Source organism: Amborella trichopoda, chromosome 8 (assembly GCF_054954075.1).
Source record: "Amborella trichopoda isolate Santa Cruz 75 chromosome 8, AtrichopodaSantaCruz75HAP2 v2.0, whole genome shotgun sequence".
NCBI lineage: Eukaryota > Viridiplantae > Streptophyta > Magnoliopsida > Amborellales > Amborellaceae > Amborella > Amborella trichopoda.
In genome coordinates, this window is record NC_142343.1 from 8,498,741 (window position 1) to 8,570,829 (window position 72,089).

A 72,089-nucleotide genomic window follows, 5' to 3' on the forward strand; every position below is an offset into this window, starting at 1 on the left:
TTTTTTATTTTTTATTTTTTCTTCACCCCTTTCTTTTGGCAAAATATCACTTGTATGTAGTCTTTATTATAATAAGATAAATTTCAAAATAAAATTAACATAACAATGAAACCAAGATCTTAACAACTTGGTGTCATTATAACAACTATGCACTATGCTTGAGAATAAAAGATAAGATTGCAAGAAACAAAAGGAAGTGTCGAAGATTATCTCTTAGTTTGAGAGAGATGGATTCTCTTTTTGCTAAACTCTAAAACCCTTAGCCATAAATTCATATTTGAGAGATAGAAGTGAAGAACTCCATAACCTAAACCCTTAGGTTCTTTCACCCTGTGGGAGAGAGATCAAACATGAGAGTGATAAAATTTCTAAAGAGAGAGAGATAGAAAGATAAGGTTTACAGATTTTTTGGTAGAGACAATCCATTTTTGTAGGCTTTAAATAAGATTAAGGTTTCTTAAGGTTTTCTTTAGCTTGCCTCTTCTTGTGAGATTGAACATAGACCGTCGATCAAGAGTGACTTGTGGAGTGAGAGATCCGAATCATCCATTTCATAGATGGGTCATCAACATTATGGAAAGTGCATGAACCATTATCCTCATTTCCTAAACCATTTTCTCATCAATAGAAATTAAATAAATTAAATCAAATCAAAATATTGTACATACCATAAAATAGAACAAATCTACTTAATCTTTCTACAAAATCTTTCAAAGATATATCAAGGTAATATTTAGTCAATATCTTCTAATCATATGGCCACACGCCATATCACCAAAAAATAGAAAAGAGAATAAGGGTGGGGCGCCCACCCAAGGGGAGCCACTCATGGGCCCCACCTTTTAAAAATATGACGGGCCCATGTGCACAATGGGCCCCTATGATATTTTTATATATTTAAAATTAATAAAAGGATTTTAGAATATTATTTGAATATTTAAACAATTGTAAAATCAATATCTTTAATTTTATAAATCCAAAAATTATAAATAAAATATCCAGAGGTTCATAAAAATTCAAATAATAATCTTAAAATAGTTTTCATTATAAAACAAACACACTTAAATTAATTTGATGGGAAACGGATCCATATGGTTTAGGAATCAACAATTATGGGGCACTCCACCTTTAACTGTGGAATACAGACCACACTTGCTTTATCAGACAGACCTAGTATTTTTCATGACCCACAGTTCAAGCAATGGCTCATTAGCGGGTCACCAAAGTCCAGCCGATGAGCCAAGGGATCGCAATCTCAATTTGTGGATTTTAGGTCCACCCCTAGAGACGAGTCAATGTCACCTAGACCTAATGCCACCACAGCTCCTATGGTGCATAGGGGTATCTCTTACACATGCATGCGTTTCACCCTAAAAGGTGGATTTATGGCTTTCTCGAACGATCTATAGATATGCATGTCGTGTGATGGCACATGGATGAGGCTTTGGCCCCTGTCTCTATAGGTCACCATCACACACAAGGGTCACACAGTCCCTTGGCTCACTCATCCGGGCATATTCTCCGAGCTCATCAAGGGCTAACCCATTAGAACCCTTCTCGATTTGTTCTTTATGCCCAGGTAATATGGGTTTTTCTCAACCGACTGGCTTAGATCATCAAGCATACTCTGGTATCTGCAAATATCGTTTGCTTAATATGACCCACGAGGGACCACACTCCCACTGAGTTCATGTTTCACTCTATCATTTCATTTTACAAACACTCATAAGGCCTTTAAAGGCCACATGAACCCAACATCTTCCATTTTGCCTTTGAAGGCCTTGCATTCTCTCTTTCTCACTTTCTCTCATTCTCATTTCTCTCTCCCAATTACAATCTCTCTCAAGCATTTTTACTTATTCTCTCAATACATTAATCATGGCTTTCACCATCAATCCTTTTATAAAAGGATATACAGCGGAAATACATTTTTCTCTTTGATGCTTGGATCTCATCCCAAAAATGGTCGTAGCTCATCTTTCACATCGCATCGCGAATCATGGACCTATTATCGTAAAAGACCATCACGTACCCTCATTGCATGGGGTCATATGTTCATAGGCTCAAAAGAGTTCTTCAAATAAGCTGCTCCCTTTTGTAGCCATACAATCAGTATCAAACATTTGGGTTCCAAGAATGAACAACATTATAGTCTGTTGTTCCATTTGGCATGTCAAATACTAGCAGGTGCTCCCACTGGAATATTTAATTTATCTGTATCTTGATCTTTCTCAATCTCACATCATTCCTCAGGTGATAAAAATATGATTTTATATGCTTGGAGTTCTTACGAAATCGTAGCTCCTTTGACACGCATATCGTCGTCGTGCTGTCGCAGAAATTTCTTACTGCCTCACAACGCACGAGGTGAAAGTCGAGTCGATTAAGAAATTTCTTAATCCATACGGCTTCCTCAATCACCAAACAACACACTACATACTCTGCTTTCATGGTAGACAATTTCTTCACATCCTATTTCTTTGATTTCCAAGAAACTGCAACCCCTCCAAGCATTAACACATATCCAAATGTAGACTTCGCATCATCTGGATATGTGAGATAGCTTGCACCTGTATATCTGAATATCCATGCAGATAAAAAAACATGGGACTGTAGCAGCTCCCACTCAATTATTGCACATACAACATATACATTTTCAACATTCTTATGTATATATCATGAGGTAGTATATCAAGTCTCATGCAATATGTAATTCAATACCTGTTGGTTTTACAATATGCAAAAACCTTCATGAACCACAAAGGTTCAACCACACTAGACATCTTAGTAGTAAATTCATACAGACCAAGTTATCTAATCAACACAACATGTGTCAAGGACGCCTCGCATGATGACATTTCTACAATATTCCCTATAGTTCAAAGTCTTAGGTAATCGAGGATTCTAAATAACTAAAAACATGGGTTAAAGCATATATGTATTTATTTTATTTTTTTAAAAATGTGCATTTTAGTTTTTCCCCCACTTTTATAAATGCCTTCAAGATACAATGTTTTTCTTTTTAATAAAAAAAAAATTGACTTGGTGTGTGTGTATATATATATATATATATATATATATATTCTTGATTTTGGATAGTATCTTCTATAATTGGTTCTTCTTCCTGAAGCATCATTGATTCATGTTCAGGTATTTTTGCTTTGCCTTTATCAGAGGATTCAGGTGGTATATTGGCAATAGGTGAAGGGGGAATAGTTATTTTTGGAGCAGGAATTCCTTTAATATCTAATTGAGATAACTTTGATATTAATTGATCCATAAGGGATTTATTATTATCTCCAATATGAAATTTATTTTTATTTAATTCTGGAGGTGGCTTGAACAAAACTGATTTTGGTATAACTGTAGCAGAAGGTTGTTCTTTGGTAACCAATCTTTCTATCCTTTCTGCTTGTTTTCCTAACGATTGCATATAAAGATTAGTATAATTATTTTGTTCCACAATATGAGGTATTAACTCTTGTTTCTTACCAAGTTCTTTAGTTTGAGAACCTTGGATCATATTAAAACCATGTGTTTTTAAATTAATTGTTAATATATCTAAAATATTTGGGTTAGTCAAAGAAACAGAAAAATTTGGAAAACAGTTAAAATATATAGGACCACTACAAAGGCTGGATTCAACCATGCCAAGTAGCGAGTCTGTGAAAATATTGTGCCTTGTATCTCTTAGGCATACAAGCACAGAAGGTTCAACCCTAAGCGGGTCAAAGGTTTTACGGCTATTTGAATTAAACCAATATGTAAATATTTGTAATTATGTTCTTTATGTTTTTCAATAATTTTCTTTGACAGTAGATGAAAGTCTTCTTGATTCTGAGTAACTGACAAACTTTCTTCTACAGTCTTGATGGCATAACCCATCTTGAATTTGAATGATCCTTTATTGTAAACATCATGGATTGGTACCTTAGGTATGTTCCAATTTTGAATATTATGTTCAATGTCATTAATGACTATTTGTTCTTTATTTTTTACTCTAAGTGTTTGAGAAGAAGTTGCATTTTTACTAGTTAGATTCCTTATTAAATTTGCCATCCGTAGGTTGCGGATAATGATAATCTGGACATTCAGTGGCCCAGCGTTTTCCCTAAGCGGCTCTTCCTGGCCTTGGCGGTACTTTGCAATAGGCGTTCACTTGTCTCTTGCCTTAACTCTCGGACCAACTTTCTGGGATGTAAATTTAACTTAGTTTCGCTAGTCAAGATATAACTTTTATCTCATACTACTTATTGGTGTAAAAAGAACAGGTTCACTATTTTTATAGTTTAACTATTTACACAGTTTCACTGTTGAACAGTTCTACTGTTGTAACTGTGACAGTTTTACTGTATGGCTCTGATACCAAACTCAGCCAGGATCTACAGTACTGTCAAATTGCTTTATAGGTTGGACCTATCTGATTTCTTTATGAGAAACTATTTAATTGTATGGAGTGTTTATAATAAATAGGTAAACAATAAACTATTGTATTTAACTAATTCTTGTAAATTTACCCCATTGGTAGGGTTAAGATGGTTTATCAGATACAGAGGTGCAAGTTTAATGGGGTCTGTATGAATATGGTGTTCCTCTATGGTGATATCCATTAAATAGGCTCTTTCAATGTATGCAGATCTGGATGTATTAGGTATGGAAGTGGTTTTGGATTGAGCTGGTGAATATCTAGGAGTAGAAGCATGTGCTTCTGGGTATGTAATTTGGTGAATAGGTGACTGTGAGGGTGACCGTATTGCCAAAGGCGATGGTTCCCTCTCATATGGAACAATATTTTGCATGGGTTGTTTATCTCGGCAATAAACTTCTCTTTCCAGTGGTCTAGCTGACAGTATTCTCTTATTAATAATATTGAGAAAAATACATCTTTATACCACTTATAATGAGATAGGGTAGGACAGTGTAGATTAGATAGCAGATCTTCCGATCTTGCTGCTAGTAAAGCTGTGCTTCCTACCAAATGAAGTGTAATGGTATAGATTAAAGTGTTGACAGCATCACTTTCTATGTATATTATTTCTTGGTTTTGTTCATTTCTGGCGGTCCATTGTCTTGTATTATTGAGGATTCTCTGTTTCGTTTCATCATCTACATAGAAATCCCACCAGCCTCGTAACCAGCCAGTAAATCCATTAACTATTGCTTTTGCAACCTCTTGATCAGGGTTGCCTGCCATCTTATTTGCAGAAGCATACATTTTCATGTGTCTCATGACATCCAATATTTTTAATTCAGATAATCCATCTATTTGCCAATTCACTATTGATCTCCCTGAGTATGATACTGCCTGTTGTATGGCATCTTCTTCCATTTGTATATCAACAGGTGTAGGTCTCTTATGATATGGTAAAGCTGTTATTAGTTTCCAATATTTTCCATATGCTATTCTGTTTATTGTTTCAGTAATAGGGGTAGTATCCATAAATGCTTTTTCTTGATTTTGGATAGTATCGTTCCAATTTTGAATATTATGTTCAATGTCATTAATGACTATTTGTTCTTTATTTTTTACTCTAAGTGTTTGAGATGAAGTTGCATTTTTACTAGTTAGATTCCTTATTAAATTTGTTATCCGTAGGTTGCGGATAATGACAATCTGGACATTCAGTGGCCCAGCGTTTTCCCTAAGCGGCTCTTCCTGGCCTTGGCAGTATTTTGCAATAGGCGTTCACTTGTCTCTTGCCTTAACTCTCGGACCAACTTTCTAGGATGTAAATTTAACTTAGTTTCGCTAGTCAAGATGTAACTTTTATCTCAAACACTTAAAGTAAAAAATAAAGAACAAATAGTCATTAATGACATTGAACATAATATTCAAAATTGGAACATACCTAAGGTACCAATCCATGATGTTTACAATAAAGGATCATTCAAATTCAAGATGGGTTATGCCATCAAGACTGTAGAAGAAAGTTTGTCAGTTACTCAGAATCAAGAAGACTTTCATCTACTGTCAAAGAAAATTATTGAAAATCATAAAGAACATAATTACAAATATTTACATATTGGTTTAATTCAAATAGCTGTAAAACCTTTGACCCGCTTAGGGTTGAACACTTCTGTGCTTGTATGCCTAAGAGATACAAGACATAATATTTTCACAGACTCGCTACTTGGCATGGTTGAATCCAGCCTTTGTAGTGGTCCTATATATTTTAACTGTTTTCCAAATTTTTCTGTTTCTTTGACTGACCCAAATATTTTAGATATATTAACAATTAATTTAAAATCACATGGTTTTAATATGATCCAAGGTTCTCAAAACCTAGCAATAGTTCATAGAATATATTATAAAGTTATGAATACTTTATGCCCGAATATTATGCATATTGATCAAAAAGATCAAACCATTTTATTTCAAACAAATATTGAAAAATCAAATATGATTGTACCTAAAACAATAAAATGGTCAGATATTAGACTACCACAGTCATGGGCATTACAACATGCCAATCAACCTCAAGAGGTTCCTCAAAATCATATTCCTAATCAAATAATAGAACATCCTAATGGTAATATTGAAATAAAATTTCAATAATTACAAGTTCAAGATGATATTAATATAAATAGAAAAAGGAATATTAAAAATAAAATACCAAGTAGAAAATCTTACTCTAATGATCCGAATGTCATAATACTACCACCGCCTACTCAGACTTCTTCAATACCTAGGTCAGACCTACAATTTCAAGGCACAAGGAGGACAACTGATCATGTTGTTATTCCTACATATACTCCTGAATCTAATATTACAACAACTACTGAACCTAGTATAGAAGAATTACAAGACTTCCAAATATTAACTTTACAAATAGAAGAATATAACAACCCACATGATAAATATTCAGATGAATATATAGCTTCATATTTAGCCGCTAAACTAGAAAGAAAAAAGAAAAAAATTGATCATAAATACATTAAGCAAGATTTTATGTCAGAAGAAAATAAAAATATTAGACAATGGTATCTTACAAAAGTACCATTACAATTAAGAGAAATATTACAAGCTAAATATAATAAATTCCTTAAAAAGGAAAAGGAAACAGAAGGATATTTTCTGTGGTTAATAAGACATTATCAAAATAAACTTAATATCCCTTCTTCATTTGATGACATTCAAACAATAGAGGAGAAAACTTATATCAATACAGATGGTACTACTACTGCTAGTACACATCCACCTGAAAAAAGTATTATACTCAAAACAATGCTCCCAGTTAAGGATGAGCCTACTCAACCCCCATCATTATATGATATAATTGCTACTCCATATAAACTCTTACCTAAAGAACTTGGTAAGAAACAAGAGTTAATACCTCATATTGTGGAATAAAATAATTATACTAATTTTTATATGCAATCGTTAGGAAAACAAGCAGAAAGGATAGAGAGACTGGTTACCAAAGAACAACCTTCTGCTACAGTTATACCTAAATCAGTTTTGTTCAAGCCACCTCCAGAATTAAATAAAAATAAATTTCATGTTGGAGATAATAATAAATCCCTTATGGATCAATTAATATCAAAGTTATCTCAATTAGATATTAAAGGAATTCCTGCTCCAAAAATAACTATTCCCGCTTCACCTATTGCCAATATACCACCTGAATCCTCTGATAAAGGCAAAGCAAAAATACCTGAACATGAATCAATGATGCTTCAGGAAGAAGAACCAATTATAGAAGATACTATCCAAAATCAAGAAAAAGCATTTATGGATACTACCCCTATTACTGAAACAATAAACAGAATAGCCTATGGAAAATATTGGAAACCAATAACAGCTTTACCATATCATAAGAGACCTACACCTGTTGATATACAAATGGAAGAAGATGCCATACAACAGGCAGTATCATACTCAGGGAGATCAATAGTGAATTGGCAAATAGATGGATTATCTGAATTAAAAATATTGGATGTCATGAGACACATGACAATGTATGCTTCTGCAAATAAGATGGCAGGCAACCCTGATCAAGAGGTTGCAAAAGCAATAGTTAATAGATTTACTGGCTGGTTACGAGGCTGGTGGGATTTCTATGTAGATGATGAAACGAAACAGAGAATCCTCAATAATACAAGACAATGGACCGCCAGAAATGAACAAAACCAAGAAATAATATACACAGAAAGTGATGCTGTCAACACTTTAATCTATACCATTACACTTCATTTTGTAGGAAGCACAGCTTTACTAGCAGCAAGATCGGAAGATCTGCTATCTAATCTACGCTGTCCTACCCTATCTCATTATAAGTGGTATAAAGATGTATTTTTCTCAAGATTATTAATAAGAGAAGACTGTCAGCTAGACCACTGGAAAGAGAAGTTTATAGCGGGTCTACCATATTTATTTGCTGAAAAAGTCAATGAAAGATTAAGGAAAAAACATAATGGAATTATTGTCTATTCATCTTATACACTCGGAGAAGGTCTAGCCTTATGCACAGATATGAAATTAAAAAGACAATTAGATAAACAAAAAATCACTAAGCGCAAAGAGCTTGGTGACTTCTGTGAGCAATTTGGATATTACCTTGATAAGAAAAATATGCCTGATAATCTATACAAGAAAAAGAAAAAATACAAAAAAGAAAAATATAAATCCAAAAATAAAGATAAAGATAGGAAATATTATAAAAAATCCAAAAGAAAACTAATCAATAAATTTTCTCCCAATACAAAGAAAAAGAGAAAATTACCAGTTTGTTATAAGTGTGGCAAAGTAGGACACTATAAACATCAGTGTAAATTAAAAAAGAAAATAGAATCATTAAATCTAGATGAATCAATAAAATCTAAATTATATAACATATTTAATTATGACTCTTCATCTTCCACTTCTTCTGATTCTCATATCGATCAAATTCATGATGATGATCTCATGTGGACAGACTCCTCTGACACCACCAATGAGTCAGATACAAATTCATCAAGCTCAAAAGGTGATGATTGTAGCTGTCCAATATCAACACATAATGTTCACACACTTACACAGGAAGATAATTTCATTCTAGACATTATTGATAAAATTGTCGATCCAAAGGAAAAAAGAGCTGTCATTACTCAATTTATTAATATTACCAAAAATAAAGCAAAATCAATTCCTCTTAATAAATCCCCTGATGAATATAACTTTGCTTCAATAATGAAAAGAGTAAGTGATCAACACACTTCTCAACAAAAAGAACCAACCATTTCAAATCTCAAACAAGAAATCAAAGAAATAAAGGCTGAAATAGTTCAATTAAAAAATAGACTTAAATCATTAGAAATACAACAAATGTCCCAACAAGATTCAGACACAGATGAAATAGACTTTGATGAATTAATGAAAATTAATCCATCATTAGATATCCCTGAATCATTAGAAGCCAAAATAATCCCTCTTCCTTCTGTGAATCTAATAGACAAAATAGTAGTGCAAAAATGGCTTGTCTACATTAAGATAATTGTTGCTCAAGATTATAGTTTTGAAACATCAGCTTTAATAGATTTTAGAGCTGACTTAAATTGTATCAATGAAGGACTCGTACCTTTAAAATATTTTGACAAAACTACTCAAATATTAAATACAGCAGATGGAAGTATATTATTTATTAAATATAAATTATCTAATGCTTCTGTTTGTAATAATCACCAATGTATAGATACACCATTCATAATGGTAAAAGGATTAAGCCAAGCAGTAATACTTGGAGTTTCATTCCTTACTTTATTATATCCTTTAACCATAGATGAAAAAGGAATATCATCAATTATTCAAGATATTCCAGTACACTTTAATTTCATACATAAACCAAAATTAAAAGAACTCAATAGTGTCAAAAGCCAATTGAATACCAAAGAAAGATTTCTTTGTACTCTTAAACAAGAAATTAAATACAAAACTATTGAAGAACAATTACAAAATTCCTCAATACAACAAAAGATTCAAGCTATACAACAACATATAGAAATTTCAATATGTAGTGAACATCCCAATGCTTTTTGGGAAAGGAAAAAGCATAGTATCAGTTTACCATATGAACAAGGCTTTGATGAAAAACAAATACCTACAAAAGCCAGACCAATACAAATGAATACTATCTTATTAGATATGTGTCAAAAAGAGATTAGTGATCTCCAACAAAAAAAACTTATAAGACCAAGCTCCTCACCTTGGAGCTGTGCAGCCTTTTATGTCAATAAAAATGCTGAAAAGGAACGAGGAGTTCCTAGACTTGTTATCAATTATAAACCTTTGAATAAAGTATTAAAATGGATAAGATATCTTATTCCCAATAAAAAAGATTTATTAGATCGAGTTGCTCAAGCATGTATCTTTTCCAAATTTGATATGAAATCCGGATATTGGAAGATACAAATCCAAGAACAAGATAAATATAAAACTGTATTCAATGTTCCATTTGGACAATACGAATGGAATGTTATGCCATTTGGTTTGAAAAATGCTCCATCAGAATTCCAGAAAATAATGAATGATGTTTTTAATGCTTATCATCATTTTATGATAGTCTATATTGATGATGTACTAATATTCTCGGAATCAATAGATCAACATATCAAACACATCAATACATTTATACATGCAGTTAAGAATGCTGGATTGGTTGTTTCAGGCAAAAAGATAAATCTATTTAAAACCAATATAAGATTTTTAGGACACATGATTAATCATGGAACTATCATTCCTATAGACAGATCCATACAATTCGCTGATAAATTCCCTGATCAAATACTTGATAAAAAGGAACTTCAAAGGTTTTTAGGTTGTTTAAATTATGTTAGTGATTTCTATCCTAATCTTGCTTTAGATTCTAAACCTTTATATGATAGACTCAAAAAGAATCCTCCTCCATGGACCAATATACATACCAAGGCAGTACAAGTAATTAAAAGTAAGGTAAAGACACTAGACTGTCTCTCCCTACCTCATCCAACTGCTTTTAAAATCATAGAATGTGATGCTTCTGATAAAGGCTTAGGTGGTATTCTCAAATAAAGAATTGATTCCCAAGAACAATTACTTCGCTATACTTCTAAAGCTTGGAATACGACTCAATTAAATTATTCCATGGTTAAAAAAGAACTTTTAGCAATTGTCCATTGTGTTTCAAAATTCCAAAGTGATATTTTAAATCAACAGTTTCTTATACGCACTGACTGCAAAGCAGCCAAGGATATTCTGCAAAAAGATGTTCAAAATTTAGTTTCTAAACAAATATTTGCTCGATGGCAAGCGATATTATCCGCTTTTGATTTTTCTATCGAACACCTTCCCGGGTCTTCAAATTCCTTACCTGATTTTTTAACCCGTGAATTTTTGCAGGGGGGCAACACTAACACAAACGACGAATCACCCTTATCCCTTACTCTACAATTGTTCACCGAAAATCAGAATAATACTACTATTACACCTCCACCTTATTATCCAATGGGTTTTCGAGGTACTTCTCGCCGAGATAAACAACCCATGCAAAATATTGTTCCATATGAGAGGGAACCATCGCCTTTGACAATACGGTCACCCTCACAGTCACCTATTCACCAAATTACATACCCAGAAGCACATGCTTCTACTCCTAGATATTCACCAGCTCAATCCAAAACCACTTCCATACCTAATACATCCAGATCTGCATACATTGAAAGAGCCTATTTAATGGATATCACCATAGAGGAACACCATATTCATACAGACCCCATTAAACTTGCACCTCTGTATCTGATAAACCATCTTAACCCTACCAATGGGGTAAAGACCAGAGAATATTTCGAAGCTATACTCATGGAAACAGGATCTATCTCTGTTGTCCATTACTATCAGCAAAATACCAGAATAATTGCCTATTCTAAGGTCCAAATAAAAAAGCTTCTTTCTTATGATGAGTGGGGTTGCAATCCCGCCCAGGGAAAGAAATTGCACAACCCAGATTTTTCATACAAATATTTCAAATATGTTGAGTATATAGAAGCCTGACACAAATTTTTTTACTATCAAAATCCAAACAACACACATAGCTGGTATCTTCAATTCCGGCTACCTATTTTTGAAAGATTCCCCACATGGTTTTTAAACTGGTTCTTAGTGTGGGGTTCAATTTCTTTGATACTACCTCCTGCTTTCAAAAACCTGCAGGAACAACTTGTGCAATATAATAATAGTGACAATATGGTTGACACTCACTTATACTTCATGGCCTTATATCAGCTCCCATGGATAATGAAATGGGATTACACCATCTCTGTCAAAAATACCAATGACTATACCTATATTCCTCGGTTGGGGAAAACCATTTCTGTTAAGTGGTGGGACATTTTCCAAATGGATCTCACTGCGACCACACCAAAAAGAATACCCCCACCAATACCTAAATACCAAGCAAATCCAAATACTACAAACACCTCTTTTGACTTTCCAACCTACCTTCGCAACATGTTGCAAACCAATCCCAATGCATCAAAAGAAGAATTAGAAAAACAAATGAAGGAAATCTTCGCCGAAGCTGGAAGAAAACCAGTCTCTTCCGAAGAAACAGTACAATCCTCCCCTCTTCACACCAATAGATACCTCCAATTGAGTGAAGATGACCCAGAAGAAGAAGATCCGGAAGAAGATGATCCAGACGAGTTCAGCCAGAGACCATAAAAGTCTCGATCATCATCTCAAGTCTCTATCATCATCACCATCACCAGCAATAATTCAAGAAGATAATATTCTCCATCAACAAAGCTTCATACAAGACAAGAAAGACTGTTCAAAGATTCCAGGCACTGTACCCACCGACATATAAGACAAAAGACATGGCCACATCACCGACAAAAAGAACTATTCCAGATGCTTCACTGTAGCCACCTGCACAAAAAACAGAAAAGACATTGTAGCAATAATCATAAAAGACAAAAGGGACACTGCTCCCAGATGCCACTTTTTTAATTTTTTGTTTTTATCGAGGCCACCTCAGCTCCTTTAAGTCATCTCGGTCCTTTCTTTTGCCTCTTTGGGTCCCCTCAGTCCTGTCCTTTACCTCTCTGAGTCACCTCAAGCACCGGTTCACTTTATTCTTTGCTTAGAAGGGAAGCAACCTCCCTTCTCCTTCCTCTATAAAAAGGCCAGAGGCCTCTCATTTGAAGCAGGGTCTCCCGCTTCCCCTCTCAGCCCATCTGATCTGCTCTACTCTGCTCTGCTCTGCTCTTCTCTGCTCTTCTCTGCTTTGCTTCTCTTCTTCAGAAGCCTCTTCACTTCTTCTTCTGCTTCTCCTTCTCAAGCTTTCTAAGCTTCAACCTGTTTCTCTGTCTCTCTGTTTTTGGGCTCGAAGTACTTTACCAACAAGAGCTATCCTGACCTTCATAGCTCTCGTGTTCAAACATATCACCAGGTTTTATCCTATACTCTCACCTATTTGAAATATTTATGTGTGACTTATTTGAAATATCAGTTATGTGAAATATCAATATGTGTGACTGCAATATCAATACTCTCCCTTCCTACTGTCACACATATTCATAAAACAATTAGCCAAAATATAACCAAAGCACATTAAACAAAGTTATTGAATCTTCTTTCCCCGTATGACCTTTCCCTATATGGCCTTACCATATACTGTGGGATATATTCATACCTTAAAACCATGTAGTGTGGTACCTGGGTTTTCTTAATTCATCGCTTTTACCTGTTTGACAAGCTTTTGTGATCTTGGAAGTACACGCAATTGAGGGAGAATATATTGGTCATCGGTTTCACAAGTCACGAAGTGTCCATCTGTTCGGCATTTGGATTCTCATGTCTTACACCATGAAGAAAATATATTATTCATCTCATTATTTCAAATATCATAATTTCGATTCTCCCACTGATCTTTAGCGTTTCTATGCTACTACCAAGTCTCTCTATATATCCCTTCATTTCGAAGAAACCCAGATGCTTTTATAGGTATTGTATTTCTTCTTCTTTCTACTATTTCCAAATCGAATAATCTTCACATAGAGTCTATTATCTTGCTAACTATGCATTACATCTCTTTGAAGTTGTACTATAATAAACCATAGTCATGGCACATTATAAAACCTTCTAAAATGAGCCTTAAAGGTCTCCATAATTAGGAATTCAAGGATGTACCGTAATATGCCACACCTTTTAATTTATTGCAGCATAGAACATAAGCATCCCATGATAAAAATATGAAATCTATCAACTCATAAAAAGTTTATCTCTGAATCCTTTTGATTATTGAAATAGACTCAAAAATATAAAATAATGCTCAGTTCTATCCCTAAATCGTACCATATAGTGAGTCTTCATTTCAAACACATTTAGGTCACAATGCAATTTTCTCAACAGAAAATCACGTTGAGTACCTCTCAATAAAAAATTGTTTCTCTCAATTCTCAAAGAATTTCTTCCTGACATCTCTGGTGTTGAAAACTAGACTCAAAATCAAATCACAACATCATAGTTTGAATCCCAAATAATATGTTTCTTCAGAAAAATAAATAAGTGACATTCACGTCACAAAATAAATCATACTGCAGAATTCCAAGATGAACACTATCTAGTAAAATTGTTTTTTCTATCTACTCTCATGGAGTTTCTATTTCAATCCAATATTGTTTGAAATTAGACACACAATGATAACACACACACACACATATATATATATCTACAAGCCTCATATGACTTTGTTAAGTAGGCTTGATAAATATAGTTATTCATACCTCAATAAAGAACATATCATATTACAGAAAATTCAGGATGGCCTCTCTTCAATCTAAAATTTTTATTCCTCTCTTCCCATAGATATTTCTCTTTCAAATAAATTTTATTATAAAATAGACTCAGAATGGAAGTCTAAAAGTTTCGTGTGGATCAGAAAACATTTTGTTAAGTATAGAAATAAAATCATGACTTCCAAGTCATGGAAATAGTTTTCTCTGCAGAAAATAGCACTTGCGTACCCTTCAATAAATTGATCATATCTTTCAAACCACAAGGAATTTCTTGATGAAACGTTTTTTTCTTGAAAGTCGACTCAATTTCATGAGTTGTAGTAAAATTTCAAAAAAAAATAACATGATATGATTGGTGGGAAAAATCACATAATTCAATAGACATTTCTTGGATTTTGCAAGGTCATAACTGACACCCTTCATTAATGATTTCATAACTCTCAATTCCCTTAGGGTCTCCCGCTGAAATTTTTCAAGTAGATCCTAATCTTAAAGACACAAAATATCACTGAAGTATGTAATAGAAAAATACATCATTATCTTATTCATATCACTACTCCAAAATAGCCTAGAATACTCATTATGCAGAGTGTCTTTTCAGTGTTTGACTATTTCAATAATTCTTAACCGTGTGTGTATTTCTTGACTACAAAGGTCATTAGCTTTCTTATATCTCATTCCCAAGCTACATCTAAACTCAATAAAGAGAAAAGACAACTAATGACATCAAATATCAATTGCTCTGATACCAAATAAATAAAGACCTATGTGATCTTTTACCGGGGAATACATTTTTTTTTTTTTTTTCTTCACTCATTTCTTTTGGCAAAAGATCACTTACATGTGGTCTTTATTATAATAAGATAAATTTCAAAATAAAATTAACATAACATTAAAACCAAGATCTTAATAACTTGATGCCATTGAAACAACTATGCACTATGCTTGAGAAAAAAAGATAAGATTGCAAGAAACAAATGAAGAGTGTTGGAGATTACCTCCACCGGGCTTATTACACCCCACATCGAGTCACCATCATCCGATGGCGCAGGATAAACGCTCTAGTTTCAATCTCGAATCGGGAATGAAAATTTTGGCCAAGCCACACCAATGGAACGTGAACCCCTTTAATCACAAGATCAAACTCTAGGTGAATTCTCTTAGCAACCTACTTTGAGAGAGATGGATTCTCTTTTTGCTACACCCTAAAACCCTTAGTCATAAATCCATATTTGAGAGATAGGAGAGAAGAACTTCATAACCAAACCCTTAGGTTCTTTCACAATGCGGGAGAAAGAGATCAAACATAAGAGAGACAAACATTTTTAACAGAGAGAGATATAAAGATAAGGTGCAGAGATTTTTTGGTAAAGGCAATCCATTTTTATAGGCTTTGAATAAGATTAGGGTTTCTTAGGGTTTTTTTTGGCTTGCCTCTTCTTGTGATATTGAACATAAACTGTCGATTAAGGGTGACTTGTGGGGTGAGAGATCTGAGTCATCCATTTCATAGATAGGACATCAATATTATGGAAGGTACATAAACCATTATCCCCCTTTCCTAAACCATTTTATCATCAATAGAAATTAAATAAATTAAATCTAATCAAAATATTGTGCATACCATAAAATAAAATAAATCTACTCAATCTTTCCACAAAGATATATCAAGTCAATATTTTATCAATATCTTCCAACCATATGACCATATGCCATATCACCAAAAAATATGAAAAAGACTAAGGGTGGGGCGTGCCACCCAAGGGAGGCACTCATGGGCCTCACCTTTTAAAAATATGGTGAGCCTATGTGCACAATAGGCCCCCATGATATTTTTATATATTTAAAATTAATAAAAAGGGTTTTAAAGTGGTATTTGAATATTTAAACAATTGTAAAGTCAATATTTTTTATTTTATAAATCCAAAAATTATAAATAAAATATTTAGAGGTTCATAAAAATTCAAATAATAATCTTAAAGTAATTTTCATCATAAAACAAATACAATTAAATTAATTTGATGGGGAAAAAGATCCATATGGTTTAGGAATCAACAATCATGGGGTACTCCACCTTCAACTGTGGAATACAGACCACGCTTGCTTTATCATACCGACTCAGTATTTCCCATGACCCACAGTCCAAGCAGGGGCTCATTAGTGGGTCACCAAAGTCCAGTCGACGAGCCAAGGGATCGCAATCCAAGTCTGTGGATTTCAGGTCCTCCCCTAGAGACCAGTCAAGGTCACCTAGACCTAATGCCACCACAGCTCCTATGGTGCATAGGGGTATCTCTCGCACATGCATACACTTCACCTTAAAAGGTGGATTTCTGGCTTTCCTGAACGATCTATCGATATTCATGCCGTGCGATGAGACATAGATGAGGCTTTGGCCCCATCTCTGTCAGCCACCATCACATACAAGGGTCACACATCCATCAGCTCACTCATCCGGGCATATTCTCCGACCTCATAAAGGGCTAACTCATTAGAACCCTTCTCAGTTTGTTCTTTATGCCCAAGTAACAAGGGTTTTTCCCAATCAACTGGCCTAGATCATCAAACACAATTCGATATCTGCAAACATCGTTTGCTTTGTATGGCCCATATGCGACCATACTCCCACAGAGTTCATGTTCCACTCTATCATTTCATTTTACAAGCACTCATAAAGCCTTTAAAGGCCACATGAACCCAACAAAGTCGACTTCAAATGAATCCTGCGCTTAAATTTTGCTCAGTTTTATTTATCTTGAGTTTTTAATTTGGTCCTTTTCATTTTTTTATAGTTGATATATCTTCATTTGCGTATTTTTTTTATTGATGAATTGTGATGAAGATTTATTAAGTAATAAGGCCGATGTATAGCCCTGTATTGTTTTTTATGAATAATAAAATGCATTTTTAATTTTAAAAAAGGTGAATTGATTTGGATTCCTGTATTTTAAATTCAATTTTCTAAAATTCCCATATTTCAAAATTCAATCTTCTAAAACAAAGAAAAAAGAGATAAACATAAAAATAATTAAAGAGATAAATATGAACAAAGAGGAAAATATAAAAAAAATTAGAAAGATGAAAGAGATAAATATAAATGAAAAAGAAATCTTCTAAAATAGAGAAAAAAGAGATAAACAAACGTAAGAGAGATGAAGATATAAATATAAATGAAAAGGAATCTTTTAAAATAGGGAGAGATAAACATAAAAAAAATTTAGTGATATAAACGAAAAAGGAATCTTCTAAAATAGAAAAAGAACAAATAAATATAATAAGAATTAAAGAGAGAAAGATACAAATATAAATGAAAAGAGAATCTTTTAAAATAAAGAAAGAAGAGATAAACATAAAAAAAAATTAGAGATATATAAACGAAAATATAATCTTCTAAAATAGAGAAAGAAAAGATAAACATAAAAAGAATTAGAGAGATGAAAGATATAAATATAAGAGTAATGATCCTATAGGACCCTCCTCCACCCATGTGTGTAGGACTCTAAACGATCTCTAGAATAGAAAAGTTATCACATGAACCTTATTTCGTATTTGAATTTTCATTTTTTTTTCTAAAAATTCAAATCACTTAAAATTTAGACCTAGATTTTATTCATCAAGGAGCACCTAATAAAAATATTAAAATATAAATTGACCAAATTGCCTTCAAAACGTTTCGATGGTATTTTGGTTCATTTATATTTTTCGAATTATTTTTTTACTATTTTTATTAGATTCTAATATTTTTTAATAATAAACCCATTTATATTTTTCGAATTATTTTTTACTATTTTTATTAGATTCTAATATTTTTTAATAATAACCTTCAAAACTTCAAATGATTTGGATTTGTATAAAAAAATGAAAATTCAAATACGAAATGAGATCGTTACCATTGGATTGGGCCAAGATGATGGAATTGAAAGAGTCCAATTATTTATCCAATTATTTATTATATGTATGTAGGTCATTCTTGCTTATCAAAAATGTCAAAAAATCGTAAACCACATATATTTCAATCACGGAGCAAATTAGTATCATAATTCACTGCTGATTTCAATCCGGCTCTTCATTCTCAACTGTATATAAACAAATAGTGAAAATCAAACATTTAAAAATGGCGTGTGGAAATGACATATGAATTATATTATATTTTCCGACATGGATGGTGGAAAAGCGAAGAATGGTTCCTACGCTTGAGTGACGGTGGTCAGGCTGTTGCTGGGTGAATCAAGGGTTACATCCCAACGAATAAAAAGTAAAAAAATAAATAAAAGCGAGTAAAAAAGTAAAATTTCCTAAAATTAATAAAATAATAAAGAAACACAAAAAAGGATAGGGGCTATCTTCCCCACAAAATTACCCAAAAAAAATTTAAATAAAAAATTAATTTCCTAATTAATTAAATATTTAAATGAAAAAAAATATGATTCTAAACTTTAGCTAACAAATACAACAAAAGAAACATATTACCAAGTAATTTTATTTAGCAAACCTTCAACAAAAAAACATAACAATTTCATTAATCAAACATTCAAGTAAGAAAGCAGTACAACAAGATTAAAGTATTTTAAGCAAAAAAATTAAAAATAAATAATAATAAATAAATACTATATATATATATATATATATATATATAATGCTTCTGTGAGCCAATGGCTCACAAGAAAAAATGAGCCCAATGGTCCAGATTGAATATGGCCCGATCTAACAATCATGGATGCCCGATAGTGTTTGAATTTTAAATTTTTTTTCTACAAATTCAAATCATTTGAAATTTTAGATGTGTGTTGATAAAAAATAGGTAAATATTTAAAAAATATTAAAAAAATATTTTACATAAAAAAAAATGACCAAAATACCTCCATAAATTTTCGGAGGCATTTTGGTCATTTTTAATTTTACGGATTATTTTTTTATTTTTTTTTTAGGTATGGCTTGATGAGAAGAATATTCACCTAAAATTTTAAGTGATTTAGATTTGTAAAAATAAAATAAAATTCAAATATTTTCAATCGTCAGATCGGCCTAGATTCAATATAAACTATTAGGCTAATATTATTATATGAGCTGGTGGGCTCACCTTAACATCTTTCGATATGTTTATATACATGTTTCTACTTTTCATACAAGAGAGAGGAAAAAAGATCGAGAGAAACAAAACCCTTTAGATAGCAAGAAAGGTTATTGGGTTGCTGAATTGAAGGTGATTTAAGGTGCAGTCGACTTGAGAAAGAATTGAATTGAAGGTGATTTAAGGTGCAGTTGCCTCGAGAAAGGAAGTCCCTAGATAATAATAGGGTTTATACAATTGAAAGTATGTGGGGAGCTGAGTTTGGCGTTTAAAATGACGTGGCTAATCGAAATCTTTTAAAAACTTCAGGGAAAATTATGTAAATGTTTGTTTTATTTTTTTTTATTACCGAAACATTCAATAGTTATGTTTTTCAACTTCATAACAAAAAAAAAAGACTATTTTACCTATTTTGGAATTTTCAAAAACTAAAATGAGACGTATTTAGGTTTTTCAAAAACTGAAATGAAGCTTATTTTGGTTTTTGAAAAACCTAAATTGAGCCCGTCTTTTTAACACCTTCCAGTCTCTCAATGTGCTTTGGAGCTCGCTATCCACTTTGCATTTTTTTCTTCTCTTACTCTTACCTCTCTCACTAGAAATCCCAAAATTTCGGTTTTTGCATAATTTTAATTTTGGCAGCAATTTTCAAATTTCGTGTTTTCAATTTTAATTTGGGCCGAAAAAATTTAAATTTCGGTTTTTGAAAAACAGGAAATAGTAGTTTCTGTTTTTTTTAAAAAAATTTATAAAGTTAAAAAAGAAACATATCTATAATAATGGAAACTATTAGGTATTTTCATAATAATAGAAAATAAAACAGATATTTATGTAATTTTCTTAAAACTTTATATTAATCGGTGGAGTTTCGTGTTTAAAATCAAATGCCTAATCGAAATCATGTAGAAACTTCATCTTTACTGACGGAGCTTATGTAATTAATGAGGTTATGAAATAGAAAGTTATAATGTTCATTAATATTTTATAAAGTAAAAAAAAAAAATTAAATCGGTATACCACTTTAGTCTCCTCCAATATCCTAATATATTCTCTCATCCAATGGAATTACCAATTTTTTATGTTAACCTTACAAATTAGCTAGAAATTATATAGAGATATGTTTGAAAGGCTTGTACCAAAAAAAAATATCTGAAAACAAAAAGTAGCTTATTCTAAAGCTTGTCATACTAAAAGTATGTGATTCCAAATTAAAGGCAAAAAGCACACAAAAGGTTTGACAAGTTCATATGTCCCATCCCCTTAAATTTATTTTCCTTTTTTTATGCACTTAAATTTGAACAATATGTTAGTGAAATTTCTATTTATATTTCATTTTACTAAAGTGAACAAATATAGGTGCAAAAAATAAAAACAATGGTCAAAACTAGTAATCCCCAACGTCATTTTTTGGGGTGGACGATCTACCCCACCAATTCAAGTTTTAAAACACTGTAGTACCATTCATGTCAATGTGAAATGCGTTATTTGTTGCCACCATATTGTAGACTTCCTTCTAATTTAATTTTATCTATAAATTATAATACATTGGATCACACTATCCCAATACATTGTAGGACACACTGAACTATACTCAACCTGAGACCATATTCCAGCCCTAAACAGTCCAAGAAATATGCCAAAGATCCAAAATATCCGATTTTTTGAAGCCAAATATCCTTTAAAATCTCAAATCCTTAACTTTAGAAACCAAAGCACCCAAAACAGGCAAGTTCTTAGAGAGTGAATTATCATCAACATCATTAGAGCCTTTTCCCAACTAATAGGGGTTGGCTATACGAATCCTAGTCCGTCATTATGATCTATCTACTTCCAACCTAGTCTTTTTAGGCATACCCCTTCCTAGAGAGTGAATATTATAATATGGAAAAAGGTTATATAGAATCGAGGCTCTAAGCAATCAAATTTGAGCCTACCTAAAAAATTTAACTAATACAGGTTGTTTTGATACCCAAATATCTTCAAATTGATCATCTCGACATCAAGATGCATGGATATGAGAAAAAAATGGATTTCAAGTTTTGGAAATAGTGCATTTTCTAACGCATTTTTGGACCATCAATTTTCAAGATTTGCAAGTTTTCATCGATATGTCGATCTACACTATTTTTGAAGCTTTAAACTTTATAAATAAATTTTAAGGCTATCACAAAGATTTCCAATATTGAAACCATATTTCTCGACACTATTTGAAGGTACGCTCTAATTTGATTGTTTAAAGCCAAGCTCTATACAAATCACACCCTTATAATATTTGTCAGAACAATATCTTTTATATCAAAATTGGTAAAAAAAAATTCAAATCCTAGAAAAATCTCTGGTGGTACTGCACATGGGTGCCCAGGTTCATTCTTTCTATTCTACTTTATTTTCTTTATTTTGTTTTATTTTATTACTTTCTCTTAAATTTTATCATTATTTGGTTTTATTATTTCGGTAGTTATGTTATTCGTGTTTTCTTTTATTTTTGTTTCTTTCAGATTTTATATTACCTAAGCCAAAAGAATAGGTCTTAATGGTTGATAAATCCTGAAGGATGAATACAATGATTAGCCACAAATGAAGTGTTTACTGAGAAAGTTGGGAGGCAAAAGATTAATTCCCCCGGATTTGCTATTAAATGGAGTAAAAATCTAGAGTACAATAAAGCTATAAGGTGTGGATTAGGATAGGTCGGCCTCCTGGCATCCTTTTGTAATTCTCCCGCTGTTAGGATTCACTAAAAAATCAAAATAAAAAATTTAAAGATTTCGAAAATAATGGGAACGAGTTTTGTGAAAAACTTGGAAATGAAAGGCAGACCATTATACTATGCATGTAATGAAGTAGGGTGCGGTTTGTATAGAGCCGAGGCTTTAAACAATCAAATTAAAGCCCACCTTCAAATAGTATCGAGAAATGTGGTTTTAATATTGAAAATTGTGCGATAGCTTTAAAATATATTTTCATATTTAATTATAAAATTTAAAGCTTCAAAAATAACGTAGATTGAGTAGATCTATCGACACTTGAAAATCTTGAAGATTAACGGTCCAAAAATACATTACATTATACATTTTCAAAACTTGAAATCCTTTTTTTTTTCTCATATTCATGCATCTTGATGTCAAGATGATCAATTTCAGAATATTTTAGCATCAAAACAACCTCTTCCAGTAAAATTTTGAGGTGTTGGCTCTATATAAACTTTTTTAAAAATGCATTACATTATACATTTTTAAAACTTTAAATCCATTTTTTTTCTCATACCCATACATCTTGATATCGAGATGATGAAGTTTAGAATATTTGAGCATCAAAACAATCTCTTCCAATAAAATTTTTGAGGTGGGTTTTAATTTGATTGTTTATAACCTCGGCTCTATATAAACTTTTCCCAATGAAGAAATGAAAGAGAATGAAGAAAATGCCTACTTGGGATGGGCTCTAATTACATCAGAAAATATCAATTTTTAATTTAAAAAATTAGTTTTCCTATGAAATACCGAATTCGTTTTTATGGCCACGTTTAACCATTATTTGACTGCTATTTGTACAAGGAGCGGTCAGATAGGAAATGATAGTATGATCCATGATGACCATTGGGAAGTTATGGTGGTAAGTATAATCCAATCAATGGACTGTAGTATACATATAGTCGTGCATTATCACAAAGCATGACCCAGCTGGTAGGATCTCTCACAGTTTTAGTATATAGACAACACCAGCTTTTCGTGACTCGCTCGAGTCTACTCAGACTCGTATGTTACTCAGATTCGCCTGTGGAACTTATTAAGGAACAAGTGAGGCCGAGTGTGGGCGAGTTCCACGACAACTTGTCTCACTCTTATTAAAGAGGAAACTATAAAATAAATAAATGTAAAAATTTGGAACGACACTACCATATAACTTATTATTTGTTTTTTTGGATGATTTCATAATTTTTATGATGATTTGGAAACTTTTATATTTCTTTATTTTTTCATTTTCAAAAATATTCAAGATCTAAATCAAAAATTTCAATAACTATCTTTTATAGATTTTTTTCATCTTTTTATACCTCGAATGATGTCTACGGATTCTTTAATGTTCTTCCTTATTTTTAACCTTTTGTTTTTCTTTTTTCCTTTTTTGTGTTGTGCAGAAATCAGCCGGCCGAGTCCACTTAGACTCGACCAAGTTACTCGGTTCCTCAAAAGGTGAGTCCCTTAACCGAGTCGAGTTTCCGTGCATTGGTGTACACAAACTTGGCCTTAAATGTCTGTAAGGCCTAAAGCTCTATAAGAGAAAACAAAAGCACCTTGAAAAGGCACTTTGTTAACGAGCCCGTCTAGCTCAGTTGGTAGAGCGCAAGGCCCTTAACCTTGCGGTCGTGGGTTTCAAACCCGACGGTGGGCGCATTGATATAAGATAAAAAGGCGCCAAAATATACCTAAAAACAAAAAAACATGGTCCCACAGGCAAAATAAAATTGAGTTTGTTCCGTTTTTTTATATTATATAGGAAGTCTAAAAATCAAAATAAGAATTGAAAATTTCAATAAAAAAAAATTTTCAAAAAACGGGGGAAAACACAAAAGTTTGATATTAGAAATTGTTTTGGCGATTCATAAATAGGTGCAAAAATATACATAAAAAAAAAAAAAAATGATCCCAGGCAAAATAAAAGGGACTTGTACTTTTATAGGAAGTCTAAAAATCAAAATAAGAATTGAAAATTTCAATAAAAAAAATATCTAAAAATGGGTGAAAACACAAAAGTTTGATATTAGAAATTGTTTTGGCGATTCATAAGTATTTATTAGAAATTTGTAGATTAATGTGAAAGAAAATTAAGTGACTTAAAAATCAAAATAAGAATAGAAAATTTCAATAAAAAAAATTTTCCGAAAAATGGCAGAAAACACAAAAGTTTGATATTAGAAATTGTTTTGGCGATTCATAAATATTTATTAGAAATTTGAAGATTTAATGTGAAAGAAACATTTTGGGACAAATAAGAACAAACAAATCGAGGATTTTTTATTTTGAGTAAAACATTCCCAAAAATTGAGACTCAATCTGTTCTAATTTACTTTTTGAACCCAACTAATTGTTATGGAGGTCTCCAATACTAACATTTTGAATCAAACTAGAGAAGATTAAATATGAAATGAGAAAGATATTATAAGAAAAGCAGATTGGATTTTTAGACTAAAAAATGGCAAGATTTTTATGGAAAAAAAAAATCTCTCCTAAATGCAACTTTTGATTAAAATAATGATTAGGGATTGATTTTTATTAAAATGAATCACAATGGGGGTAAGAAATAGATTTTTTTTTGGGTAGTCCAACAATGAATGGATCTTCTATCCGTGATAGGAATTGAACTTAAGATTACCCAGGATAAGAATTGAATTTAAGATTTCATGATGTGGCACGGCTCGATCCTAACCACCTAACCTTAAACCCATTCCTATAGTTCGAGATAGATTATTGGTTGAAAAAAGACAAAAGTAAAGAAGAACATTGTTATGCATTTTTTGCTTGGAATGGGAGAACAAGGCAATTCGCCCGAGTCCATGCGAGAATCGGTCCGGTACCCACTTATTCCATGTCTGCTTTTTGTCAATGAGATGCTGCTAGTCTCTGCTGCTCAACAACAATAACAAAGGATTTCATCCTTATAATAGATTTGTTGGGCCTTTCAAATGGAGTCTAATGCTTCGGTTTAGTGGCTCCTAGCACCAGTGGTGCGCCTAGTTTTTTTTTTGTTTTTTTGTTTATTTTGGGGTGGGAATGTTATCCGGTCAAAAGATCAAGAGAAGGTGAATGTATTTTAATTATGGGTGCAGTTGGCGTATGGATGCATCCGCAGCTATAGAGGTAAGGTGCATGTTCAAATTTTATCATGGTATATAATTTTGATGTAAAATGTTCTTAGGATTATCTTAAAATCTATTTTATATCTAATTATAAATTTAAAAATTTTTAAAATGGTTAAAATCAAATAGATCTATAAACATATGAATCGTGAAAATAGAAAGTGTAGATAATATGTTGTAAAATGCACTATCGAAGTGTTTTTCAACATTAAAACTACCTTTTTCAATGGATTTTTGAGGTGCATCCGTAGTTCTATATTATAACGTTGCATCCTTATATAAACTTTTTCCTTTAATTATTTATTTGTAAGGTTTGTAAAAAGGCGACCTCCTTATAGAGTAAGGCACCTCTTAAACTTTGCTGGGAGATATAGTTAAGGTGTCAAAGACCTTATGATAACTTTGAATTTTATTTTTATCCCTAATTATGAATTTTAAAATTTAAAAAATGGTATAGATCGAGTAGATCTATAAACACCTAAAAATCTTAAAAATAAGCAGTCCAAATAACTTGTTAAAATATGCACTATTTTTAGGACTTCATATTTCTCTTTCTAAATCTCCACACATCTCGAGGTCGAGATGATCAATTTAATGTTTATCCAATGTTGAAATACTCTCTTCTAGATAATTTTCTAGGCTCACTTCACGTTAATAATATAAGGTTGTAACCTTATATAAATGTTTTTTTTATTTATTTATATTTTTTTGGATGAGTTTTATATTAGGTGCTGGATATAGTTCTGGAGTTGAAACCTTATGATTGCTTGAACATTTATTTTCATCCTTGATTATGAAATTAAAAATTTTAAATATGATGAATCTTGCGCAAATCTATAAATATTTGAAAATCTTGAAAATAGGTGTCCAAACAACTTGCCACAAGACCCATTATTTTTACAACTTGAAATTTTTGTTTTCTTCGTATCCATACATCTTTGAGTCGAGATCATCAATAAAGAGTGTTCCAAATTGGGTTACTTGTTTCAGGTGGATTTTTTGGTAGATCTTTCAGAGAGATATGGGTATGATGCACATAAGGTCCTGGGACGGATGACTAAGTTCAAGGTCACTGATTATTTACATAGTACCCTACAATGGCGATCCCTCCCCCTACCTCTGGTGCTCCTATAAGTGCCTGGAAGGAGATAGAGTCTTATATGATTCCTCTTCAGCCTTGTGAAGACCAATTGGTACTGGATCCACCCCTGGAGCAGGTATTTTTCTATTACAAGTGCTTCGGAATTCATCGCAACCAATTTTCAAGGCACTTTGGTCCTCTCCATCTCATCTCAGAGCAAAGTGGTTCACTTGACCGGCCTTCGACCTGTGGCTCCCAATCTCCTAGTTTTAGCCTCTTACAATCTAGGGGGTGTCACTTGAATCTCCTTGTTCATTGTGCCTCCAGGAGGAGGAAATTACTAATCACATTATCATGTAGTGTTCATTTTCACAAGTTTTGTGGAGGTCCATTATCTGAGATGTGGAAAGCACCTGTTGCTTGAGCATTCCACTGCTCAAATGCCTGGGGGATGGATAAAATTTCGATTCAAATCAGAGGGTATGCATAATGTTTGGCTAACTATTTTCTCGACTATAGTTTCGTGCTTGTGGATGGATCGAAACTATCGAACGCATGAAGGCAGGAGAACTTCCAGAGAACAACTGCTGCGACAAATTATCGACTTGGTAAGCTCAATTGCCAGTGCAAAGCAGTGGTCTTTTCATGGCTCAAAGAAGAATATTATTGAGGACATAAGGATCCCATGGCGAGAAGTAGGCCTAAAACTCTACTGGGAGGTGAGATGGGTGCTTCCCAGGTTGGTCATTTTAAGCTAAATATTGATGCCTTTTCGCTTCAGAACCCAGTGATGCTGGTTGTGGCGGAATCTTGAGAAATGATATGGGTGGCTTTACCGCAGCATTCGCAGTCCCTTTGGGCTCTGCCACAAACAACGTTGCTGAATTCAAGGCCCTTAACCTTGGTTCTTCCCTGGGTAAAGATCTCAATTGCTTCCCACTCCTGATCGAGAGCGACTCGAAGTTGCTGGTTCAGTCCATTAAGAAAGAAAGCAATCCTCCATGGAAGTTTCATATCCTTGCTGGCAATTGTGTTTCAAAGCTCGACTTTCCTAGTGGTTTACAATGGGAGATCGTGCACACTTTCACAGTGGCAAACGTGGTTGTTAAGGACCCCGTTTTTGTGCGGCCAAGCCTGCATTTGTAGAAATGCGGGCCTCTTTTGAAATGGATTTTAAGACTTAATTTTTAAGGACATGTAATCTCTAACATTGAGATCATGAATATGAAAAGATAATAATTTAGTAAAAGACATTTGGATCATTAGTTTCTATTGTTTTTAGATAGAACACTCACTTGCATCCATCTTTAAAATGGATGCTTTACACTTTCTGGACCGCATATGTAGAAATGTGGTCCAACCTCCATGACACAATTTTCCTGTTGTTAATGTCTTGCTAAGAAAGTTGCTACCCTAGCTGAAGGTACAGTGTGACTAGCCAAGCCACCTGATTGCTTAACTTCTTTGCTTCTATATGATGTTGCTAGTGTTACCAATGAAAGTTGTAAAATGATATGTTTTATATTTTAATAAAAACAAAGTAGGTTCTCTCAATTCCCATTGATTTACCCCAAAAAAAAAAAAAAACTTTTATGCCTTGTATGAAGTTTTCTAAGTTTTTGTTTAGCTTGTAATTGGAGAGCAAAATATTTCCTTTGCATACAAAGGAAAATTATTCATTAATGCATTACCAACAGATACCAAAAGCACATTTGATTGGTGTGAAAATATTTCTCCGGAAATATCTTTACAGTAAAATTGCCTTATACATATTTGGTAAGAGAAGAAACCATGTTAAAACAAAACCCATGGTAAAATATTTTGCCATAAAGTCAACTTTGCATGAAATATTAATAATATTTTATATAAATAATATATTAGTTTATATTATAATATAATATTAGGTAATTAATATTACTATAATATATTATACTAATATTATATATTATTTTATACTAATAATACTAGTATAATACATAATTATATCATATATTAGTTTATATATTACATCCTATTAAGTATATTATTATATTATTATATTATATATTAGTTTATATATTACATCCTATTAAATATAGTATTATATATAAATAGATTAAATAATATATTTAATATATAAATTATATTTCAATAATATTTAATATAATATAGTATTATAAATATAACATATAATATTAGTATGTTAGTATATAATATTTAACTATTATATTGTAGACTAGTTTATATATTACATCCTATTAAATATAATATTATATTATAGTATCTATACAAGAAAAGTTTATATAGAGCCGAGGCTCTAAACAATCAAATTTGAGCCTACCTCAAAATTTCACTAGAGGAGGTTGTTTTGATGCTCAAATATCTTCAAATTGATCATCTCAACATCAAGATGCATGACATGAGAAAAAAATGGATTTCAAGTTTTAGAAATAGTATATTTTGTAACACATTTTTGGACCATCAATTTTTAATATTTTCAAGTTTTCATAGATCTGTCGATCTACACTATATTTGAAGCTTTAAACTTTATAGATAAATATAAAAATATATTTTAATGCTATCACAATGATTTTCAGTTTTGAAACCACATTTCTCGACACTATTTGAAGGTAGGCTCTAATTGGATTGTTTAGAACCTAGGCTCTATACAAACCGCACCCTATTGTATATTATATATTATATATACTGTATAATAAATAATATATATTATTAATATATATTTATATTATATTATGCTATATTATATGTACTATATAATATTATTATTAATATATAGAGTTCCCTCCATTCTTGAGATAATTGTGATTAGAGCTACCAATTGTATGGATTCAACTTTATCATGCATGCTTTCCATACAGGATTAAATTTGATTCATTATATTGCATCATCATTAGTGGACATATGAGGGGTGTAATTAAATCTGTGGAGGTAATACAGGTAAATTGATCATCACAATGACTTCCTATACGTCTAGATTAACTGCACACATTTGGTTTTGCCTATATAAATGGAGATTGAGTTCATGTGAATATTGTGTTCTAAGTGTTTTAAATTATTCATGAGTTATGTTGATGAAATTTAGTCAACAGATGTCTTGTGTTTTCTTCAATCTCCAAGGTGCCCATTTGAGTGGGACTTGTTTTGGAATCAATTTGAAGTCATGTAGTAGTATTTCGGAGTGTTTGTTAGTGAGAAAATGTGTTCCATGTAACTTCATAAGCTGCTGGGAATTTGAGTAAAATGTTGTATTTTGAGTTGCAAGTGAAAATATTTGTATTTCTATACCTTGATAAAGGTCTCCATACAGTCCATATTTGTATTTATGGGTGCGGTTTGTATGGATCTGAGGCTCTAAACAATCAAAGTAGAGCTCGCCTTCAAATAGTATCGAGAAATATGTTTTTAATACTTGAAATCTTTGTGGTAGACTTAAAATATATTTTTATATCTAATTATAAAATTTAAAGCTTCAAAAATATGTATATCGAGCAGATCTATAAAAACTTGAAAATCTTGAAAATTGACTCTCTAAAAATGTATTACAAGATGCATTATTTCTAAAACTTGAAATCCTTTTTTTTCTCGTGTCCATGCATCTTGATGTTGAGATGATCAATTTGAAGTTATTTGAGCATAAAAAAAAACCTCTTTTAATGAAATTTGTGAGGTGTGCTCCAATTTGATCGTTTAGAGTCTCGGCATTATATAAACTTATTCCATTCAAGAAAAACACAGCCAAAAGATGCTAAAGTATTGAAAATAGCTGTCATTTTTAAATGATCGGGCTTTGTTTTCTCCCATATACAACAATAAGGGATGGTGTACCCTTATATAGATCACGTCATATTATCGTAGGTCGTTCCATATCAGTGCCTCAACTGATATATCTTGTTTGAATTTTTTTAAAAAAATGGCGATATAGTCCAATTATCCTCAAAATATTGGTTGTTTGTTATATATGCTTTTATTAAATCATATTAATGAATAATGAGACTCAAAAAAGAATAGTGAGATAGCTATTGTTATTATATTAGATTATATTACACTAATAATACTAATATTATATATTATATTATGTTATAGTGTATATTATATTATATATATATATATATATATTATTTATTTATTTATTTATTTATTTATTTTTTATTATTATTATATATTTATATTATATTATATGTTATATATTTGATTTATATTATCTTATATATATTATATTTTTATATTTTTTTTATTAATATATATTCGTATTATATAATATATTTTATTATATAACATATTTTGTTTGTTATATATTCACATATATTATTCAATATTTATAATAATATTTAAATATATAATAATTTAATAATAGTGAAATAGTATTTAAATAAATATAAAAATATTTTTGGTTATAATATTTAAACAATACATATATATTTAACATATTTATTAAATATATGTAAATGCCAAACAAATTACTTAACATATAAATTTCATTTCACAGTGTTTTTTTAAGAGGTAAACAAACATGGAGAAAAGAAAGTTTGTAAAAGTTTTTCTAGTAAAATGTTTACATATGTAAACATTTTTTAAAAAAAAATATTTACGTACCAACCAAACATGCCTTAGAGTGTTGGAATTGCCTCGGATCAATTTGTGAGGGACTTTCTTAGTGTGAAAACCTATACCTCTCTTTTGTCTGATTCCAACCACTGAACTTCCCAAAAAAACTACACATCTCTCTCTTTATCTCATATCACGAAGGCTAGAACACATATAGGGGTGGCAATGGACCCGGGACTCCTCGGATATACCTGATACGGGTCTAAGTATGGGTCCAACATTAAGAACCGCAAGATCAGGTTTGGGTCCAAGTCCAAAATCTAGACCCAAACACTATTTGGGTCCGGGTCCTTGTCCGGTTGAATCCGACCCATACCTATAAATTGTTGGAGACAAAATTCTTCAGGACCTTTTCGTTTGGGTGTATTAAGGATTGTATATACAATAAAAACTCGTAGTCATATTTAGCTATTAAATGACAAATCATACGGCTTGAAATCTAATAGCATGTGATTGTAACATTGTTGTCAATAACATAGGTATATGATGGTAGAAAAATGGCAAAGAAAAACAAGAAGCTCATAGTAATGGTGGCAATGACCCCAACCAAATCCGAGACCTGACGGGATAGACCCGAGACCCGATGAGTACAAATATCGGATTAACTTTTGGATCCGGGTATTCAGATTCATGTCCAAAACCTGGACCTAAATACTATTCGGGTCTAAGTCCGGATCCGACCCGTTGCCACCCCTAAGTTACACATCGAGTGGAGAAGAAAACCCTAGTGCGCCCCCGGTTCAGTTTCAAGGAAACCGAAATTTGGGGTTTTTTTCCCATGTGTCACAGAGCAACCAGCAACGTATACAAGATAAAGCAAAACAAAAAGAAAGAAAGAGAAACAGTAACGTCTTCTCCATGCATGCCGCTCTCCCCTTCACATGCGTACTGTATTGGGCACGCGTGGACGATATTCCACCCAAAATACGCACCAAGAAAATCGATGATGACCATTGCGCCCACAGTCTTTTATATTATAATTGATCAAAATACTTTTGAAATTATTTAGCCCGACAATATTCATGGAGCAGAGGATTATTTTGGTGCGTCCATCGTGACCTTCATCGATAATTATGAGGTCGAGAATATATTCAGCTGATATTAATTATTTTGGTTTGTCCATTTTGCCCTTAATCAATATTTTTGGCGTCGGGAATTTATTCGGCCGGTAAACGAGTTAGATCATGAAAAAGACTAAATTACCTTTTACATATGTAGTCATTCATGTGAGGCTAAATGTATGTTATTTTATTTTTTACTAGAGTTATATTGACTTATTTATTACAGTGAAAAATCCTTTGAGGGATTTATGGTTCTTAATGTGAAACTGTGTGTAAATGTGTGTAATTTTCAGTTTATAATGAGACAGAATTGATTTACTTTGAAGATTTAAGCTATTTTCACATTTCAGGGTTTCTACATTGTATAATAGGAAGTTTCACTTGTTCATTCAATCCAAATCAAGGAAAAAGGAAAGTTCAATTCTTTTCAAGAATAACTACATGATATTTAGAGGGAAAATTTTTATGTTTTTTGGGCTTGGATCAGCTTTTAATGCTTCTCTTATTGCACAAAACTTATATGCTTCCACCAATCCAACCATCCATTCTGAATGGACGGCTGAGAAGACCCCAATCACAATATCACGTCTCTACACTATTTTATTTTTAATTTTTTTTTATGAATTATTTTAACACCAAAATTTGGAAGTCCGCTCCTATCTTAAAATTACACTTGTAAAAATTATAAAAAAATATTCTCAATAAAATAAAATAATTAAAATACCCTTAAAAGTTTAAAAGAGCATTTTGGTTATTATACTTTATCAAAAAATTCTTCTTAATATTTTTTTTGGGTGAATTAAAATGATGCACATACTAAATCTCATATTTATATAATGAGTAATGATTTTTTAGAAACGGGTAGGATTTCAAAAAATTACCATTAAAATTAACACGGATCTTTAAAATATATATATATATATATATCCCATGATGTAGGGTGATGTGAAGTAATGTTAGGTAATTTTGTTTGGCCATTTTAGCAAAAGAGGAGGGCACCGTGGCCTATCGAGTAATTGTATAAAACGACGGGTAAAATCGTTATAACCAGCTTGCTGATGGGTATAATAGTCATTTGCCACGATCGAGATGGCAAAGGGAGAAGTTTATATGAAGTCCTGCACTCCTCGTCCTTCAAATAAACCGCTAAAAGCCTCAGCCTTCCCCCCTACGCCCATAGACTCCCAGGTCTAGTGAGAGAAAGTGGTAAATATCAGAGATTTTAGAGAGAGAAAGAAAGAAATCAAAGAGAGAGAAAGTGTCTAGACTTTGGAGAGTGGGTTAGAGAGAAAAAGAGTCTAGAGAGAGAAGCGAAAAGCTACAAAGAATACCCAAGAGAGAATTGGAACGAGACTTAGAGAGAGAGAGAGAGAGAGAGAGAGAGAGAACAAGAGAGGTGGCAAAAAAACTAGAGCGAGAGGGAGAGCCTGAAAGGAAGCAATTGAAAGAGAAAGAGGAACAGAGCCAGTCCTAGAGAGAGAATGTCGGGTGTTTGGGTATTCAGGAATGGAGTGGCGAAGCTGGTGTCGAACCCGAACGTAGAGCCACTGGATTGGCCGGAGCCGTCGTCGTCGTCGTCGTCGTCGTCGTCGCACCGGTTGGGCGGCTCGAAGAAGCGGGTGCTGTTGCACCTGCCGTCGAACCAGGTGATTGGGTGCTACGCGGAGCTGGAAGAGAGATTGAAGCAGCACGGTTGGGAGAGGTACTACCCGCTCGGCCAGAGGGCTAGGGCTGACGTCATCCAGTTCCACAGGTCGGCAGCCTCGGTGGATCTCATCACCCTTCCCAGGGACTTCTCTCACTTCAAGTCCACACACATGTTCGACATTGTTGTCAAGAATCGCTCCTTCTTCGAGGTGCAAGACCGCCCAATTTAGAGAGAGAAACAGATAGAAGAGAGAGAATGTAGTGATAACTTGTAGAGAGAGATATACATGTAGTGATCCCTTAGAAGAGCAATACAGAGGCCATTTTAGAGAGAGAGAGAGATACAGTGGCTTGTTTTCATGCTTTATAGAGAAACGAGGAATGAATAGAGAGCTTGGAAGTGAGAGAGAGTAGTTTTATTAGCTTGTTTGGGAGGATCTTCACTCTTAAAGGTGAGAGAGATTAAGGGGTGGCTATTAAAAATAGAGGTATTAATGAACACATGCAATGTCGTTAATGAATATTATGGGTAATTATAATTAAGTTTGTATTCTTAATGTGTTGTGTTATTGTTCATTTGTTTCCTTATTAGGCTACCATTCTGGTCCATTCCAAAATGGTGGTCGCAAAATGGCATTTTTCTTCTTCATTTCAGGTTTTGACTCAGTGAAAGATGACTAATAATGGGAAAATAACATTAGCTCCCTTGAAGGAAAAAGTTTATATAAGGTTAGCAACCTTATACGGTAAGGTGCACCTCAAAAATCCCAGTGGAGGGTATTTGGGTATTGGAGATCCCTCTAACTGATCATCTCGACCTTAGATGAATGGACATGAAAAAAAAAAAAAAAAAAATTCAAAGTCAAAAAAAATAGTGCATCCTGTGTAACAAGTTATCTGGACCGTCAATTTTCAAGTATTTTTTGATCTACTCAATCTATATCATTTTTTAAATTGTAAATTTTATAACTAACCATAAAAGAAGATTTTAAAGCCATCATAAAGCTTTCGACTCCAAAATGACATAAATAAATTCTTTAGGTGTTCCGTACTAGAACAGTATAAGGAGGAAACCTTATACAAATCTCACCTTTATACAAACGTCCAATTTTTCCGCTCACCCGATTGACCTATTGGCAAAGTTGTTTCGATCTTCTAATTGATCATCTCGACTTCCATATATATAAATATAAAAAATAGATATATAATTATTATTTAAATAATCTATTTCCATGTGTTTATAAATCTACGTAATTTATATGAAGATTTAAATTTTATAATTAGAAATGAAATAGATTTTCAAATTACTTTAAAAATTTTCACACCGAAATTCTATTATCTTGGAAGGTTTGAAGGTGTATTTTACTTGGATTATTTAATATTTAATCATATAAACCACCACCTTGATAAAGGAAATCTATGATGGGACCCAAAATAAATTTTGGTATTACATACTGATCCATATTTGTGACATTTATGGTGAGGTCTAAAATATGTGCGGTTAATTTTTTTTTATATCTATTGCCCCAATTTAAAAGCCCAAATTTTGACCCACTCCACACACAAACAAACCACACCCTTGATAAAGGAAATCTACGTTAGGACCCAAATAAATTTTGGTATTACAGAGTGATCCATAGCTCTGATATTTATGGTGAGGTCTAAAATATCTGAGGTTAATTTTTTTTTATCTATTCCCCCCAATTTGAAAGTCCAGCTTTTGACCCACTCTCCCCACACACACACACAAACATTTGGATTATTTGGAAGTCCAACTTTTAAACTGCATAAACACTTGTTTTTGAATCAAGGGTAAAATAAAAATAAGTAACCTCGAAAGCTTTGAACCCTATCATTACATATTTGAAAATGTTAATCATTCTTTAATACCGAAACTTATTTTGGGTTGTGGCGTGGATTTTTGTAGATTTAGTAGTGCACTGACTGAATGTGTTTACAATTAAACCTGAATGAAATAAGGCTGCATTAATTTACATTGTCTATTTTATTTAGATCATATATATTTGATACTAAAGATTTTTTTAACATTAACTGAAGAGATCATATTGTAGTGCCTTGTCACCCTGACCATTAAGCCCATTCTTTTTGCAGCCTTACTTCTACCAGTAATATTGTAACTCAATCGTACAACAAATCACATGAGCCATGCATGCTATAAAACTAGATTAGGTTTGCTGAGCTGCATTAGCATACGCCTACTGTGAACATAGGAAAATCAGGAGATTTTGAATCCTTTGCTTTTGGAGTCAGCTTAGCCAAATTTTTTTTTTTTAGTACGGGAAATTGGTTAGCAATAAAAGAGCCCCTTTTCTAAAGTTCCAAGCTCCTACTACTGAACTACCAAAAAAAAAAATTTAAAAAAAAAATCATGTTGATAATTGATACCTTAAATTGTAGAATTAAGGTGCACCTTAAAACTCTACCGGAAAATGTTATTTTGATTTTAGAAAACTATCTAATTGATCATCTCGACATCGAGATATATGGATACAAGAAAAAAGATTTCAAGTCTTAAAAATAATACATCTTATATTATCTTGATCGTACATTTGCAATATTTTTATGTGTTTATAGATCTATTTGATTTAGACTAATTTTAGAGTTTAAAATTTTACGATTAGAGATAAATAGATTCTCGAACCATCCTAAAAATTTTCAATACCAAAATTGCTTCTTATAACAAAGTTTAGAGGTGCTCCTTATTGTTTAAAGTTGTAAACTTTACCTAAAAAAATGGGATTGCGTACAAAGAGACCATTTATCTTTTATATATAGAGGTCACAATCATTCTCGTCCCTTAAATTTATTTATTATTTTTTTTTATTTTTTTTTATTTTTTATTTTTTAATTCAGTGGAAAAGACAAGCCACTACCTATTTTTTCAAGTAGATTAGGAGTTAGCATTTTAAAGGTATTAGTGGGGTATTAGTGGGATAGTGTTAGTGGTGAGAATGGAAATCACTCTTTTTCTTCTTCTTTGTTTTTTCCTTTTTATTTGAAACGGTGAGTAAGAGTTTTATTAAGTGAATGAAGAGTTACAGGGAAACACAAAAAGGAAATTAAAAGAGAAAAAATGGTTATAGCAAAGCTCCCTCTTTGGCAAGACAAGCAGCCTCCAAATTGTGTCCACAGAAGATGTGTTTGAGATCATTCCCCCTTAATGATGATTCTAATACCATCATATTACAGTTTGAGCACCCCTTCTTTCAGTGCCCTTAACTCGATCTCATTGATATCATAAATATGGGATCTGCTCTGATATTACCATAAAACCACGCCACATGAGTCCCTCTTGAGTCTTAAGGCTACCACGAAATTGAGTACGAGCAAACCACTAGGCGGTCTCACCCAGTGGGCACTTCAAGAGGGCTTCCTTTTCCTAAACTGAAGAAGTTCTTTAAGATGGGTGAAGGAGTTCTTTTTCGAGATAAAATGAAAGGGCCCGAGAGCCACACCCCAGTTAATGTTCGCAGTTTAGAAAGATCTTATGATCTAACCAAGATTTCTGTTTTTTCTTTCGAATGTGTGAAGGTTCCTTTCTTTTCAAGTTGTCCATATAACTGCAGCCAAGAAAAGAAAATCCTTCAAAGTGTCAAACCATATGAAAATAGAAAAGGCGTTTAGATCTAAAAAATAGTGGCTTCTACATCAGAGCGAGAGAATAAAAACCACATTAGGGTGATTAGAGTGTGGGTGCTTCCACCACAAACCCTGAAAACCACAATGGGATGATTAGAGTCGTGGCGCTTCCACCACGAACCTTGAAAACCACAATGGGGTGATTAGAGTGTGGGTGCTTCCACCACAAACCCAATTTCTTTTCTTGTCCCTTAAATGTTTTAAAATGGGTCATTATAAGAGTATTATCAAATATACACAAAGTTCTAAAAAATAATTTATCGAATTTTATGACTCGCTGGAATAATTATAATTACCAAGGAGCAATTTTTCAAAGATAACAATCCCTCGAAAAAAAAAAAAAAAAAAAAGCTTTTTCCACGTATTTATTACAACTGCGAACTAACTAGTCACAAGCTTTAGGATACATGTAATTTACGATGTTGTAAGGGCAAGTCACTTTCTCGCTCTAAACTTAAAGTGTAGGGCAACCGCAAACTTTAGGGTGATTAGACGTGTCGACGGTGGTTGTCAGAGAGAGAGAGTCAGATGGAGAGGTGGATTCGTGCGTAGTCAAAATTCGCGCCTTCGCCGCCGCTGCTGCCTGACCACCGTACACATCACAAAGTATACTCCACATCCCCATCTTAAAGCCAAAAGAATTCTTGTCTAGTGAGCGAGAGATCGTTGAGGAGCACGTCCTAATTCATTGCGATTTTAAATGAACCGTTTGTCCCACAAACGTTAGTGAATTTACGTCTTTTGCAGCCGAATGCTCCCCTTTTTCTTTTTTCTTTTATTTTTTTTTTTTTTTTTTTTTTTGGGCTAATTGAGTGGGGAAGACGGACCCTGCCCTCTTTTTCAATAGGTTTGGCCAATGGTTTAAAAAACGGATCGGTGAACCTGATCGGGCTTCCAAAAAATCGATTCGAATCGGTGAATCGGCGATTCGAATCGGAAATCGGGTAAATCGATCAGAATAAAGCTTAAAAAAAATTCGAAAAAATTATTAAAATTCATTATAAATATTGTTTTTTAGGAATTCAATAAAAAATGAGGGTACTCCATTAAGAATTTTCATATTTTTTAATGAATATGCGAATATTGATATGTTCTTTCCCTGCATGAACCGCCATTCAGCATTTAATTTACAGTATTTCGTGCTCATCCCTACACTGTTGCTGTTGGGACTCGATATGTGAATAATATGGCTGGGATAGGGTGGCCTCAGAATCATCATCTCTCTCATTTTCTCTTTGAATAATATGGATTAAAAAAAAAAATATCAAATTTTCAAAAAAATCAATCATGGATTAAAAAAAAAATCACAAATTTTCAAAAAATTCTATCATAGATTACAAAAAAAAATTCGATCATGGATTAAAAAAAAAAAATCACAAATTTTCAAAAAATTCAATCATGGATTACATAAAATTCGATCATGGATTACATAAAATTCAATCATGGATTACAAAAAAAAACAAACAAAAAAAAACAAAAAATTCAATCGTGGATTACAAAAAAAGAAAAAAACAGTTCGATCATGGATTAAAAAAAATTCAATCATGGATTACAAAAAACTCTATCATGGGTTACAAAAAAAGCAAAAAAAAAATTCAATCATGGATTACAAAAAAAAAAACAAACATTTCGATCATGGATTACAAAAAAAAAACAAACATTTCGATCATGTATTACAAAACATTCGATCATGGATTACAAAAAATTCTATCATGGGTTACAAAAAAAAAACAAAAAAACAAAAAAATCGATCATGGATTACAAGAAAAGAAAACAAACATTTCGATCATGGATTACAAAAAAACAAAAACAATTCGATCATGGATTACAAAAAAATCGATCAAGTATTACAAAAAAATCTATCATGGATTACAAAAAAAAAAAATCCGTACGGGACTCGCCGATTCACTGTTCGGACTCGCCGATTCCGTACAGTGAATCGGCGATTCACTGTACAGAATCGTTCGGTTCTCTCTAGAACCGGACGATTTCCGATTTTTTAGGCGATCCGGTCCCCTTTTCACCATTTCCTAGTCGAACCGAGCGAGTCCGGTTCGACTCGGCGTTTTTTAAAACACTGGGTTTGGCAGTTACATTTTATAAATTAAGAGTGTCAGCTGTACGAATGAATAGATAACTCTGTAGGGGGATGCTCTCATCATGACCCGACACGTTGTTTTTTACCCGAATCCAATTGAACCATCAAGAGTTTAAAATAATTTTTATTTTTTATTTTAATTTTATTTAAAAATGAAAGATTTTATTATGCTACTTCTACCGTTGGAGTATATATTTAACCTACTCAACATTTTTTGACATTTGATACTCTTTATCCTATAATATAATAACTTTTTATCGATAGGTATATTAAGTAATTAGTCAAGCGTAAAGTAGACATTCTTATTAAAAACAAAAGTATTTATTAATTATAATAGACAGTAACATCACCGATAGATGCATAGAATATTAATTTTTTTTAATCACTAATAAAATGTCACCAGTTTTTTATAAAAATATTTATTTTATTCCTCCCTTTATTTAAAAAACAGATCAGTGACTCGAATCGGTCACACCCATACCGATGTCAGATCGGGGAATCGGTGGATCATATCAGAGTATCTGCCGAATCAACAATTTTGTTCTAAATATTTTTCAAATATCGATCGCACCCATACCTATGTCAAAACGGGGGATCGGTGGATCAGATCAGAGTATCGGCCGAATCAACAATTTTTGTCCTAAATGTTTTTCAAAAAATCACTACGAATCTCTAAAAATAATGTTCTTTTAGTTTCTAAAAGAAATTAAGAATAGTGCATTATGTACTTTCATTGTTTTGTAAAAATAGGTGAATATTAAAACATTGTTTTTCTGTCTGGATGTCTGTATATGTAATTATTTATTAATTATAATATAGTATTCTAATATTACGTCAAAATAATTTAAAAATATTAAAAACATTTCTATAATATAAGATTAAAAAAATTCTCATATATAGTGAAATTAGTATCACGTCAAAGCATCAAACATTTATTAATTTGCTTTACTCATCCAAATTTATTATAACCTAACTAATTATAATATTATATATTGAAATTGAAATTGTTGGTTTATATTTTATAATTATTTTATTATACAAATAAGAACAAATCTAAAATGTCTTATAGAAGCATCTACTTTAAAAAATCTTATTAACAACTATTAAAAAAGGAAAAAGTTTATATAAAGTTGCAACCTTAAAATGTAGAATTACATATGCACCTCAATAATCCATCAGAAAAGGATGTTTTAATGTTGTAAAACCCTCTAATTGATCATCTCGACATCGAGATGTATATGTGTGTATGTGTGTGTGTGTGTGTATTGAGTCCCAAAAATATTTCATCTTGCAACACATTATCTAGACCGTCCATTTTCAAGATTTTCATATGTTTATAGATCTGCTTTATATTAACCATTTTTGGAGAATTTTATAATGGAAAAAGTTTATATGATGTTGCAACCTTAAAATGTAGAATTACAGATGCACCTGAAAAATCCATTAGACAAATGTTGTTTTAATATTGAAAAACCCTCTAATTGATCATCTCGACGACGATATGTATGAATATGGAAAAAAAAAAAAAGATTTTGAGTCCCAAAAAGAGTGCATCTTGCAACACATTATCTAGACCATCCAGTTTCAAGATTTTCATATGTTTATAGATCTACTTGATTTTAGAGATTTTTGGAATTTAAAATTTTATAATTAGATATTAAAATAGATTTTGAGATAATCTTAATAATTTTTTACACCAAAATTACATGTTATGATAAATTTTGGAGGTGCGCCCTAATTGGATTGTTAAGATTACAACCTTATAGAACCCACACCCTTTTATAATTAGATATAAAAATAGATTTTCAGATAATCCTAAGAAATTTTTACAGAAAAATTACATGTTATGATAAAATTTAGAGGTGCGCCTTAATTGGGTTAGTTAAAGTGGCAATCTTATAGAAACCACACCCATAAAAAAAATAGTACATTACATATTTTATAAGTGATTGTATACAATGAGACCATTTACCTTTGCTACATGGATGTCACAATTACTTGTAACCATCCGATGTGAAATCTATTAGCTTGGATGTGCCACAAAATTCGAGAAAAATTCTTTTAAGCTTTGAGTGTGGTCAATGCAATAAATGTAGCCACCCAATTTCACATCTAATGGTCAAGATTAATTGGGACCATCTTATACCAAAGATAAATGATCTCATTGTATATTTTTCTATTTTATAACGTAAATAAATTAGATTGTAAATCTGCCCATACAGATTGATGTAAGTATGGTAGGTTGAGTCAATAAGGATGCTTACACAATATGTTGGATACACACCTATACAAATACAACCCACAACCCTCCCTATGGGTGCGGAGAGTTTTATACAAAATACTGTCCTCTAAATCCGTTCATGGTATCAAAGCAGACCCTTTAAATTAATCTCGAGTCTCCCACGCCTCATGCACCATGGAAGTAATATTTCTCTCCTTCTCTCCGCAAAAGCCACCCATACCTACTCGGTTTCTTTTGCCTCTTCTTTTTCTACGAAACCACCTGTACCTCTTCTTTTTGCTTTCTCCTATTAATGGTTTTTTTCCTTTCTCATACTAAAGGGCATAAAAGCTTGGAAAAATTACAAATAACTCTAAATACTACCCACAATTTTTCATTTTTACCCCAAGGGATAATTTCTTAACAAATACCCCCAACCTATACAAAATAAATAAAACGAAGTTCAAACTACCCTCCCTTACTTTTGCTCACGCCTCTCTATCCTCTTTCCCACGAAAAGGCGATCCGGCGTATTCTATAAGGTGGTCTGGCAGTGTAATGTCAATCTGGTAAATAACAGTGGCAGTCTGGCACTGACAAAGAACGGTCTAGCAATAGGACCATGCAGTCCGGCACTGCCAAAAAGCGGTTTGACAATAGGCTCATGCGGTCCAGCAACAAGCCTAAAGTGCAATCTAGCAATATCAAAAAGTGGTCCAACACTTTTTTTTAGTTTAACGGGGTCCGGCAATATCAACCCATATAAGCCCACGTGAATGTCCAGCCACAATTAAATTTTTCTGTACCAAAAGGGATATTTTCGTAAAAATAAATGTATATTTTTTTATTTGGGTGGGTATTTGGTAGAAAAGTGTGTTTACGGGGGAAAAAAGGTGCAAAAAAAAAATTCGGTTGGGGGTAACTTGCATATAAAGTTTAGTCATAGGGGTTTTTTGTAATTTTCTTAAATCTTTACATAAGGACAAAAAAAAAAAAAAAAATTGGTATCAGCATCTTTTTTGTCTCTCTCAATATTCGGCAACTCTGGCGAGTCTGCTCGGACTCGCTTGAGTATTTTTGAGTTGGGCGTTCAACTTGGGGATATTAAAAAATTCAAGAATAAATTAACAATTATAAAAATAAAAAAATAAAAAATCTATTTGTAACATATTTATTTATGTGTTCTATCAAATTGGCAAAAATTGGAAAGTATTTTTGCCATGAATATTTATTTTTACATTTTCCCATCTTTTTTTATTATTTTAAAAATAACCCCAGTCACGAATTAATTTTTGAAAATGTATTTTTTTTTTATTGTTGACCTCATATATGCTTTGTTTAGTCTTTAAACATATATGCCCTAATTTTTTGGTATCTTTTAAATTCTTAACACTTTTTTTTTTCTAAAGTACTCGGCCCAACTTGGGCAGAATTACTCGGACTTAGGCCAAGCACTCGGCTCGGGCTCGAGTCATTGATTCAAACACTGGTCTATCTTGCGTCTTCTTTTTCAAACTCAAAGTTTTTTGGTACCGTAAGTCACTCTCTCATATATATATATATATATATATATATATATATATATATATATATATATATGAGAAAGGTTTATTTACTTCCCTTACAGCATAGAAGATCTATGCTTCCCCTACCATCCAGCCGTCCAATTTTGATCAAGAGAACCACTCACCGTTTGATCTTAGATCCGACGTCTCAAAGTATTTTATTTTATTTTTTTATACTAATTGCATGAATATAAGATTTGGTAAATGTTAACTTCTCATTGGGGCGTACCCATAAAAAATATTTAAAATAATTTTTCGATAAAATATAATGACCAAAATACCCCTTAAATCTTTTAGGGGTATTTTGGTCATTTTATTTTATTGGAAATATTTTTTTTGTATTTTTCGTTAATGCGAGTTTAATAGAGGATTGGATGTACACAATTTGGTGTCAAAATAGTTTATAGAATAAAAATAAAAATAAAATAGTGTAAAGACGTGACATTGTGATTGGGGCAATCTTAGCCCTCCATTCAGGATGGATGGTTGGATAAGGGATAGTATACAAGTTTTATGTTGTAGGGGAAGCATAGAAATCTTTCCATATATATATATATATATATATATATATATATATATATATATATATATATATATATATATATATATATATATATATATAAGTTTTATGTTGTAGGGGAAGCATAGAAATCTTTATATATATATATATATATATATATATGGAAAAAAAATTTATATAAGGTTGCAACCTTATAATATAGAGCTATGGATGCACCTCAAAAATCCATCGGAAAAGGTAGTTTTAATGTTGAAAAGACCATGAAAAATAAAAAGATTTTAAGTCTCAGAAATAGTGCATTTTACAACATATTATCTACACCGTCCATTTTCAAGATTTTCATATGTTATAGATCTACTTGATTTTATCTATTTTTTAAATTTTAAATTTTATAATTAGATATAAAAATAAATTTTGAGATAATTCTAAAAATATTTTACATCAAAATTATATTCCATGATAAAATTTGAAGGCGCACCTTACCTCTACAGCTACGGATGCCTTTGTATGCCAACTGCACCCATAAATACCTTTGTAAGCCAACTCCACCCATATAAATATATATATATATATATATATATCTAACATGACTTATGCTCATTCATCCCTTTCTCGTTGTCAAGATGTGTCCCCTTCCTTTATCACACCCATCTTTATTTTCCATTTCTTCGAGTCCTAAAAGTTTCTTGCACCAAATATCTCTACTTGTATTTAATCGATCAACCACTTCATCTTTCACTTTTCTATCTCTTAGGGGTCGTTTGGATACTTGAAATATATTGTCTATAAAATATATTACTAGCATATAACATTATTTATACATGGATTCCTACTGTTTAGGTAGTATTTAGATGCAACCTGGGAAATACATTGCTACTGTTTGGCTATATCTTGAAGAAATATGTGAAATGCAGTACCAACATTTTACTATCATTTACCTATAAACCATCATTTTTTCTTTTTTTTTTGCAAAATTCCAATGAAATGCGGAATTAAAGACATCATCACATCATTTTAAAAAGATTTTCTAATAATAACATTATGATCATTCCAAAAAGATTTTTAATAATAACTTGTATCATTCTAAAGTCATCATCACATCATTTCCTACTTATTTTGTATACCTTTGGCACTTACATGAAATCACATCTTTTCTATCATGATTAGACTTTGGTTTCAACATGATAAGTCATTGGAATAATATGATTGGAATAACATACTTTTATTGTGATAAGCCTATTTTTATTTATTTTTTATAGAAGTCTTTCAAATGTCTCTATATAATTTCAAATGAACAATAAATTTATGATATCAAATTCAAAATCTTTATGGTACAAGTTAAAAAAATGGGAAGTAGTTTGATTAGTAAACTAGAAGGTTTGGTATTTACATTAGAAATTTTTGAAACATTGGTGGAGACTAAAGAAGTAGAGTTTATCTACACCAAAAGAACTGGTTAAAGAGAGGAGAACACCGTATGCAAACCAGTTATTAGGACTTGAGAGAGAGAGGGTGGTCTTAGAGAGGGAGGGGCAAACCGCTCAGGAGAGAGGGGGCGCGCTTAGAGAGGGAGGTAGCACCTATGCAAACCGGTTATTAGCGTTCAATAAGAGAGGGAAACTTGCGGATTGGCAATTTCTTAAGCAGAGATAGGGCAGGGAGAAACAAGTGAAAGATTTTCCATAGATTACTAGTCAATGCGCATAATAGATTTTTCACCCCTTACCGCGTAATCGGTTTCATGATTTTTGGGGAATCTTGAGTAATAGTCGATAATGTCTTTCTATTTCCTTATTATTGAAGTGTACCCAAACAGTGGAAATATCATATTTTCTTATCATCTATTGTCATGTAGTAGCTTATATCTTTCCATTTCCTTACCATCAAAGACTACCCAAACAGTAAAAAGGTCATATTTTCATAATCTATTGTCATGTAATAGATTTTCAGATACACAAACGGCCCCTTAGATAATATCTCTCTTTCAAAAAAGGCAAATCTCACCTTCTTCTATTACTCATATCATCTAGCGACCACTGCCCAGTATTTTGTTTCTTATTTGAGACCCTGGAGAGAAAAAGAAAAATTCTCAACCATCTTTTTCTTTGTACTTCCTTTTAAAATGGCTTTTTCTCTTCACTTTCCAAAGCTTATTCCTCAGTTGGTCATGGTCAAGCTCCAATAATAAATTTCTATTATAGAAAGGCCAAATTGTATTTGTCGCCAAAAGCCGAGGAATTATGGGGCACCTTGATAGCTCTACATTAGATCCCTCTAAATTTCTTCACTCTGATAAAGATGGTCTTAATAGTAGTATGCCAATAATCAACTCGTCATAGCATGGATTAACTCTACGTTGTCACCTGAAATTCTGGCACAAGTACATGATATTTGTTTAATTCTCTTTGAATGCACAAATCTTTCCAATCGAAAAAGAAATTAACGGTGCTCAACCTGTCTAAAAATTCTTCAAAGGAAATACTTTCATAAAACCTAGGGAGATCAATTTTAATATCTAAATCAAACTCTCTACGTTCTTATCTTCATATAGCTCGATGCCGATCACACAATTCCTCCATGTTTGTACCCTTGCATTGGTCAAGTTGGTCTTGGTGTGGTCAATAGCCTAACTCTCCATCAACTTCACCCTGCTGTTGACATTGTCACGCATCAACGAACTAGATGATTGAACATATCATCAACCCGCTCCAACTCAAGTTTGGAACCATATTTGCGCCAATCTCCCTTAAAATCCTCACGATTTAGATCAAACACTATGTGAACATCTTCCTTTGAGGCACTTTTTTTTTTCTCTCCTTTTAGCAACAATGGAACTATCTCTGTCAAGTTGTTGAGTCACTCATTCATCTAGTCCAGCTCAACATTTTTATAACGACGACCTCGCACAACCAGCTATCACAATCGTTATTAGTCTTCAAACTATATTTTGATATCAATTAATGCAAAAGGAGCTCAAGAAATTAAATCAGATCTTCTTTCAAAAGAAATAAAGCCAAAAAGAAATGGAAGGTCCCTTTTTCTCTGTAGAAAACACTCTTCCCTTCATATGAAAACTTACCAAAATCAAAATCTAGCTCTATTGGGGCCATTCCACCCTGAAATATAAATTACAAATAAAGAACCTGAGAGATATATGGTCCCTTAACCCTAGCCACATGACACTACTAGATCCCTTAAAGCTAGGAAACCCCATCACTCGAGTCAAATAAGACTTCTCATTTTCAAATCACATCAAAGTTCAAACGCACCCAAACGTCTCTCTTCGGATGTTCAAGTTCTTATCAAGTGTAATAAACATTAGGCAAGAATGGGGGTGGCAATGGACCCAACCAGACCCGGGACCCGATGGATAAACCCGACCTCGAGTCTGATTGTGAGTCCAAATTTTGTACCCGAATACCATTTGGGTGGATCCGACCCATACCCATAGTCATAGGGTATCTGATGGCAATCATGAATCTTTAGGCGCATTCGAAGTGTTCACATTGTCATAATATTGGCAATATCTACAGTATTATTGGCAAAAAAAGAATCTCATAATCATAGGGTATATGATGGTTAAAAAAAGGACAAACAATAGGGAAAATATCTCCTTACTGCTTATTTTTAAGTTTCACTTCACAATAGACTCAAGGTTTTAAAAGATATCTTGGGGCATAAAAATTGTATATTTTATTTCTTCTAACGCCTGAGCTAATTTAAACCCGTTTTTTTTTAGGCCAAACAAATCCAAAAGGACATGCATTTTTTAAAAGTCATCCTCCCAAAATTTTAGAGAGAGAGATATGGGCTTCATGGAGGTGATAGGTAACCGGGAGGAGAAGAGGTATTTAGAAAAACACGGTAGGGGCGAGAGTGAGCGAGACATACAGGATGAGAGAAAGAGAGAAGTTTGGAGTATATAAGTGAACAGAGAGAAATGATTGAGTTTAAAAAGTGCTTGTCTTCTCACATTTGATTAGGTTAAAAAATAGGTTTAAATTGGCAAGGGGATTAGAAGATATCAGTTGAAACTTTAGATTTTTCCAAAAATAATATTTAAAAATAAGGAATATGGAGATATTTTTCAAAAAATAATAATAATAATAAGCTTATAGTCGTAAGGTGGCAATGGATCCAACCAGACCCGGTACCCAATGGGTAGACTCGAGACCCGACGGATGCATGTATGGGTTCAAAGGACCCAAATACTTTTCAAGTCGAGCTCTTCGTTTAGCTGGACACGACTTGTTGCCACCCCTAAGCAATTTAGCTGGACACCACTTGTTGCCACCCCTAGGCAATAAACACTCAACGTGAGCGCAAAGAAATTGGAAATGATAACCTACCCAAACCAATAAATTAAATCCTTTCTAATCCTCCCTATTGCTACTCCCTCTTTAACAAACAAACAAAAAAATAATTTCATCAACATCCTCAAACTTTAATAAATAAAATACAATAAAAGCTCGAATTTTAGACTTCCTTATGATCACTATTTGCATCAGATACTCATCCATGGAAATGACAGTTAAAAATCCACAAAAGCACCACTCATCGAAACCCCAATAAACACAGTTTTTTTCGGTCATCCCCCTTCTATACTGCTTATATTCCTCTCTTTCAGCCCCACTCAGAAAAATATCACAAAAAACTTTGAAAGTAGAAAGGTGCAAATCGTAGAACCCAACCAATGGAGATGAGGGATTGCTATGTGTTCACAAAAAGGGAGCATATTAAGCTTGGCTGCATAGTCTACCTTGACTTATTCACTACGCGCTCAAAGAATATGAAACTTTTTCCCCCAATGGTTTGTAAAACATAAAGCAACAACAAACTTAACATAGTAGTGTGTGTTTTGTTGCATAAACCAAATCTATTTACCTCTAAGAAAGCGTCTTTTTCTTTTAGTTTATTAGTAGGGAAGGGAACTCCACCATTGCCGGTCTCAAGTAGGTCATTCCGGTCCCAAAATTGTATTAGATAGGGCAGCCAGCGTAAAACTTTACCACTTATTTTCATGAATCCTGAACCTATTGACGGAACAAGGTTTATATAGTCGACTCTAAATTGTTGGGATAAGACTTGGATGATGATGATATTAGTAGAGAAGGGGTTCCTTATCGTGGTGAAATGAAACTCAAAAAGTCGGTTTGTGGCACCCATCACCCTAACCACCTATCCAACCACGAATGCTCGAATATATTTGGGAAGAACAATCCACACTAGGTTTGTCCAAGACATTGCTACACTAATAGTGTTCCTTCCAAGATGTGGGATAACGCCAATTTGTATATGGCAATTAGGAACACAGGGTAAGAGAAAAACAGTACTGGCGCATTTGATTACGGGAATGCGCAGCTTTGGAAACGGCATCTTCCCAAATAATAGAAATGGCTCTTCCTTGAGCCCATGGAAGCTGTCATTTCCTCTTTGTCAAACAGTTTTGGAACTGCAGGATACCGTGCCTTCCAAAAAACTGCAGGATGTACTACAATGTTAGGAAGATGCGGTTTCCACAACCGCGGCTTTCAGAAATCAAATGCGCCTATAAGTTCCCGTGCGAAAAAGAAAATTAATTTTGATTTTCTGAATTTGGATCTCCAGAAATAATAGAAGTTTGCAGACTTTCCAATGTTGAATGGATTATACTTGCTAGTCATTTGAAAATGTCATCAAACGCGATTTAGAGATCTCTTATTTTGGGCAGGGAAAGGGAAGGGATTCAACCACGATTAGAAAAATCGGGCGATGTAACCGTTAACTGCTCCGTTAGATCGGAATTGACCGGTTTCGATTTTGGACAGTTTTGGTGATCAATCGGTACTTTTAAAAAATATTCACAAAAAATGTATATAAATTTTCAAAAATAAGGAATTTGATTTATAATGTATTTTTAATATTCTTTATATTATAGTAAAAATGTAAAGGTTACAAATTGTTTTGATCATTAATACTCATTTTTTATATTTTTTTCATTTTTTTTAGAAAATTTAAAAATACCCCTAGGCAGAAATCGATACGTTAAAATCCATTTTTTAATATTCAACTTCATTTGAATGTGTTATGTTTTAATCATTATTTATATGCTTTTCATGCTTTAGTAGATTTTCTTTTTTGTATTTTTTTTATTTTTTTCAACACTTTTTTGACTTCCCGAGATTTGTTTAGTTAGAGCAGTTGAATCAGCCGGTTTTCCAGTTAGGCTGGTTAAATCGCTTCTAGGCCGTTTCCAATTAACCGTTCCAGTTCAATTTTGCGAACACTGGCTTCAACCCATTTTTTCAAGTGTCCTTTTATGACATTAAATGAATATTTCAAAAACTATGAATGAAGTAGGCATTTTGTAAACAAATATTTTCAATATAAATAAATTTTCTAGCTCTGAATATCCGAGAATTAATGAACATTTCACATATACTATCATATTCTTGGTAATGTAAGGAATATTCTGATATTTTTTTTCAACATTTTCAAAATTCCAGGGCTGGCTTCACTTTGCCAGGTCAAAGGCTGCCGATTTCACCGAGGTGAAGCGACGGTCAAAGACTGAAAGCCTAAGCCGATTTCACCGAGGTGAAGCGATTCTGATAATACTTCATTTGAACATATACCAATATTCATGAGGAACCAACAGCATCATGTTCGGTCCTAATTAAGGCAACTCCTCTTTGAAGGACTCTAAGCATATCCTTTTTCAAGTAGAATCACTCATGAAGAATTGCCTAGAATTAGAAAGCTTATTGATTCTGGTTAATATATCCCAAAAAAAATTAGAAATTATGTCTATACTCCTATTTTTAAGTTTTATATCTCAATAAATTCAAAGTTTCAAAATCATCAAAATAAATTCAAAGTTTCAAAATCATCAAAATTATAAGTTTTATATCTTTTAACTTCTTAAGCCAACTTTATCCTTTTTAAATCTACTTTTTTTTTTTTACCCCAAACAAATATTAAAAAGACATCCTTTTTAAACACTTTTATGTCTTTCATAACGTAATGTTCCACTGAATCTCTCTATCTATTTTTCTACTCACTCTCTCTCTCCTCCATTGGAGAGACAAAAAAAATAAATGTTAAAGAGAGAAATTTGGAGAGAATATATCACGTAAAGAGAAAAAAAATTTAGAATGAATGTCTTTTTTATATTTGTTAGAAACAAAAAAATAATTAAAAATGAGTAGAGTTAATAAAAAAAGTTAAGAGACCTATTTTGAATCTTTAAATCTATTGAAATATGAAAACCAAAAAATAAAAGATACGGCATAGTTTTCCAAAAAAAAAAAAGACAATTTCAAAAGCACCTCCACGACTGAAATCTTCTTCTATGTTTCTTTTCTTTTTTTTCTTTTATATATATATATATATATATATATATATATATATATATATATATATTGGGTAGATCAATGGGGGATTAATACACGGCTCCATAATATTCCCAAATATAAGATTTTCAAACACGCCTAATTACAGCCGTTTAACCTTTTCTTCATATTGACTGATAGAGCTCCCACACTTTCTTTTTTTTTTTTGGTAGATTAGTGGAGATCACAAGCCGCTACCCATTTAAAAATAGTCCATGGTTTTCTAATGCATCAGTCGAATGAAAACCTAGACCGTTAGCTGAAACTCACGTGATGCTACCACCGTGATCCCAGACGTTGCCATGTTTCCCTTCTGCAAGGCTTAAACTTGCATAATCCTAATAAAATCATAAAATCTTAAAAGTCCTGAGATCTTAAAAGCACTATAATAAGAGTAATGGTTTTTCATGCGGCACTTGTAGATAACAAACCAGAAAAACAAATTATTCACAAAATTATAAAGAAGTCATGACTACAACACAATCTTGATGCATTGATAATTTTGATTGACCAAATTATAAAAAAAAAAATCTCCTCCCTCCCTCAAATAACACATCACCATGTCCTCACCAAACCGGGTCCCCAACCCCTCCAATCTAACAACCTGCTTTGTTTAATCCTAGCATTCACCACATCTATAAACTCAGTCACCCTCCCCTTCCCAGTTTCTCTCTCTTGATCAGTTGCTTCACCAACATTAGTTTCAGCACTACTGGTCTCCTTAAAAACAGCCTGATCAGCACTCCCCTCTGCAATTTCTATAATTTGATCCAATATCTCGACCACTTCACTCATCTTTGGTCGTGACTTGGGGTTTCGAATTAAGCATTTGCTCGCTAAGGCAGTAAGCTTTTGGGCTGACTTAACATCACATTGCCCATCAAGCCTTGGATCCAAAATATTATGAAACTTTTTGGGGTCCGATAAATATGGCTTCACCCACTCGAGAAGCTTTTGCTCGCTTTTTGGACGATTCCTATCCATGGACCTCCTCCCCGTGATGAGCTCATATAGAACAACTCCAAAGCTCCATACATCGCTTTTAGCAGTAAGACGTCCTGTATGAATGTATTCTGGTGCTGCATAGCCTACAGTGCCCACGACCTGTATACATGATTAAGGCTCAAGTTTTTGCACAAATTTATATGAATTTATTTTGAGAAGGATCCCTCTCTCAATGCCATTGGATCTATACTTGCAAGAAGAATAGAACAGACAACTCAAAAGAAACAACCATGACATTTTTTTCATCTCTCTCTCTCTCTCTCTCTCTCTCTCTCTCTCTCTCTCTCTCTCTCCACAAAAAATTTTGGGGTTCTTAATTTGAGAATAATCCCTCTCTCAATGCAATTAAATTCAGTGCATGGATGGCATGTAAACAGCCAAGGCAGATAAAATTCAGTCCTGAAAAACCATTCCTATCATGTCTCAATGACTTACCACAGTAGAAACATGGCCAGCTCCTTCTGGTGGTCCCTGCCTGGCCAACCCGAAATCTGAGAGCTTTGCCCTAAAATCTTTGTCCAAGAGAATATTTGAGGTTTTCAAATCCCTAAAGATTATCTGCACCACCAAAGCACATACTAAAATATGGCAGGAATTGTTTGCAAATATGCATGCACTACAGCCACACTACAATTATACATTAGCAACGCAAAAGTAATTTACTCAAGCTGCAATAATTTACAAGAAAACAACTAGGATTTCAAACCAAAGACGGATCTATTAAATTACGAGAAAGTTTACGCTCTTGTAAACTAAAATGGTGTGATTGGACAAGACAGGGCCAATCTAATAGGTTGAGTTCCAAAGTAAATTCAAAGTTTGGAACTATAATATAATTAATGCAAAACATAATGCAAGCAGTTTCTTGTTCTTCGTCTTCTTTTTTTTCCCTTTTTTTTTGCCTTCGTAAGTAACCAATTGAAATATTAGAATGAGGTATACATCAACTTGTACGTGAGAGTCCAAAGAAACAGAGGCATGTATAACATACAAGAAAGAAAAGTAGAACGCAAAGTGTGAAGTAGAGGTAAGAACAAAGGACGGAGAGAGGATAGTCAAAAAAAAAAAAAAAACAGAATTGCAGCTCTGCAGCAAGTATGAAATGCATGTCAAGAAGCCTAAACGACCTCATCCAATGAAATGAAATATCCTCCTCATCCATCACTTGAGGCAGATTCCAGATATCTTATATGCTAAAGACTCACAAATGAGGAACTTTCAGACCTGTTATATATATGCAACTTTGATATGGAAATTTTGCAGCCTCAGTCTCAAATGTACATCATTAATACTATGAACAAAATTCAGTAAGAAGGACCAAATTTTCAAAATTTGATGGATAATATGAGAAAACCTGGAAATCCAGTTCCTCATGGAGGTATGCTAAACCACGAGCTGCATCTTGGGCTATTTTTAACCTTCGGGGCCATGGGATAGGGGTTGATGGTTGACATAATAGGTGATCCTCAAGGCTGTTATTGGGCATATATTCATAAACCAAAAGCCGCTGAATTCCCCTCTCATCATCTTCCGCACAATAGCCTACTAGCTTGACGAGATTCGGGTGACTGACCACTCCGAGAAAGTTTACCTCAGTGACCCATTCCTTGTGCCCCTGAGTACTAGAAAGTGAAAAAGATAAATAAACCATAACACTTCATTTTTTTGAAATTTTACCAAAAGCATTATCTCTTTGAAAAACTAAAAGAAAAAAAAATGAACCATTACATTGCACCAAGATAAAAGAAAGGAATTCATTGTCGTTGATAACATTGACAACAGCAAAAATTCAGTAACAAGAGAACCTACTTGTTAATCACACTGCTTATAAAACATATATCAACTAGCACATTCAATGCATGGAAAGATTAAATTTATCGAAAAGAAATGTGTGAATTGGAAAATTCAAGCTGACATAACCGAAAAGATCTTAAATGAGTACAAGACCAAATAACGAAACTTTGCAAAACGAGATAATTCAGAACAATTGACGCCCCAACAGAGATATATCTAGCTAACTACTCATTAGATCCCAATCATCTAGGATGTTTGACCTAGTATTAACTAAAAATAATAGTTAAAATCAAAACTAATCAATGTTATCACAGATGAGAGTCAATAATCTTCAGAGTTCTGCAATCTCCTTTGTCCTTTGTAAGCACTAAACGTCAAATGCTAGCAAGTCATCTGAAAACATTAGCAAAAACTTTGTAAGTGTGCATTCTGTTATAAAAAACTATTCTACACACCAGTGAGCTACGCGATACCATCAACCTTCACTTCTATGACAAAGTAACTGCAGTTACAGATTGGTAAAGAAGGGACAGATTTCTAAATTAGAAAATAAAAAACACGTTGTGAGTCATTCATACCTCCATGCTGCAAATGAGAAGCATGTGTACAATAGATGCATAAATGTGCAATGATAACTCCGCATGTATAGTCATGTATTGATTCGAACAATGAAAGTTGCAAACTTGCACTCCGAAGAGAATGTAACAAGTCATAGGGAAATGGCATCTAAAACTATCAAATCTATTACGAACAAGACAAGAATTATATAGACCAACGCATATCACAATCCATCACATTATTTTCGCTATCAATTTAAAGGTTGAGAACAATAATGGTAACATTGAAAATCTTGCCTGAAATCCACTTTTGTCCAATTTTTTCACTGCAACATCAATCTTAGTACTGGGAACATCAGGAACATCTATAACCCCTCTATATACACATCCAAAACCCCCTTCTCCTATCATAAGAGCCCGGCTAAAACCCCTTGTGGCAGCTTTCAGTTCAGAAAACTTGAAGACATAAAGATTATTTGGTCGCTGAGAAAGGCTACAGAAACCTGAATCTGAATCTGAGAAATCAGCAGAATTTGTGTCGAACTCAGATCGCCTGGCTTCCCCATTGTTTGAATGGATCCATGAAACCCTAGAAGTGCTAGTCCTATCCCCTTCCTTCTTCTCTCCAGGAGAAAAATGAAAGCACTTCATACCAAGCACGCCCAAAACCCTAGAATTCCTAATTCAAATTCCAAATTCAAAAAAAGGGGGAAAAAGACAAAATAGTGGGTTTTTCTCCTTTGGCTAGTGCTCTTGCAACTCCTAAATCCTAGTTCAAATTCCCCAAAAAAGTAAACCAGAGAGAACAATGTAGAGAGAACAATGTGGGTCGTACTCCTTGACATAATGGTGTCCGAGCTCTTCAATCCTCACTAAAATTCGAAAAGAAAAAGTGGGGAAAAAAAGGGGGATTCCCTCGAGGCATGGAACACCCGATCCCAATTAAAATCCCACAAGAAAAGGGGGAATTAGGGTTCTTCTCCTTGGCTAGGGGACATGTGGAGCTCTGTCTAAACCACTAAGTTGCAGGTTCAAATTCCATACTTACATGTCAGTTCATAGCAAAAGTTGTAGAATGGAATGACTATTAAACACTATAGTCTCCCATTCAAAACGATAAAGGTAAAACTTATGTGAATTTGGTAGAAATAAAAGCTTGCTCCAAATACTTAAAACTGTCCTATGTATGAATTGAAAAACAAAACAATTATATTTAAGGGGAACATCAAAATAAGCATCCACAAAGCTATAAAAACCTCGATTCAAGAAATGCAAGATTAAACCCTGAATGTTGAAGGTGCATTGTAAAAGCCCAATTACACCACGCAGAAAATCTAAAACCCTTTTTCAAATTGATGATAGGAATCGGCATTCAGGAAAAAAATCATAAAACATTCCCATAAACTCTGTGAAATTAAGCCCACGAGAAACCCGTAAAATGAACCACATTTCCCATATCATAACGAAAATGAACTAACAAACATTAACCGAAATGAGAGTTTAGCAACCCTAGAAATACCCAGACAGCCATAAACTCCATAACCCAAGTCCCAAGCCTCAATTTTGTGATCAGAACCCTAGAAATACCAAGAGAAACACAACTCCAGAAAATCCCTCCACAAAAATATGGCTAGAAACCCTAGATACCAATTTCGTAAATAAAAAACTCAAATAAGATAAAGCATTTATACCGTGTCTGGTGGCTTTGAAAGTGTCAGAGATCTGTTGAGATTGATCAACCACCTGGAGGTTCTTCTCCATGAATGATTAAAATAATATTATCACCATGATAACTGTTAACCACCATTTGTACTAAAATTAGTCAAAAACCCTAACCCTAAGAACTCAAACTTGTGGGCTACAAGATTGACCACGCTTTCCTTGTCTCTTTGTGAACAGGCAATCACGGGTAACCATTGGAGGTGTGAAAAAGCAAGACTAAAAAACCCTAGGTCTCTGCAACTTTTGTAACTTTTTCATGGCGCCTTGCATTTGTCATGTTCTGAGTGTTGGACAATGGGGATTAGCAGTACCATGGACGAGAGCTGTATGGTAAAGGTACGATTGCACCATACACGAGTCATGTATGATTGGTCATGGTGGTGTAATAATTGAGAACTTTAGTTAGTGTGGGCCGTCCGATGGATGTCCTGGTGGCGACGTGTTACAGGATTCCATTAATGTATCTAAGCTAACGTGTATAAGTCCATGGCGATTCCAGTAAGGAATCTAAACCTTTGTTTTTACAAACGGCGAGTCAAACTAGGTTCTCCCGGTTCGATTTGGAAATATGTTTGCTCGTATCGGTTTCAATTAAAAACTAAAAATCGTTCCATTTTAGAATAGAACTGTCGGTTTTTAGCCGGTTCAGCCCGGTTTTAGAGTAGAACAGCCGGCTTCCATCCGGTTCAGCCCGGTTTTAGAGTGGAACCGCCAGTTCCCATCTGGTTCAGCCCGGTTCTAGAGTGGAACCGTCGGTTCCCATCCGATTTAGCCCAGTTCTAGAGTAGAACCTCCGGTTCCCATCTGATTCAGCCCGATTCACACACGTAACGCATGACACACACGTGCGATCGTGCCCCACGCACACTCACACGCGCACACGTGTGTCCGAGCTTACGTGCGAGCGTGCCCCACCTAAAAACACGCTTGCCCGTGCCTGTTCCAACCAAAAACCGGGAACTGCCCGGTTCTAGAGTGGAACCACCAGTTCAGCCCGGTTTTAGAGTGGAACAGCGGGTTCCCATCCGGTTTAGCTCGGTTCTAGAGTGGAACCGCCGGTTCCCACCGTTTCAGGCCAGTTCACACACATAACGCATGACACACACGTGCGAGCGTGCCCCACCCGAAAACACGCTTGCCCGTGCCTGTTCCAACCAAAAATCGAGAATCGCTCGGTTCTAGAGTGGAACCGTCGGTTCCCATCCGGTTCAGCCCGATTCACACACGTAACGCATGACACACACGTGCGAGTGTGCTCCACATGCACACATGTGTTCGAGCGCACGTGCGAGCGAGCCCCACGCACACTCACATGCACACACGTGTGATCGAGCGCACGTGCGAGCGTGCCCCATGCACACTCACACGCACACACGTCTGTCTGAGCGCACGTGCGAGGTTGCCCTAATATTCTTATACATATTTTATAGTTCATATTGCATAGGTATTTATATACCAAAGTTGAATACCCATCTTTCGATATGGGATAATTCCCAAACATCATTAAATGAAAATGAAATGTAAATATAGTCTATTAATCAGCAATTTACAATTATATGCAGTTAGATGGCTAGATGGTTATGATTTTGTTTTTTTTACTTGTAGTCTCAAGTTCGAATCCCCTTGGGCATGTGTTGCATTTTGTTGTATATATAGTGGTTGGTATAAATATAAATATTTTTGTTGTATTCGAATCCCCTTGGACATGTGTTGCATTTTTGTTGTATATATAGTGGTTGGTATAAATATAAATATTTTTGTTGTGTATATAGTGGTTGGTATAAATATAAATATTTTTGTAAATAATATAAAAGACATAAAAAAATAAAAAATAAAAAAATTAATTTTTTACATAACAGTTAATTTTTGTTGTATATATTGGTATAATTATTTTGGTAAATAATATGAAAGGTATAAAAAAAATAAAAATAAAAAGTTTATTCTATTTGAAATCTTCATCTTTCTACTAACAATCTCTTTTACCAAATTTATTATAAAAACCTAAAAAAATAAATTTTTGAAAAATTTGTACGCATTTTATTAAATTTTACATTGATAACCAAATCTTTTATTTTATTTATGAATTTTTACATTATAAATCATGTAATGTACTATTTTTCTTACAATTGTCAATAATACATTTTAAATTAGATAATATTATAAAATATTTTTAATTTGTTATTATTTGTCTAATAAAATAATTATAAAATGTAAACTAATAATTATAATTTCAATATATAATATTATAATTAGTGAGGTTGTAATAATTTTGGATTATAGTTAGTTAGGCTGTAATAGTTTGGGTTTTTCCCCAAAACGAGATTTTAATGGCCATTCTTTCACTGATTAGTCTACTCTTTATAATAGTCCATATATAATTATATATTTTATCCATGATAATTCTATGATTTTTCTTTTATGTGATGCAAATTTAATAGTTAAAATAAATTTATACAGGGAAAGAACATCTCAATATTCACAATTTGATAAAAAAAATGAAAGTTAATAATGTAGTACCCTCATTTTTTATTGGATTCCTAAAAAACAACATTTATAATGAATTTTAATAATTTTTTCGGATTTTTTTGAAGCTTTAATCCGACCGATTCAGCCGATTCTCGATCCGAATCGCCGATTCGCCCATTCGGATCTGTTTTTGAGGTGCCCGATCCGAGTCACCGATCCATTTTTTAAACCATTGATCTAAACTAACGTGTATAAATCCATGGCGATTTTTTTTTTTTTTTTTTTTTCAATGGAATAGGTTCAAAACTTTAAAAAAAATTATAAAAAACTCTAAGACTATACTTTCCATACCAAACTTAACTTTTTATCGTACTTTTTTTACCCAATGCACAGTTCAAATACCCTAACAATAAATAAATAAATAAATAACCCAGACATACTTTCTATTCCAATGCCCCAACAAAAAATAAATAAATAAATAAACCTAAAGGCCAGTTTGGATGTACCCAAAATTACAATATTTTTCAATGACAAGAAAAAAAGATTGAGATAGGCACTAGAACCGTTTGGATAACCCATCAGCATTTATTTTTCAACCAAATAGATTATGACGCTAAGCCAAATGTGCCAAAAAAAAAACGTGAGTAGAAAAAAAAAATTTGGCTTGCAATTTTTGTAGGTTCTCTCTACGTGTTTTTCCCCCAAACTTACGCTTCTCTTTTGGCCTTTCCGTTTTTCCCCCAAACTTTCACTTCTCTTTTGGCCTTTCCACCATCTCACTGCTATTTCCTTCTCTCATCCTCAACTACAGATCCTAACATCCTTTCTAGATCCATCGAATTTTTTTCTCACTAAAAAATGAACCTTTCTTTTCCATCTTTCTCTCTCTATAAAGCCCCTAATTTTACTTCTCTTTTGGCCTTTCCACCATCTCATTGCTATTTCCTTCCTCATCCTCAACTACAGATCCTAACATCCTTTTTAGATCCCATCGAATTTTTTTCTCTCTAAACAATGAACCTTTCTTTTCCATCTTTCTCTCTCTAGAAAGCCCCTAATTTCACTAAGCTCTCCCTAGCATCCTTCCCATCTTTCTCTCTAGAGAGCTCCTAATTTCATAGAGCTCTCCCTATAATCCTTTGCATCTTTCTCTCTAGAAAGCCCTTAATTTCATAGAGCTCTCCCTAGCGTTTCGACGGGTAGCTGGATAGTGATTTCTTTTTAATGCAAGCTTTTGCTGAATATCTCTAATACTCTTTATTCTCCATCTAAATTTAATGGAGTGGTTCGATATCTCTAATAACCTTTATTCTCTATCTAAAATTAATGGAATGGTTTTCTGAGTATACAGAGCAAGATGTTTTACAACTTCAAAATACTTATTGAGCAAACCTCTTTTGTCCAAACCTCAAAACATTTGCAACCTCACAATACTTATGGAGCAAACCTCTTTTGCCCAAACCTCAAAACATTTGCAGAGGAAACCTCTTTTTTTCATCCATTACTCTCTCTCTCTAATAATAATATTTAACTTCTCCCTGCTCCTATCTCTAATAATAATATTGAACTTTTCTCTGCTCATGTTTTCTAGTTCTTCTCATTCTCTTTGTCTTCTATATTTATAAGAATAAACTACAAGAGAGAAGAATCAATATAATTAAATTATAGATTTGTATAAATTGGGTTTGGAATTTCTTATGTATTTTTTTGCAACACATCCAAACAGACATATCTGGCAAATAAATATTTCTTCTTATCTTTTAAGATACATCCAAAAAGTCTACCAACATAATAAAATAAAATGGTAATATTTCTTAATTGAGGATAAAAAAATGTATTTTTTTTCAATATGAATATTTTATTCTTTGACATCCAAACTGGGCCTAAACCATCCACTTTTACTTTTACCTTATCAACACCTCTCTATCCTCTATCCCACCAAAATAAGAAATCCGGCACTTTCTAAATGTGGTTTAGCAGTAGAGCTCCGGCATTGTGTATAGTGTCGTCCGACAGTTGCAACAAGCGGTCCATAGATGTTACTAGATTATTATGTAAACAGTGGTATGGCACTACTCAGTTATAGTTGTCTTAAGGCCGTCTAGCACTTGTGTCGTCCCGCAATGTAATGGTGAGCTCTGACAATGTGTTACTTGATCCAAAAGTCAATGTCAAATCTGAGACAGTTGCAACAAATGGTCCATTGATGTTACTGGATTCTTATTTAAAAAGCGGTCTGGCACTACTCAGTTTTAGTTGTCTTAAAGCTGTCTAGCACTTGTGCCCTCCCGCAATGTAATGGTGACCACAATATAATGGTGAGCTCCAGGAAGAGTATTTTTATCTAAAAAATGAACTTTTTCTGTTGAGGGGGTATTTGCATAGAAAGTTTGTTTTGAAGTAAAAAATGAGATAAAAAACTAGGTTGGGGTAAGTTGCATAGAGAGTGTGGTATTGGGCATTTTTTGCAATTTTCCCTAAAAACTTAAAATAAGGCCTAGGTTTTATGAAAGAAAATAAAATTGTGTCACCATCTCACTAAAAAATTAATGTTTTAGAATAGAAAAACTTTCAAATTGGTCACCTAAATCTTGACCATTTAAATATAAAAAAAAGGAAAAATTACATACATATCCATTATAGTTTTCGTTATTAGAGTTCTACCGAATAGTTTCTGTTATTACCATCGTATCCGTTTTTTTTATATCAAAATGGAAATTTAAAAAAAAAACGACTTCATCCTTTTTCGGTTATTGTAGAACTGAAAATTTTAATTTTTAAGTTCTTGAAATTTCAAGTGCTCAACACCTAAAATACACTAATCTTGGTTCTTGAAGAAATGAAAATTTAAAATTTGTGGTTATTGAAGAATTTTAAATTTTAAATTTTCGATTCTTCAAGAACCGAAAAATGTTTTCTCTGGAGTATTTTTTCTACTTCTCTGAAGTCATAGTCATCCGATAAAATCAAAGGGGGACAACTCGTTTGAGCACGTTAATGAGAAATCTTAGGGATTATGAGATTAGAAGATTAAGAGAAATCTTGTAGCGTATTCTCGCTCTAACTCTTTGAAATTATGGTTATCTGATAAGGAACAGCTAGTTTGAGCCCCTAAATTTAGGAGAAATATCAGGATTATGAACTTACCCATAAAAACACGTTGGGCGAAGGGGAGAGAGAGTTTAAAAAAAATCATTTTTACCCATGTAATGTAGAGAGAGAGGTAGAGAAGGGGAAAGAGAGTTTAAAAAAACCATTTTACCCATTTAATGTAGAGAGAGAGGTAGAGAGAGGATACGCAGACCCACAAAAGAAAAAAAAAATTCGGTTCCTGAAGAACCAAAAATTTTCAGTTATTCAAAAACCGAAATTAGTCATTCGATCGTTGAACAACTGAAAATATTTTGAATTCGGTTATTCAACACTGAAAAAGAGTAAAGTCCTCTTTTTTAAAAGTTTATGTTTTGACATGAAAAAATGGATACGGTGGTAATAACATAAAGTATTTGGTAGAGCCGTAATAATGGAAATTATAACGGATATATATGTAATTTTTCCTAAAAAAAATGGGATTCAAGTGCTAAATATAACTTTTTTGGGCTACTGTGCTAAATAACAAAATGGTGCATGTTATTTGACTTGCAACGGGTAGAAACCAGAAAAATGCAAATTTAGTGATTGGGTAGTATGGAATATATTTTTCCTAGAAATGCAAATCCTCTCTCTTGCTATTGCTTCCTCCATGTAATGTCAAGAAATGGGTCTTCCTCCCTTTTCAAACACCAAGCCAGTTGTGTGTCTCTTTCTCTCTAGAATAACAACAACAAATGTAACAAAATTTGATATAATTTCTCTCTTTAAAACTAAAAATTTGGGATAGTCTCTCTCTTTAAAAATTTTGTGATAGTTTTTCTCTCTAGAATTTGATAGGGTTTTTTTCTAAAATTTTAATACACTTTCTCTTTCAAAAACTTAAAATTTGAAATATTTTCTCTCTAAAATTTATGAAATAATTTCTCTCTCTAAAAAAATTAGATACCTTTTCTCTCTAAAATTTGATATAGATTCTCTCTCTAAAATTTTGAGATACTTTCTCTATTTAAAACTTAAAATTAGAGATAGTTTCTCTCTATAAAAATTTTGACGTAGTTTCTCCCTCTAAATATTAAAATTTGATATAGTTTCTCTCTATAAAAATTGTGAAATAGTTTATCTCTAAAAAATTTCAAGTAGTTTCTCTCTCTAAAATATGATATAGTTTCTTGCTCTAAAATTTTAAGGTACTTTCTCTATCTAAAACTTAAAATTTGAGATAGGTTTTTTAAAAATTTTGAGATAGTTTCTCTCTCTGAGAAATTTAAGGTACTTTCTCGCTCTAAAATTTTCAAGTAGTTTCTTTTTCCAAAATTTTAATATACTTTCTCTCTCTAAAACTTAAAATTTGATATAATTTCTCAATCTAAAATTTTTGAAATAGTTTCTCTCTTTAAAAAATTTAGGTACTTTTTCTATCTAAAATTTGATATAGTTTCTCTCTCTAAAGTTTTAAGATATTTTCTGTTTCTAAAACTTAAAATTTGAGATAGTTTCTCTCTCTAAAAATTTTCAATTAGTTTCTTTATTTAAAATTTGATATAGTTTCTAATCTCTAAAATTTTAACATACTCTCTCTCTAAAAGTTTTGAGATATTTCTCTTTAAAAAAATTTAAGTGGTTCCTCTCTTTAAAAGTTAATGTGGTTTTCCTATTTTTAAAATTTAATGTGGTCTCTCTCTCTAAAATTTTAAGATACTTTCTTTCTCTAAACTTAAAATTTAATATAGTTTATCTCTCTAAAATTTAATATGTTTTTTCTCTCTAAAATTTGATATAGTTTCTCTCTCTAAAATTTTAATGTTTTTCATTCTTCACGGCAAAAAAGCTCGTTTTCATGAAAGGTCAATTCAATCAAATTTGATGGAATTGAATTTCCAAAGTTTAAGCTTAAAATGAGCATTTAGGAATCCCACAAAAATCTCAATTCCAACAAAAATGTTAATTTTAAGCGAACCAAACATGATTGGCGGCCCTTTTCCAGGAAAGTGACTCTTGGAAAACTGAATCCAATGAGCTAAACGGGCCCTTAGGTAAAATCCCTAAAGGATTAATTGTAAAACCCCAAAATTTGGGATGTAAACTTCAATAAAGAGAAACCTTCTAATTGCACCCTGCAAAAAATAACCTATCGAGATTAAATAGAAACTATCTAACTTTCAGAGGATGAGATCATAGTGCTAGCAAACTCAAAATTCAAATAATTTCATTTTAAAATAATTATCTATTGATTTTTAGGTTGTTCTCAAAATTTGAGATTGAATAAATCCTTCAGAGTAGATCTTTTGACTGAAAAAGTACTTGTACAACATTGTTCCCGCATAAGCATAATATATGTGCCCGTACGACAGTTATATGACAGGATTTTCAAGTTATGAATCTTAATTTGCTCACTTTCGGTTTGGCTCCTTTCAATGTTTTTTTTTTTCCGGTAAGCCAGTAGAGAGAGGGTTTTTGGTTTTTACCTTTGCAAAAATTGAGTTTAGGATGTAGCGTTGCAAATCGTGAATACTAACATCCTTCTTTGGATACGTTAGTTTGCATAAAAGCGGTCCCCGCATAAATGTTTTCATATGAAACATACATCACGCATGCATGTTTGGTTCGTAGAAAATACACGTGAAAAAACATCCCTTACAAGTAGGTTCTTTTTAACCAGAGAATACCCCATTCCATGTTAAAGCATCTCCTCACCTCAATAGGTGTTTAGCAACCATAGTTAGCAGATCACGGAATAACAGTATAATGGTGAACGAAAACATTGGTAATGAATCGGATTTGGATATTTTCAACTAATTTTTTGTTTGATATTCATCTAATCTTGAAAAATCGGTCAGAGACTTGATTCAGAAAATGACTTAACTCATAACGATTTTTGCCACAAACTTTCATATTCGATTTGAACTATAGTCACGAATTGATTTAAACTTTCATATTTGCGTTCTACTATTCAAATATACAAAAAAACATATTAATTTTTTCACAAACTAATCCAAACTTTTATGGTTGAATTCAAATTTTTTTTCCAAAACTTGCCGTGTTAACTATTTTGTTCCAATCTAAATTTAACCATGTGACTAAAAAGTATTAATTATCTAAAAAAGTGATGCGATTATGAAAACAACTAGAATGAAGAAAAGAACAATTGAATTAAAAAACGAACCGGTTGCTATGCGGCCTAAACCCGCATATGTAGAAATGCTGGCCTCTTAATAAATCTATTTTTGATATGGATTTTTAAACTTAATTTTTAAGGACATGTAATCTCTAACATGGAGATCTTGAATATGAAAAAATAAATAATTTTAAAAAAAAATAATAATAATTCTAGTAAGAAAATATTTGAACCGTTAGTTTCCATTGTTTTTAGATAGAACACCCACTTGCATCCATCTTTAAGACGGATGCTTTACACTTTCTGGAATGCATATATAGAAATGCGGTCTAGCCCGCATGAAACAGTATTCCATTAAAAAAATATAGAGAAGAGAATGATTGATCTGAAATCTGAAATCAAATTTAAATCGTAATTTATAAAACCTCCAATTCGAACTTTTGATTTCTTCAAATAGAGGTTTTGATAATAATAATAATAATAACAACGATAGATTTTGTAAATCACTAAAACACAATAACAATGGGTTTTGTTTGAGAGAAAATGGATAAAAAATGAGGGACAATGTATCAAAATGATAGATGAGTGAAACTTTAGGCTTCATTGAGGAAACCAGCACGTTTTTCAAAGATCAAGTGATTCACGATTTTTCATAAAAACTCGCCCAGCTTGCTACAGTGATCCAAGCACTTGTGATATAATTAGATTGGTTCCCAATTTGCGACTACCACATGACTGGTCAGCCACTGATTGTGAGTCGATTCAATGATTTTGAGTCAACCCGGTGATTTTTTAATAATACTATTTATAATAGATATAGTCCATGTGTTGTGGATTGAATGGGAAAAGAAAATAATGATCTCGAAATATAATGGATTTAAGTCATTTAACAAAAGCTATATAAGCGATATCAGATATGATGCACTTTGTAACAAATAGCACCATGTGTTATTTCCATTCATTAATATAGCCAAGAAATGAAAGGCTTTTAACATGAAAATAGGTAATATTTTGAACAAAAATGAATGTTTAACGGGGTTTATATCACCCATCAACCTTTGATAAAATGAAATATCACACTTTATGTCGATATATGATGGTCGTTGCAAGGGTACATGTGGTTCATGGAAAATATCTCTTTGGGGGAAAAAAAGTATGTTTGCCAAGTTGCTTTTCTACGTTTGTTTCATAGAAAAACAAAGCCCACTCACGTACAAATGCTCACGCTACTTTTAACATTAATGTCTTTTTATGGAACAACGGCTTACGAGGTATGAAGTATGAATGCTCATGCTGCTTTTACCATTAATGTCGTTTTGTTAAACCATGATATTAGGTTAATGTGGCTTTTAAAGATCTAATGAGGGAATACAGTGGAACATGAACTCAGTATAAATGTGGTCTCTCGTGGACCATACTAAGTAAACGATGGTTTGTTGATACCGATCTATGTTTAATAATCTAGGCCAATCGATTGAGAAAAACCCATGTTACTTGGGCATAAAGAACAAACCGATGAGGGTTTATGGGTTAGCCCTTGATGAGGTCGAAGAACATGCCCGGATGAGTGAGCCGAGGGACTGTGTGACCCTTGTGTGTGATGGTGTCCTACAGAGACATGAGTCAAAACCTCATCCTTGTACCATCACACGGTATGCATATCGATAGATCGTTCGGGAAAGCCATAAATCCACCTTTTAGGGTGAAGTGTATGCATGTGCGAGAGATAGTCCTATGCGCCATAGAGTTGTGGTAGCATAAAGTCTTAATAACCTTGACTTGCCTTTAGGGGAGGACTTGAAATCTACAGACTGGGATTGCGATCTCTTGGCTCATCGGCCAAACTTTGGTAACCCGCTAATGAGCCCCTGCTTGAACTGTGGGTCATAGGAAATTGTGGGTCATGGGAAACACTGGGTCGGTCTGATAAAGCAAGAGTGGTCTATAGTCTACAGTTGAAGGTGGAGTGCCCCATGATTGTTGATTCCTAAATTATATGGATCTTTTTTCAATCAAATTAATTTAATTATATTTTTTTTATGATAAAAATTATTTTAATATTATTATTTTAATTTTTATGAACCCTTGGATATTTTATTTATAATTTTTTGATTTATAAAATTAAAGATATTGATTTTACAATTGTTTAAATATTCAAATAATATTCTAAAATATTTTTATTAGTTTTAAATATATAAAAATATCATGAGGGCTCATTGTGCATATGGGCCATATTTTTAGAATATGGGGCCTATGAGTGCCTCCCTTGGGTAGCATGCCCCACCCTTATTCTCTTTCCTATTTTTTGATGATATGGCATGTAGCCATATGATTGGAAGATATTGACTAGATATTGTTTGTGGAAAGATTGAGTAGACTTGTGCTATTTTATGGTATGCATAATATTTTGATTAGATTTAATTTATTTAATTTCTATTGATGAGAAAATTGTTTAGAAAAGGGGGATAATGGTTCATGCACTTTCCATAATGTTGATGGCCCATCTATAGAATGGATGACTCAGATCTCTCATCCCACAAGTCACCCTTGATCAACAGTCTATGTTCAATATCACAAGAAGATGTAAGCAAAAAAAAACCCTAATCTTATTCAAATCCTATAAAAAAGGATGGTCTTTGCCCAAAATCTCCACACTTTATCTTTATATTTCTCTCTTTTAAGAAAGTTTCCCTCTCTCGTGTTTGATCTCTCCCTCTCCCATGAAAGAACCGTGTTTGATCTCTCCATCTCCCATGAAAGAACCTAAGGGTTTAGGTTATGGAATTCTTCTCTCTTATATATCTCAAATATGGATTTATAGCTAATGGTTTTAAAGTCTAGCAAAAATAGAATCCATCTCTCTCAAACTAAGTTGCTAAGAGAATTCACCTTAGGTTTGAGTTTGTGATCAAAGGGGTTCATGATCCATTGATGTGGCTTGGCCGAAATTTGCTTTACCGGTTCGAGATTGAACGTAGACCATTGATCCCGCGCCATCGGATGGTGGTGACTCGGTGTGGGGTTAATAAGCTCGGTTGAGGTAAATCTTCGGCACTCTTCATTTTGTTTCTTACAATCTTATATTTTATTTTCAAGCATAGTGCATAGTTGTTTCAATTGCATCAAGTTGTTAAAATCTTGGTTTTATTGTTATGTTGATTTTATTTTGAAATTTATCTTATTATAATAAAGACCACATGTAAGTGGTTTTTTGCCACAACTAAGGGGTGAAGAAAAAAATAAAATAAAAATTTATCCCTCTGTAAAAGATCACATAGGTCTTTTTTTTATACGACTCAATGCTTAAAAAATAATCATGGGAAAAAATTATTTCTATTACTTTCAAAATGTTTATGATTCAGTCTAATAAAAAAACATTTTGTGGACATGTCGCCGTACTCTAAAGGTTAAGAGTGCGTGATGGATCCCAACATCCCAAATCATATTAAAAAAATTCTTTTTCCTTAAAAAAAAAAAAAAAACAAAACGTATATAAAAAAATTCCATTCAATATTGAAATATGAAAATTCTATTTTGATGGCCTAGATCTTATGAATAATGAGCTTACCAAATCATAGGATGACGAATGAGGAATTGTGAAAACTTTAGCTCACATTGACCTCCTAACCATGTGTTTTGGCCACGAGTCCAAATGTACAATTTAGGCCTTTGGATCCACTGCATGGTGCCCTTTTAAAATATATGAGAGGGCTCTATAGCGTTCATGTCAAAATTGTACATTTTAATTACCTAGTACGGAGGATTCGTTTGACATTGTATATTAAGTTCAAGGTTTTAAACATCCACTAGGCCAAGGTACTCGTCAAGTTCCTTTTTCTTAAACAAAAAATCACGTAAAATAATTACATATATACAATGAGCAGCTTCTATTCAAAGTGCATTTGTTGGCGTCGTGGTAGCATGCCCACGCTAAGTATGCACCCCCAACGTTTATGCACCCCGAACAGGACGTGGGATCCAATACCCACACTTGCAACTTACACAGTTGTGTGGCACATATGGGTTAGTACTCGTGCTCTCTTTTAAACAAAAATCTTAACACATAAGAGGTCTTGAGTTTGATTGGGACGGCTAGATATAGATATACTCTTTTTGGAACTCCTGTGATCATTTTTCATAATTGGTATTTTTTTTTTAGCTCATGTTTTTTCATAAAACATAGTTGAGTAATTAGGGAGAAACAATAGATTTAGCGGAACACGTACAGTTCATCGATATTATTTCTATGATGCAATAAATCAATCGATATTGAATAAAAAAAACAGAAAATATCTTAAAAAATTAAAATTCATAATAACCAGAACACTATTGTTGATAAATTAGAGAAAAACATTAGACTTTACATAGTTCATCGATAGTACTTCTATGATGCAATAAATCAATCGATATTGAAGCAAACAAACACAAATCAATATAAGGGTTTTCAAGTTATTTCAATATATTAAAATAATAATAACAATAACAACATTATTATTGATAAGTTAGAGAAAAATATTAGATTTTACACAGTTCATCGATATTACCTCTACGATGCAATAGATCAATCGATTTTGAAGTAAAAAAATACAAAGCAATATAGGGGTTTTCAAGTTATTTCAATATCTTAAAAAATTAATAATAATTATAACAATATTGTTGATAAATTAGAGAAAATATTAGATTTTACAAATTTTTTATTGTTCATCAATATTAGCTCTATGTTGCACGAAATCAGTCATTATTGGAGAGAAAAAACCATGAATTTGTATAGGGCTTTTGAATATGATTTCAAAAGCTTCAAAATAAACTAAAAATCATAAAAAAATATATGGAGTAATTAAAGACAAATAATATAATTGGTGCTTTTTTCACATACTAACAATGTTACCTCTTTGATCCATGAAATCAGTCGATAATGGTGAAAGAAAACCACGAATCTGTATAGGGCTCTTAAAGTTGACTTCAAAAACTTCAAAACAAGAAAAAAATCTTCTGATTTGGTCTATATATCAGCAAGAACAATGGAGTTAGGCGAAAAAAAGAAAAATCATGAATAGAACCCTAGAACCGTAAATTTAAGGTGATTAAACTTGATAAATACGAGAATCAGTAGAGGGCTTTTGTAGATAACTTCAATAAATTGAAAAATAACATATAATAAATAAATTTTGTGGATAAATAAGAGAGAACAGAAGAGATTGGCGAATTTTTTTTGGATGAATGAAGAACCTAAAAATCTGATAACTTCATGATAAATTGTTGTTCGATTTGGGTTTTCAACATTGATCTTATCTTAAAGATAATATTTCTATTAAAAACATGGAAAAGGTTCCAAAATTCAGTCAAAATCACTCCCAAATTTCAGATTTTCAGTTTACAAAAGTTTCCTATTATGAAAAAACGAGTTTTATCCGCTACTAGCACAAAATCGGGCGAGTTTCATGTTTTTTGGACTGCGTCTTCCTTTTTTTCAGCGATTCTTGTCCACCCAATGAACCAACTATTGTACCATAGACTTGGGGTCCCTCAGCCTCGGCAGTGGGGCAAGACCGAGGAACTCGGCCAAAGCCTAGTCGACTCGCCTGAGTTCGAAAACTATGCTTAAGTCCTTCATAGGAAGGGACCTCTAGATGTCACGTGGTGGGACCTTGTCGCCCATAGCAACAACGGTGGTTATTTCTAAAATACATATTTGATGTATTCTAATATAAATATCATAAAAATGACTTTGAGCTCAAAATTCTTGAAAATTTAAATGACAAAATGGTTTAGAGTTAATCTTGGTGATTAATTTGATTTAGGGTGTTTTTTCAATTCCTATGTATTTCTTATTAAATAAGGGAGACTCAGTGGTCAGCTTGCTATCCAACAATTGCAGTAAACACCCAATGGCCTAGATTGAATTTGGACCGATCCAATGGTCACAATTATATTTTGTTGTTAAAATTGTATTTCATTTTTATAAATCCAATTCACTTGAAATTTTAAATATCAACTCTTGAGAAATAGGTAAACCTAATAAAAAAATTTAAAAATAATATATAAACAATAAGTTAACTAAAATACCCTTAAAATTTACATGCGTATTTGGGGCCATTTATTTCTATAAATAATGTTTTTTTAAAAAAATATTTTTATTAGGTGCGCATTGACGAGTAGAGTGGAACTCTCTAAATTTCAAGTGATTTGGATTTAAATAAAAAATATTAAAATTCAAATATGAAATATAATTGTGATAATCAGACGTCCCATGTTCAATTTGGGCCGTTGGACTTACACTATTCTATCAACTAGTGGGTTGATAGGATCGTTTATCTTAATGGGCCGTTTGGATACCTGGAAATACATTGTCTTTGAAATATATTACTGCGTAATACATTACCTAGAATTAGATTGTCACTGTTTGGGTAGTATTTAAATGCAACTGGGGAAATACATTGTTATTGTTTGGCTATGTCCGGAAGACATAAGGGAAATGCATTACCAACAAATTTTTTTTTTCTTTTTTGGCTTTATACCTAAAACATGGTTTAGCGTACAAAACCTATTAGTATGTAGCTTAAACTTTATAATTGCATCAGGCATAAGAATTAGCCACACCTTTTGTATGCCTTTACGTCTTGACTTAGAATCACATGTTTTCAAGATGTTAACACTTTGGAATAATATACTTTTATTATGATAAGTCATCATATTTTTTATGTTTTATTTTTTTGTACTAAAGCCTTTTGATCATCTCTCTCCATAAAACTTTCATGAGCAAATTCAAAAGAAAAAAAAAGTTGGGAGAAATTTGGCTAGTAACTTAGAAGGCTTTATGAGTAAAT

At 32.8% G+C, this 72,089-nt stretch overlaps 2 protein-coding genes, 1 long non-coding RNA gene and 2 other non-coding genes across 7 annotated transcripts in view; 4 read left to right on the forward strand and 1 right to left on the reverse strand.

Annotated features, from left to right (window-relative positions):
- LOC18436124 (ABC transporter G family member 31) overlaps window positions 1-4,314 on the forward strand; it is a 24,395-nt gene extending 20,081 nt beyond the window's left edge. Inside the window, exon 23 of the transcript XR_016061509.1 lies at window positions 4,066-4,314. This is a non-coding gene — a transcript (ABC transporter G family member 31). The remainder of the gene's footprint in view (window positions 1-4,065) is intronic.
- A 19,829-nt stretch (window positions 4,315-24,143) lies between these two features.
- Window positions 24,144-24,217, forward strand: TRNAK-CUU (transfer RNA lysine (anticodon CUU)). The gene has a single exon. It is a non-coding gene; the product is annotated as a tRNA-Lys (tRNA).
- Window positions 24,218-25,464: 1,247 nt separating this feature from the next.
- On the forward strand, window positions 25,465-28,315 carry LOC148780764 (uncharacterized). Its single transcript, XR_016061510.1, has 2 exons — window positions 25,465-25,683; window positions 26,673-28,315. It is a non-coding gene; the product is annotated as an uncharacterized LOC148780764 (long non-coding RNA).
- A 5,595-nt stretch (window positions 28,316-33,910) lies between these two features.
- LOC18436122 (flowering-promoting factor 1) lies at window positions 33,911-34,306 on the forward strand. Its single transcript, XM_006846147.3, has one exon. It carries the CDS (start codon window positions 33,911-33,913, stop codon window positions 34,304-34,306), a length of 396 nt encoding a protein of 131 aa, XP_006846210.1.
- A 17,625-nt stretch (window positions 34,307-51,931) lies between these two features.
- On the reverse strand, window positions 51,932-57,177 carry LOC18436121 (serine/threonine-protein kinase PCRK1). Of its 3 annotated transcripts, none has more exons than XM_088874824.1 (4): window positions 56,558-57,177; window positions 53,870-54,130; window positions 52,951-53,073; window positions 51,932-52,614 (listed from the first exon to the last, which is right to left on the reverse strand). In XM_088874824.1, exons 2-4 carry the CDS (start codon window positions 53,999-54,001, stop codon window positions 52,066-52,068), a joined length of 804 nt encoding a protein of 267 aa, XP_088730950.1. In that variant the 5' UTR covers window positions 54,002-54,130; window positions 56,558-57,177; the 3' UTR covers window positions 51,932-52,065. The 3 variants fall into 3 exon arrangements, with proteins under 3 accessions (XP_088730950.1, XP_088730948.1, XP_011624107.2); XM_088874822.1 differs by having other exon boundaries at window positions 53,870-54,702; window positions 56,558-56,954; XM_011625805.3 differs by lacking the exon at window positions 56,558-57,177 and adding an exon at window positions 55,164-56,166.
- Window positions 57,178-72,089: the final 14,912 nt, after the last annotated feature.

Coding starts and splice junctions, on each gene's coding strand:
- LOC18436122 (XM_006846147.3), top strand. CDS start 33,911: ATGTCGGGTGTTTGGGTATTCAGGAATGGAGTGGCGAAGCTGGTGTCG.
- LOC18436121 (XM_011625805.3), bottom strand. CDS start 55,517: ATGAAGTGCTTTCATTTTTCTCCTGGAGAGAAGAAGGAAGGGGATAGG. Junction 53,074..53,869: donor ATGAGGAACTGGATTTCCAG/GTTTTCTCATAT, acceptor TTGGTGGTGCAG/ATAATCTTTAGGGATTTGAA. Junction 52,615..52,950: donor CTGGCCATGTTTCTACTGTG/GTAAGTCATTGA, acceptor TCATGTATACAG/GTCGTGGGCACTGTAGGCTA.